Source organism: Halictus rubicundus, chromosome 1 (genome assembly GCF_050948215.1).
Source record: "Halictus rubicundus isolate RS-2024b chromosome 1, iyHalRubi1_principal, whole genome shotgun sequence".
Classification (NCBI taxonomy): Eukaryota; Metazoa; Arthropoda; class Insecta; order Hymenoptera; family Halictidae; genus Halictus; species Halictus rubicundus.
This window is the reverse complement of record NC_135149.1, coordinates 29,313,769-29,385,857: the sequence shown is the minus strand read 5'-3', so window position 1 is coordinate 29,385,857 and position 72,089 is coordinate 29,313,769. Positions and strand designations below refer to the sequence as shown.

General features: G+C 40.4%; 1 protein-coding gene across 2 annotated transcripts; it reads left to right on the top strand.

The window, feature by feature from the left end:
• The first annotated feature begins 14,655 nt into the window (after window positions 1-14,655).
• LOC143361503 (uncharacterized) lies at window positions 14,656-68,079 on the top strand. 2 transcript variants are annotated; one of them, XM_076801083.1, is made up of 7 exons: window positions 14,656-14,793; window positions 31,970-32,680; window positions 35,992-36,222; window positions 47,472-47,585; window positions 58,753-58,932; window positions 63,641-63,934; window positions 67,689-68,079. In XM_076801083.1, exons 2-7 carry the CDS (start codon window positions 32,377-32,379, stop codon window positions 68,030-68,032), a joined length of 1,467 nt encoding a protein of 488 aa, XP_076657198.1. In that variant the 5' UTR covers window positions 14,656-14,793; window positions 31,970-32,376; the 3' UTR covers window positions 68,033-68,079. The 2 variants fall into 2 exon arrangements, with proteins under 2 accessions (XP_076657198.1, XP_076657114.1); XM_076800999.1 differs by having other exon boundaries at window positions 47,472-47,597.
• The last annotated feature ends 4,010 nt before the right edge of the window (window positions 68,080-72,089 follow it).

The following is a 72,089-nucleotide window of genomic DNA, read 5'->3' as shown; positions in this document are numbered from 1 at the left end:
AATTAATTATAATATTACAAAAAGTCTGTTTTATTCTTCCAAGAAAGCATCGCTCATGAATAGACTGCGGATCTTCATGCAGAATAAAATTTGTGTGTGTCAACTGTAACAAACAAGAGCCAAATAAAAATCGTGTGTGTCATCAGTAACAACCAAGAGCCAAATAAAAATTGCTTCCATCCTTCAGTAATGTTAATTAGCTGCGGCTAATAGATGTCCTTGAATTTTTTTAATCCGTCCAGTATTTTGAATGGCACCTACTCATTTTCGTCATAAACGATTGACTCGATGAGGAAGGGTGTCAACGCTCGATCATCTCCCAGGTGACAGCGGCGTAAACAAATCGGCAATCGCAGAAGAAGAAGGTCGAAAAGGGGGTCGAAGGTCGTCAGCTTCGAAGCGAAAGAGACAGGTCCCGTCTGCATGCAGTCCGGCCGGTGCGAACAGGAGGACAAAGATTGAAGGAAAAAGGCAGTGCTGGTCGGTGGCGTCCGGAGATCAGAAAGCAATTAGAGCGTCCAACGCGATCATGGCAGCAGCGGAGTGCTTCAGCCGCGTCAACACCGCCGGGCCGGCGCAAATTGTAGCCGGTGCCCCGGCGAAAAATATGATACCCATCAAGCCACCGCGACGTTTTTATCGTCGGTGAAAAAATGTGCTGGCCGAGCGTGTTCACGCGGCTCCGGTTCGCTCGAACCAACTTTTCCTGGCTCTCGTTTTTCGTCGCAAACACAGACGCACGTATGCACCACCGGCGACCGACTCCGTCACTGTTAACAGTCCACCGGAAAAGTCGAAACCAATCCGAAAACCAGCGGAAGAAACAGGATGAAATCGTGGGCCGAAACGAGGTAACTGTGATTTTCATGCGGGATTTAATGCAACGGTGACAACAAAGAAAAATTGCGATGTTTACGGAGACGTATTGAAGGTCAACAAGTGTCAACGTTGGTTCAGAAGGTTTGATCTCGTTGACAGGCCTCGAAGTGGACAGTTGAATTTGATGATGACACCCTATAATCTCTGGTGGAAGCTGATCCGAAATTAAGTGTACAATCTCAGATCTCTGGAGCATTATTTAAGAAATAAAACATTCTGTAGAAGATGCTTCGAGGCACCTTGAGTCATATTTTACTTAACCCTGGGTTTCTATAAGAAGGGGATTGAAAATTTGTTGGAAAGATGGCAAACTGATAATGATGGAACTTGAATTTACTACAAAGTTCGTTTTAGATTTCAAAATGATTGATTACTTATGGGTCTCCCTAATATTACTGCCATATTACTTCCATCGGGTTCTGCGGTACCGTAAACTATTTTTCTACATAGTTTGCGTTATAATTATTGGGGCATTTGTTATTTTGAGATATCAGTTTATGTATCTCACAAAGTAATGCCATCTGATTTACGCACAGTGCTAGATCGCATTGCGCACAATGGTCTGTAGTCTATTTATGACCGCACACTTTTGTAAAAATGTAAACTGTGTGCTGATGGAACTTCTGTGGGAAATTTATATTTTGTCGAATTTCAGCACATCCTCAATTTTCTAGCTGAAATTTCAGGAGTAAAAAATCGGACAAAATTTCTGAACCTGTATCTAATTAGTTAGAATGCTCCAGATTTTTTTTCAGAATTTTTCCTAGTTGTTGAACAGAGAAAATGAACCAAATATGCAACATATTGCCATTGAAAGATGGCAAACTGTTCTTGATAACGGTGGAGATTATATAGTAAATTAAGAAATAGAAACTTGAATTTACTACAAACTTTGTTTTAGATTTCAAAATAATTGATTACTTATGGATCTCCCTTACTTATGGATATTTACTTTGAAATTTTACCTTAACACTAGGTTTACGGAGCACTAAAAGTGAATATTTTGCATCACTTCATAAAAATAACAAGAACGTGCTACCCAAAATTTTAGCAATATTTTTAAAGTGATATATACCCAAAGAAATAAATTTGCTAAATAATTTTTCATCTATGTATCCTTACAATCTTAGTATTTTTAAATTAAAAATATTAAAACCCGTCATTCTGACGGGTCCCGCAAACCTACTGTTAATGTATCGTGTTATAAATATTATCATATTATATTCGGATTATGTACGGAATTAAATGAAATACTTTATTTATTGTAATTAGTATATTATACAATACTTACAGAAATATTATTAACATTGTAAATGGGTATGACTCTCTAGATTATACTGGTCAAGTTTCAAGTGAATCGAGTACGTATACAATAGCTTGATAATGATGGAGATTGTATAATAAATTAAGAAATAAAAACTTGAATTGACTAGAAAGTTTGTTTTAGATTTCAAAATAATTACTTATGGGTCCCCCACTATATTTGAAAATGGAATGTAGTCTTGAAAACCAACCCCTAATTGTTCTGAGGTGTTCAGAAAGTGACGAGCAAGAATAAATAGACTGAATAGAGAAGGAATCATGAAAAACAACCCCGAATGTTCTTAATACGTTTGAAAAACATGAGGAAAAATTGTAGTCTAAATGGAGTGATGAAAATCAACCCCCCTCGTTACCTGCAAAAACAGTATAAAAATCTGACTACCTGTGGAACACTTTCACCGGTCCCTAAATTGCCGGTAAACTAGATTTGTTTTAGATTTCAAAATAATTGATCACATATGGGTCCCCCTAATATATTTGAAAATGGAGTGTAGTCTTGAAAACCAACCCCTAATTGTTCTGAGGTGTTCAGAAAGTGACGAGCAAGAATAAATAGACTGAATACAGAAGGAATCATGAAAAACAACGCCGAATGTTCTCAATACGTTTGAAAAATACGAGGAAAAATTGTAGGCTAAATGGAATGATGAAAATCAACCCCCCTCGTTACCTGCAAAAACAGTATAAAAATATGACTACCTGTGGAACACTTTCACCGGTCCCTAAATTGCCGGTAAACTATATTAAACTGCCTAATGGCGGCACGGGCGAATGAAATCGTAATCATAGAAGATGTAAGGGGACACCTTGAGTCATATTTTACTTAACCCTGGATTCCTATAAGAGGAGGATTGAAAATTTGCTGGTAAGATGACAAACTGATAACGATGGGGATTATACAATAAATTAAGAAATAAAAACGCGAATTTACTACAAAGTTTGTCTCAGATTTCAAAATAATTGCTTGCTCATGGGTCCCCCTAATGGTCCAGGAAGAATGAATACGATGACGATAGCCAACCAACATGGGAGATGAATGAACCAACACGAACGAACACGAACCGGAAAATAGACAAATAAAAGAGAGTTGCACGACGTGATACTAAATAGTCAGACAGATATACGTGGGATTGAGCCAGCTCGAATGAAAGAGGAGAAGGCAGACAGATGGAGCGATCACAGGACAAGGCTGAAAGAGTCCATGCCAAAACCGGTAATAAAGAACGAGCACAGTCGCGAACAACGAAAGGAGTCACCAGCAAAAATCCGCAAGAAAGAGCGAGACCAAAGCAGAAAGAGAGAGAGAGAGAGAGAGAGAGAGAGAAAGAGAGAGAGAGAGAGAGGAAACATATGACCGTGACAGCGAACCAGAGAACACCTATACCAGACTCAGAGAGAGAAAGAGAGAGAGAGAGAGAGAGAGAGAGAGAGAGAGAGAGAGAGAGAGAGAGAGAGAGAGAGAGAGTAAGAGAGAGGACAATTCCGCAGCAGGTCGACGAGCGAAGAGGAAAGAAAAGGGACCGCAAGCAAGAAAGAACATCGAGTGACCGTGGCACCGGATAGTCGAACAGCCAAACGAAAAACGTCGGGAAAAAAGATCGAAAAAGCAAGTCAGTCCGCGGTTCCGAAGAGCGAGATGGATCGGGGGCGGAGTGGAGGGGGGGACTCTGGGGGTGGCGAACAAGGACTAAAGAAAAAGGGACCGAAAGGGGTATGCGAGTGGTTACTGAACAAGAGAGAGAGAGAGAGAGAGAGAAAGAGAAGCGGGCTTGACGTCACACACTGGTAACGGCGCTTTATCGAACTCTCATTACCACCGGCGCAGGGTGGAGGCGGCGGTGTACGGGGGTGGCAGCAGGGGGGTAGGTTTGGCGGAGAGTGTGTTTTTCGGCCTCGTGTGGTCGGCCGCCACTCCCTCGTTGCACACCAACGTTCCCACCCCTTTCCTCTCGCGTCCTTCCGCCCTTCGCCAGGCTTCCGCCCCCCGCTACCGCCGCCCATCCCCCTCGGTCGCCTCTAACCCTTTTCAACCCCCCGCGGGCCCCCTCGTCGCGTAAACTACCCCGCGCTCTCTTCCACGCCGCCCCACACACGACCGCTGGACGCAATAATAAACAACCGCCGGTCGCTATGGCGACGCGTCCATCGCGCGCGAACAAAACACTGCGCCCTCTCTCTCTCGCTTTCTCTCTCTCTCTCTCTCTCTCTCGCACCCCCAAGGCTCAACCCCCCAGCATCGGTGCCCCCGCCACAGGTCTCCGCGATCTCTTTCCAACGGGGTCGTCCTTCTTTCTCGCAGCGCGCGCTCCAGCCCCGGTCATTTCTTCTCTTTCTACCTTCACCTGTGCGTACACCGCGCTCCCCTCGACAACTATTCACCCTCTTCGCCCCTTCCCCACCCTGCACTACACCCCTGCCACGGTCTCTCTTTCTCTCGTTGGTTCGCCTACTCTCTCGCGTTTCCACCGACCGAGTACTCGTTCTCTCGGCTCGTTTCGCCGTCTCTCTTGCCGAGCCGCTCGCGCTGGTCGACACGGGTTTGTCGCTCGCGCTGTTACATGCGTGCACGAGCCGAACGACAAACCGGCCCTGGAATTACATTAAAACAGTACCGTTCGGGTGGTTAAGGTTTTGCGGGATGTTTGCCCCCCGCCCGACAACCGCCCGATGATTTTTTTACCGGACACGCGGCTGGGAAACGTGGGCATCGATCGCGATCCAGAGATCGAAGAGGTGGAGGCCGGGATCGAGGAGGTTGGTTTAGGTCGCGCGGATGGTTTCGTTGCGGCGCGATTTCCGGGGTGAAGTTGACCGGAAGAATGCGCAGGATGATCTTGGGCGAAATAGTTGTACATGTCGTCACGTGAGCTTGTTCCGGTTTTATTCTTTTCATTAATTAGGACCTGAGAGAATTGGTTTCTGTGTTGCGCAATTTTTGAAATTCGAAAAACTGTTTTCATTGGAAATTACTCGATTGACTATTCCAGCAGAAAAACGAGATAATGGAAACTGTACAATGATAATGTATCATTTATAATGAAATCTGTACACAGTTTGAGTAAATTTAATCTTAAAAATTATTTTAATCTAACATTAGGTATATTTATGTTTACAGCTCAATTTGTGTTGCAATAGGTTAGTACTAGGTTGTCGCGTATGAAATGTCCGATTTTAGATTGCAATTGTTATACAGCATTTCGATGAAGAACTGCTACAACTATTTATTATCATTTAATAAATTACTGAACATTTAAGAATTGTACGAGGGATTGTTTCATATCTGTAAAACGAGAAAAACAAATTATATAGGACGGAAATATTCTAGGCGAAAAAAATGTTTGTTATTAGACTTAGAATAATTAAGAAAAAAAAAATTAATATATATGTGGATTCTGTATCTTAGAATTAATGCAGAGAATTTTGTTCTGCACGCAAGTCCGCAGTCATAAATGCACTCATGATCGTAACGTCGATGTAGGAAAGTTCGAAGGGAGGTTGCTCGCCGGTTATCGACGCGCCAAAAAAATCAAATAATTTGGATCGTGGATAATTTTTCGATGGAACTTGACAAGCGTCGATAAACAGGGTGCGCACCCGCGATCCGTCACCGGGCTTTGTCTCCAGGGTGATATTTACGAACGGGCTAATTTCGTTCGGAGCTCATTTCGCGCAATAATTGCAGTCGGTTCTCTCTTTCTCTCTCTGTCTCTGTCTCTCTCGGTCTGGGTTGCTTTAGAAAAATTTATTAGCGTTTCATTTTAATATTGACAACCGGGTGCGTCTGTCGCGGGCTCTCTCTCGCGTTTCCGGCTCGAAATTTTCCGCGCGTGTCGGTTCGGCCGTTTTATTGAACATTCTTGGCCAGGCGGGGCGTTAAAAAATTATCGGTACGAATAATTCAGCGTGCGCCAGGTATATACGCGGGCACACCGGTAATGAGCGATATCATTTCACCGTGGACTTAAATTCGCCCCGGCGCCTCGTGAAAGAAATATGATTGGAAATTAAAGCTCCGTTAACTCACCCTATACCGCCCGTATCCCGTGGAGAATATCGTCGGATGATGAACGATTAATAATTACAGTGAGAACCGCGATATCGGCGCATAATTATTAAAACATCGTTCGTTGATTACGAGAGGATACGGCGCGGCGCGGCGCCGCGCGCGGTGCCGTAATGGCGCGTGGCGAAAAAGGGGCTGCGCAACCCCGTCACGACCAGGGTGATAAAAGTGCCTCGGTGTCGCCATCTCTGAGCAAACCCACGAACAGGGCTGACGTTTTCCGCGGGTCCGGCTCGAAAGAGCGCTGAAATATAAATTCTTTTATTTAAGCCACCTGTGCGCAAAAATCCGAACGCGTTTATACACCGCGCGCTTCGACTATTTCGCGCTCCCACCCTCCGCGGACAACCTTCGCTCGCGATCATCGTCTGTCCATTAACTGGACCATGGTCAACTTTATTTTCACTGCATCTCATTCCCAAACCATCTTCTTTCCCTTTAAATTTATTAGTTGAACCATAGGGTCTCAGTTTTTGGGAGATTTATTTTAAATTCAATTTTAGATTTCGACTTGACCCAGGTGCGTTTATTTTTAGTTAGCTTAAACTTATTTTATCGTAAAGAAAGTTTTTGTTAACAGGGAGAATTTTTCATCATAGTACCGAATATTAGATAATGAAAATTTATACAATTTTAAATCGTCGTAGATTTATTTACTTTGTTTTGTAATTATTAGTACTGCCAAGATAACAATACCACAAGATTTTCAACATTTATACAATTTTAAGTCGTCGTAGATTTATTTATTTTGTTTTTTACATATTAGTACTGCCAGGACAACACTACCACAAGATTTTCAACATTTATACGATTTTAAGTCGTCGTAGATTTATTTATTTTGTTTTGTAATTATTAGTACTGCCAGGATAACAATACCACAAAATTTTCAACATTTATACAATTTTAAGTCGTTGTAGATTTATTTATTTTGTTTTTTACATATTAGTACTGCCAGGACACCACTACCACAAGATTTTCAACATTTATACAATTTTAAGTCATCGTAGATTTATTTACTTTGTTTTTTAAATGTTAGTACTGTCAGGACAACAACACCACAAGATCTTCAACATTTATACAATTTTAAGTCATCGTAGATTTATTTACTTTGTTTTGTAAATGTTAGTACTGTCAGGACAACAACACCACAAGATCTTCAACATTTATACAATTTTAAGTCATCGTAGATTTATTTACTTTGTTTTGTAAATGTTAGTACTGCCAGGACAACACTACCACAAGATTTTCAACATTTATACAATTTTAAGTCGTCGTAGATAATTTATCTAATACTGAAAACATTCACTTGCTAACAAAAATAATGTTGCACTATGGTATTGGTCACTAGATCTTGAAAATTTCAAATATTTTTAAATCACCACAGATAATTTTGTGACCCCTAAAATCAAGCCTAAAATGACTTCATTTGGTACGACCCTTCTTGAATTAAAACAGAAATGACCTTCGTACAGAAATATTTCACCTAGCTTCTCAATGAACCAATAAAAAGAACAATTGTTTAGATTATCTGTGAGATTGACTCAAGAAAACATTTTTATAAAATCTCCTTCACCCAATCAATAAACTTTATGATTCTAACAAGAAGTACAAAATTTGCTACATTCAAGTAGAAAATAAAATATTACATTTTGATAATAAAGTTTAAAATTAAAATTAAATTAAAATATTAAATATACTACGTTCAAATAGACTATAAAATGAGACACAGAGAACAATGAAACAACAAAGAAGTACAAAAAGGAGTAGAAAATTTTACACATTCAACCACAATATAAATTGAGCAACAACAAACAAGAAATCAAGAAGGAAACATAAAAAGAGATACAAAATTTGCGGCATTCACATAGAAAATAAAATATTACATTTTGATGAAAAAATTTAAAATTCAAATTAAATTAAAATATTAAATTTGCTACGTTCGAATAGACTATAAAATGAGACACAAAGAGCAATGAAACAGCAAACAACAAAGCAAGAAGGAAATACAAAAAGGAATACAAAATTTGCTGGATTCAACTAGAATATAACGTGAGCCATAAAGAACAACAAAAATAAAATACAAAAAGTGGTACCAAATGTGTTACGTGCAACAAGAAAATTGAGTGAGCAACAAAGGAATAATTTGACGGACCAAAACCAGACACTTGGGGCACCTTGAAGGGTCATCAAACGAGATTAAAAATTAGTTCGACGCTCGGGGAAATTATTTAGAAGAACCAGGAACTAGAGTCGGTTTTGATGGCTTCCGGTTCTTTTCGTCGGCCGATGGCGCGCGTGTAAAACGCAAGCCAGGCGTCTTTTAACGATTCACCGTTTTCTTTGAACCTTTCCGCCACGGCCATGAGCGTTCCGCGCCTACTTTTAGTCGTCCGGAGGATCCGTCTTCCTCCGACACGTGGTCTCCTCACCTACATCGTTTCCCTCGCACCCCCTGGCGTCTGGAGGCCGACCTCGCCACCCCCCCCCCCCGAAACCGCAGCCGTTCTCTCCCCCGTCGACCCCCTCGGCGCGCTGTCCTTTTCGCCCTCCGTTACTCCCTTTTCGCTACTAACCGTTCAGGAAATGTTTATTCTGGCCTTCTACGGGGTATTCCAAAGGATTTTTGGATTTCGTCCGGTGCCCGCAATTTCGAAGTCAACGACCCCTGCGCGTGCGAACTTTGCTTTCGCCGCGAGGGGAAAGTCGGGAGACTTCTCTGATAGAATCATTCCCCAATCATTTTCATTCGATGATGAACCCCGGGAGAAAAAATACCACAAGAATTTTCTACTTGGAAAATATTTTATTTCTTTTAGTACAATTTTTGTTCATGTGCATAATTTTCTATTGAAAGCCACAAACATCCCTTATATAGTTATTTTGGCTCGAGAAAGATTTATTGATTTTGTTTGTTTGTGGATTGATTTTCAACGTTGGGCGTTAAACTCTATTCGAAGTAGAATGGGAAGGCTGTAGTCAGACAATTTAGTCTTGTCTGCATGTATAAGTTTTATTTTAAAGCAGTCATCGTTATTATTAGACTGCGGATCTTCATGCAAAATAAAATTTTTATACATGAATTTCAATCAGTAGGAGCTAAGTAGAAATTTATTTTGCTGATTAGTAATTTTTATATGTTAAAAATGGTATATCGACATTGTTGAACGCTTTTAATCTTTTTACTGTTTTGAATTACACCTACTTATTTTTGTCATAAATGCATTAAATCCGCAGTCTAGTTTTCTGATCGTAGTAGATTTTCTGTTCGTAGTAGAATAGGTCTGTCTTAGTCAGACAGGTAAGTAGATCAGTTGCGTTAAAATACCTATTTCTGCAGTTATTATTTTCGAGATATATTTTCTGTGTCTTGAAGATAAGTGTTTAGGCAACTTTTTCTCCCCAAAAGAATGTCAAACATTTCTTTTTTATTGAACATTTTATTCCAAGTAGAATAAGTTCACAGTTAACCCTTCTTTGTGATTTTGATTCTAAAACTAAATTTTTCGTCCGTCTTAGAATATTTTCATTTTATCCAGACGAAACTGCTCCCATTTCCACGTATAATATTTAAACGTTTAGTGATCTATTAAACACAAATTTTGTAATGTAACAAATATCTTGTAATATCTTTTGTAATTTCTTTGAAATAATGCCGCAACAATGGCGCTTCAGAGTCACCAATCGAGTGCAAAGGGTTAAATTCACAGACTACACCCAGTGAATGAACAAATCCTTGCTCCTGCAAAAATAATTCTGCCAAGAAATTTGCAATGTCTGTCCACCCTGGAATCACAATTTTAAGGTACAATAAGCCTGACTAAATATTAATACTAGAACTACCGAATCAGTCAAAATGACTGGTGGATGATTTCTTCTTTCACGATTACTGAAACTATGAAAACGTTTTCACGAGAAATTTTTCAATATACCTCTTCTGTGGAGTACATGTTACCATAAAAATCGTATGAAACCTGAGCAAATTCAATTTTGCTGTTATTATAAAGGGATAAGTCTAAGTCACGTTTACGTCTCGGTAGTTCTAGTGTTAATAACCGAGCAGTAAATTTGATTCCATCAAACCTTGACAGCCATATAAGCGACCACAAAAATTCCACGAAATCAGACCTAAATATTTCACGAATGAAAAGTACAAAAATCATAAAAATTTGTCAGAGTGAACGATAAATGGAGAATCTCTTTGGATTAAAATAGAATGCTTTGAAGTCGACGTAGTATGGAAGAAATAAAATGTGAAATGTGAGAAAGTAATTGTAGAATGTTCGCGCGTGGATGGAGGTGTGCTGGAAGAGTTGGGAGAGGTGAAAAATGGCGCGTGTTCGCGAGCGCATCTTCTTCGGGAGATCTTAGCTGGAGTCGGAGAGAGAAGAACGAGGATGCGCCGGTGGGCTGGCCAGGCCACAGCGCCGCCCCTCGACTCTCGACTTACTTTTGCCATCTTGCCTCCGATTCTGCGGTTAGCCCCACTTCGACCAGAAACCAGGGAAGCCGCTTGTAGTCCTCGGTCACAAACTGGCCCCCGTGGATCGACCGCTCTGGATCGCGCGTCCGCAAGAAATCATTTTTCGCGAATCCCTTCCCGCCTCCTCAATCCTCCGCCTCTTCCGAAACAGCGTGGAAATTTTCTGGCGCCCTCAGATCAAAATACAGACTGAAGCACAGTTGCATAGTTTCACTAAACAATTTTTTAAAATTTTAAAAGGAAGCATTTTTAGAAAATTGCTTTTGACAGGCCAATTATTTTTCGCAAATTCCTTCTCGCCTCCTCAATCCTCCGCCTCTTCCGAAACAGCGTGGAAATTTTCTGGCGCCCTCAGATCAAAATACAGACTACATAGTTTCAGTAAACAATTTTTTGAAATTATAATAGGAAGCATTTTCACAAAATTGCTTTTGACAGGCCAATTATTTTTCGCAAATCCCTTCCCGCCTCTTCCAAATCAGCGTGGAAATTTTCTGGCGCCCTCAGATCAAAATACAGACTACATAGTTTCAGTAAACAATTTTTTGAAATTATAATAGGAAGCATTTTCACAAAATTGCTTTTGACAGGCCAATTATTTTTCGCAAATCCCTTCACGCCTCTTCCAAATCAGCGTGGTAATTTTCTGGCGCCCTCAGATCAAAATACAGACTAAAGCACAGTTTCATAGTTTCACTAAACAATTTTTTGAAATTATAATAGGAAGCATTTTTAGAAAATTGCTTTTGACAGGCCAATTATTTTTCTTCATAGAATATCGAATTTCTTCGTCGAAGGTGTACGAAATAAGGAACAGACAGGACGCAACTATAAGTTAGCTAGTTTCGTCAAACTATTCCTGAAACAATCTCTCACACAATATCTTCCTAAAATTAACCACAACCTCTTCCACGAATTTATTTGTGGAATCAACTGAAAAGTATTCGGGTAAAGAATTTATGTATAGGTTTAGAATCAGACCTGGGCAAAATTTCGAGAAAAAATATTCAAGATACTATTTTAAATGGTATAATTTAATGCGGTTCAAATAAAATACTACTTTAAGTGGAACGAAGAATTTCGGCAAATAAAATATTTCTATTTTGATAACCAGATACATAACATAAAATATTTTAACGTTGTATTTCAAACGTGTATTTCAAATATTTCCTTACAATGAAGATAAGTTGAGCAAATAGTTAATATTATAAATTATAATTTTAACATAAGATACTATAACAGTTAACAAAGTATTATTTGTAGCTTAATTACGAATGTAACAAAGTACATCGTTCAGAATTTTCGTCACTTAGGCTACTTCTTCGAGAACACAGAATCATTCCAGCGAAGCACAGAATCATTCCGATACTATTTTCCACAGTCCTACAAAATAAGTCTCACTATTTTCAATATTTTCCAAATAAAACACTGCTTTAAATAGTATTTCAAAAACTTTGTCTACTAAATATAATAATTTATTTGCATGATTATAGTTATGCTTTGAAAATGAGATAAACTATTTACTATTTTCTATTTCAAATTCTATTTCGCCCAGCACTGTTTAGAATGAAGGTATTCAGATGAATAATTAGGTTTAGAATGAAGGTGCGTAAATGAAGAATTTATTTTTTGAAATCAAGTTGTCTAGACGAATAATTTATTTGTGGGATTAAGAAGAAAGTGCGTAGAAAAAGAATGTACTGGGAGTTTTAGAATGAAACTATCTAGGAAAAGAATTTATTTGGAGGATTGGCGGTTATTGGAAAGTTTTTTAATGAAGCTCGTTAGGATAATTTTTGGCTGGCAGATTCGGTGGAAAAATAGCAGCGATTAACGGCCGCAGCGGCGCAGAGAATTGAAAGAGAAATTCTTAATATATTTCGACCGTTGAACGGTGGGGATCGATTATTCGGTTCACGTGATATTTATTTATCACGCGTGGAATATAATTCGGATAATGGGTCGGCCGATGAGCTGCTGAAGCAGACAAATGCCAGCCGCATTGAACTACTGGCACGGAACGGTATTCTGCTGTTTTTTTCTTTTCATCAGGATGCGCAGGAATTAACGCGGTTTCGCTCTCTGTGTCTCCGCGGAACGCGGTATTCGCCGAAACGATTGATCAACATTTTCGTTCGCCGATTCTTTCGTACCGTTTGCGTCTGTAATATTAATATATTCCTGCCGGCCGGGCAGGAAAAATCATCGATTGCGCATTTCCATACGCGGTCATTCATGTTATAAAGAAAGTAATTGCAATTCCGGACTCGATGAACAAGATATTCCCGCCTGATTTAATGATGCGTCTTCACTGCTCCCAAATTTGATTATTACAAAACACTACACAATTTCAAACAAAATTAATCGGCACTCGGTTCTCATTTCTTTCAACATTCAACGATTTTTATTATTACACTAAAAAATTTCAAGACGGAATTACAGGACAAGGTATTCGTCTCTTTAGTGTTCTCAATTTTTATTATTAATGCATACTGAATAGGCAAACCTGAATGAGAAAATATTCAGCTGCGCTTTAATCCAGTATCCTAGTTCTACTGTGTTTAGTTTTAAAAGAAAATAGCAAAGAAGCGGTGCTGTTAAATTAATTTTGATTAATATTGAAATACGTGTGAATGATTAATATTCACGATGGTACAAAAATACAAGCTAAAAAATTACACACTCAGAAGGTTGGTCCTTACTGTTCTCAATTTTTATTATTAATACACAGCGAACAGTTTCAAGGCAAAACTAAATGACAGAATATTCATCTGTGCTTTAATCCAGTATCCTAATTCCACTGCATTTAGTTTTAAAAGAAAATAGCAAGCAAGCGGTGCTGTTAAATTAATTTTGATAAATATTGAAATACCAGTAAATGATGAATATTCACAATGGTACAAAAATACAAGCTAAAAAATTACACACTCAGAAGGTTGGTCCTTACTGTTCTCAATTTTTATTATTAAAACACAGTGAACAGTTTCAAGGCAAAACTAAATGACAGAATATTCAGCTGTGCTTTAATCCAGTATCCTAGTTTTACTAAATGTAAATTAAAAAAAAAATAACAAGCAATCGGTGCTGTTAAATTAATTTTGATAAATATTGAAATACCAGTGAATGATGAATATTCACGATGGCACACAAATACAAACTAAAAAATTCAACACTCATACACTGTAAAATTAAACACTCATACTGCTCACTCCATTATATCCTTAAGGGTTGAAAAGCAGTAATCCACAAGACCTCCCGAAAAATATTTTTAAAAATCATCAAAAATCACTTAAAAAATCCTCCCACTCTCTCCCCACAACCCTTAAATATCTCAGGTCAAAATCCATCAGAAAAATCGTCCCGCAAACCCCCTCCAAGCAGCGCAAAAAAAAATCCGATCGCTAAATCAAAAATTCCACCGTCCTCGCGGCGAAGCAGCAACAATCGTTCGCGCGCTTTCGTTTAAAAAAGGGTTGAACGAGGGATGAAATTCGGGTGGTTGAGGGGCGTAGGGGTGGCCGGTTGGCGGGCTCACGGCCATAATAATAATTTTTACAAGCCCGCGTGTAATCAAGGCTGCGTGTTACACATGTTCCGTCGGTGGCCGCCCCTCTCTAGTCTCTCCCCGTGCTCGCCCCGTCGTCGACGTTGTAGGGGCGGCCTGGGCACGTGGTAGGGGTGGTTTCCCGGCGGTAGGGGTTGCCCGGCATCGTCGGAGGGGATCGAGTTCCAGTTCCAGTGGGGCGGTCGCGCTCGTTAGAGTGAAACGCACTTCGTCGACGGAGCGAGAGGATCGTCGATGGTCCGGGGGTTGGTCGGGGGTGTCTTTCCTGCGAACGGTGGGGATTCGAGGGGGTGGGGCGCGGGCGGGGGAGGGGGCGGCGGTGTAGTGTTCACGCGGCACGGTTGCTGGTGGTGCTGTGCTGTTGTTGCTGCTTCTGCTCGTGCCCCGGTACCGTTCTCCTCGTGTATTGTTGTCCAATCGAGCGTACCGTCGAACGAACCGGTTCTCCTCTCGAAGCACGCGCGCGCTGTCCGCACACGCATGGTACGCTCCGAAAAACTTTTTCCTTTCTTTTTTTCTCTCCGATTCCGCTCGGTACGGTCCGCTCCGCTCTGCTCCGCTCCGCTCTGCTCCGCGCTCGGCCACGCACGACGGCCAAGCGACACGTGCTCCCATCGGCCGCCTCTTGTTGCTGCTGATCACTGTATCGTTGTTGTTGTTGTTTGTTTTTATTGTTGTTGTTCTTGTTGTTGTTATTGTTGCTGTTCCTGCACATTTTTACTCTCGCGTCCTCCTGTGAGCCTGGATATGCGAGAGAACCGGATGGAAAAATCGAGACGATGCCTCGCAATCGGCCGTTCTCGATTAATCGACGCGAGAAAAGGAGAAACGAGGGTGATACCTGAGGCGCATCAGGGGTTGTTAAAGGGTACAGTGTTTGGTTCGATGCAGGAATGACACGGATCACGATTTCGGGAGGGTATTGTGTGCATTTTTGTGATTTGCTCGTCCTCGGAGTAGGGGTTTCGGTGTGGATCGGTTTGGATCGAGGAGGTCGAGTGATTAGGTTGTTCGTTCTTGATGCAGATTTTTCTGAAGGGTCTCGTAGGAAAGGGTGAGGTTCGGGCGAGGATTCGATGAAGCGTGCAGGGGTGGGTCTAGGTCTTTGATGATTGGACTGGCGGATTTTATGCATTTACGACGGAAATTAGTAGGCGTTGAGTGGCAAAAATATTGGGAAAGTTTAAACATACTATTATTTTCAATCTGCTGAACATGGTAAGAAAGAAATTAAGTTTCCAATTCACTTGAGTTCCGTGCAGTTCAGGCAAAAATATTTTTTTTTTCGCATAAAGATCCGCAGTCTATTACTGGACGATTAACACTTATATAGTGCTAGTATTTAATCATCTATACTAGATGATTAACACTTGAAATGTAGGAAATGTTTAGGCTGGTCTGTGAGGTTCTGTTGATGCAGAGATTGTATAAAAATTGTGAAATGATTAGTCCATTTGGAATATGTACTTGAAACTCGGATAATTATAGTAAATGGAATACATATCTTTATGGATTTGTTGAAGGATGAAGAGATTCTGTCAAAAATATTAAACATTACCTGCGACTTCAAGGTACTCTAAACAAGGTTCAAGGTTCCTAAAAGGTGTGCCTTTCAGTGAATTTTATGACAACAATCGGCACTCTAATCCATAAACAAATATACACATTCAACAACTTCCATCGAAAGCATCCTTACAGTTGCACAAATTCTAACAGAAAAAAATGTTCTCTACTTTCAAACCGACCGGAAGCCCATAAATAGGATCTTTGACATACTATTTTGAGTAGGCTACATTCTAAAGAAGTTCCGAAATATTTTATTAAATAACAGTCTACAACTAGGCTGCGTTCCAAAGAAGTTCCGAAATTTTATATTAAATAACAGCCCCAAGAGAAATTATGCTTCAGTTCGTAATTTAAATTGCAACTGTGATTATGAAATGCTTACCAATGCATCCTAGATTTTTTAATATTGCGAAACGGGCATAAGTAATCTGTTAAAACTCAGAATTCCAAATCCTAGATTTTTTAATATTCCCAAACAGTCATAAGTAAACTGTTAAAACTCAGAATTCCAAATCCCAGATTTTTTAATATTGCGAAACAGTCATAAGTAATCTTTTAAAACTCAGAATTCCAAATCCTAGATTTTTTAATATTCCCAAACAGTCATAAGTAAACTGTTAAAACTCAGATTTCCAAATCCCAGATTTTTCAATATTCCCAAACAGTTATAAGTAATCTGTCAAAACTCAAGATTCCAAATCCTAGATTTTTCAATATTCCCAAACACCCTAAGAAATCTGTTAAAACTCAGAATTCCAAATCCTAGATTTTTCAATATTCCGAAACAATCCTAAGAAATCTGTTAAAACTCAGAATTCCAAATCCTAGATTTTTCAATATTCCCAAACAATCCTAAGAAATCTGTTAAAACTCAAAATTCCAAATCCCATATTTTTCAATATTCCCAAACACCCTAAGAAATCTGTCAAAACTCAGAATTCCAAATCCTAGATTTTTTAATATTGCAAAACAGTCATAAATAATCTGTCAAAACTGAGAATTCCAAATTCTAGATTTTTCAATATTCCCAAACAATCCTAAGAAATCTGTTAAAACTCAAAATTCCAAATCCCATATTTTTCAATATTCCCAAACACCCTAAGAAATCTGTTAAAACTCAGAATTCCAAATCCTAAATTTCTCAATATTCCCAAACAATCCTAAGAAATCTGTTAAAACTCAGAATTCCAAATCCTAAATTTCTCAATATTCCCAAATTAATCCTAAGAAATCTCTTAAACCTCAAAATTCCAAATCCCATATTTTTCAATATCCCCAAACAATCACGAAACCTATTAAATCTCAGTCTTCCAAGTAATTTCAGCAATGCACTCAGGAACTCCCCCAAATGATGTACATCACAATCACCCGAATTTTAATCCAAGAATCAGGACTGGAACAAAGAATTATTAGAATCGCGATCAGTCGCGATTGTCAGGGGAATGATCCGGCCGGTGGTCAGACAAGCGGATTGCTCGTTTTCTTCCCTGTAGCCTCTGATCCCGGTGTTTTTTCCGGCGCGTTGTTGTCGGGCCGGGTCGGGAACGTCGGCCCGTTTCCGCGGCGATAATCGATCCCCGCGGAATGCGGTTTTTCGATGAATCGAGTCTGCGGGCTCGATCACGCTCCGCGTCGAACCGTTTTGCCGGGGTTCCTTCAGCGACACGTGTTTCGGATTGCGTTTTCATTAGCCTCGTTATTATGCCCACGGCCGGCTCTCGGATCCGAGGGCTGTTTGCGCGATATCGCTCTCGCCTAGATATTTCGAGCGGTTCGGTTCAACGCGCGCGCGCTCGTTCCTCGAAAAGAACGCGGGCACGTGTTCCACAGGTTGATCTCGCGGATCAAAGCGACAACGTGCGCTCGCCGGGAACGTATCGATCGATCGACACCGGCTGCTGAATGGGGTGAGGGCAGGGAGGGGAGGGGCGGGGAGGGAGGGGAGAACTGTTTTGCGAACGTATTAAATTCAATGAAATTACGACGCCGTTGAATATTATTCTTCTGTCGGTGTTCCACGACTCGCGCTCGTTATCGGCCGCGAATTTATCCGAATGTTTACGCCGGATAATGACCGCACGAGGATTTTCCCCCGGTTTCGAAGTTTTCTCTGGCTCTCTCTCTCTCTTTTTTCTCTCTCGGACGCGCGCGCAAGCGTTCCCCTGTGGCGTTTTAAATATTGGTATGCGACCGACACCGGAAAAATGGGGACGAGTGCGCGGCTCGAGCGAGGAGCGGTTTACCGAGGTCATGATGCTCATTAAAAACTGATTCTCGCTAATGAAGCACGGACACGGGCCGCGGACCCGGCGCCGATCATTAATCGATGCCGAAACCATTAATTAGTGTCACTCGTCCCCTTGTCCGGGGGCTGTTTTGTGTTGATCGAGCGATCCTCATTCACTGGGAAATCGATGTAATCGCCCGGCCGTTGTCACCCCGGCGCTCATCAAATACTAACTATTCCGGCTGTCCCTCGATTTCTAATGCTCCTTTTTTTATTCTTTTTAGTACTAATTGCGAACCTCTCGCGAACAGTAGATGAACTGAACTGTGAGGTACTTTTAACGGTTTTGATCCTGCAGGAATTATTTGCAACGGAAGATAATTGGTACGAAATTTTCTTGTTCACTTTCATGGTATTGTTATGAACACGAATGAACGTGAGTTTTTATTTAGTGTTCTGCGAGGTTAAGGATGGGGGGATTTGTTTTTCTGGTAATCGTTATCGAGGGGTTGAAGTCATTTGGAAGAATATCGAACCGAAATATGCGAATCTAAAACATTCGAATCTAATACAGTCACAAAGTATAAGTATCATAGAATAAAGTATAGTTATTTTATTTGCTTTCACCAAACGATCTCTTAGAATCGTAGGAAGAACCAACTTGTTTTTTAACAGAATCGCTATGAACGGGTCAATTATTGTTATCAAACCATGTCAAACTTCTTTGTCAAACATGCGCAAAATAGAAAATAAATAGGGACAAACGGAATTAGTCTAATCAAACAGCTTTCAAAAATTGTAGAAAGAAAAGCAATATGTTGGTACCACACTTTCACAAACAACGTCCAACAAATATTCAATCTAGATTCAAAAACAAACTAGAACAAAAATGTTCATCAATAAAAATTGAGAAGACTGAAGTCAGCCACTCTCGTCGAACAATGTCCTAAAATAGTTTAAAGGAAAAGGATGCTATTTATTAGAAGTTCAATCATCCTCAAACTATGTCCAACAAAAAAGACCTAATTCAATCAAGGTTTCCATAAAACATGAATGGAATAAAAATCGGATGAAATAGACTGAAAAGGGAGGGATTAGTCAAAGTAACCTAAAATTTTCAAAATACAGATCATTACTATTAACAGTTCAATCTTCCTCAAACCACGTCCAACAAAAAAGATTTATCTCAATCAAGGTTTCCCTTAAACATGAACGGAATAAAAATCGGATGAAATAGACTGAAAAGGAAGGGATTAGACAAAGAAACCTAAAATTTTCAAAATAAAGATTGTCACCATTAGCAGTTCAATCTTTCTCAAACCATGTCCAACAAAAAAGGCTTATGTCAATCAAGAGTCCCATGAAACATAAATGGAATAGAAATCGGATAAAATAGACAGAAAAGGAGGGGATTAGTGAAAGAAACCTAAAATTTTAAAAATAAACATTGTCACTATTAACAGTTCAATCTTCCTCAAACAATGTCCAACACAAAAGACTTATTTCAATCAAGAGTCACACGCATGAAATATAAATCGGATGAAATAGACTGAAAAGTAAGGGATTATAGTCAAAGAAACCTAAAATTTTCAAAATAAAAGTGATCACTATTAACAGTTCAATCTTCTTCAAACTGTGTCCAACAAAAAAGACTTGTTTCAATCAAGGTTTCCATAAAACATGAATGGAATAGAAAGCAGATCAAATAGCCTGAAAAGGAATGGATTAGTCAAAGAAACCTAAAAATGAAGAGACCTAAAAAGAAAACTAGAAATTACTACTATTAACAGTTCAAACTTCCTCAAACCATGTCCAACAAAAAACTAAAAAAAAAAAGAGAATCTAGTCCAATCGACATTCATAAGAAAATCACAAACTAGAAACTAGATAGTACAAGAATTAACTAGTAAATTAACTGTGTTACATTAGCAGAACAAGTAATGGCTCTAGAAATATTGCAAAAAGATACACATTAAAGATTCGCGTACAAGTTAGATTCACATTATGTACAGACCGTATATCGCAGCGACAACAATGGGACGACGAACGTTGTACGTCGATCGATTGAATCGTCTCGAAAAATCGAATAGACTCGACGGGGGGAGGTGGTGGGGTGAGGGGCGAGGGGGTAGGGGCGGTTTCGAAAAGAAATCGAGCGGGAATATTCCGCGGTTCGGTGTTCACGCGGTGATCGGAGCGTGACGAGCGGTAATTGAATGTAGGTATGGCATTTGCATTGACAAGCTCCAGCAGAGATAATTCGAATCTCGTCGAACGCAACGGTCCACACGGGCGTTAGGTCGTTTGTCAATACGACGACGGCCGTCCAGTTTCCACGTTTCGAGCGTATCGCTGTTTGTCACCGTCTCGTCGACGATCGTTCGCCGCTGAATACCGGTACTTCTGCTGCCCCCGCGATTCATTCCGCGGACCTCGTTGCTGTTATTCAAATAAGCGACAGATTGGAGGGGCGCCGCGCCGCGCCTCGCCGCGCCGCGGCGCCAAACCCTCTGTTTCCTGCGTTTTCGTTTGCGTTTCGCTGACCCAACGTCGACCGACGTCACCGTCCCAACTCGCCAGCGTTTTATTCTTAAATTCCGAATTGCCGTCCGACCATTTCCGAACGATCCACAAACCAACCGAGCATTGATTCTCATTCGCGGAATCAACCCCGTTCCCCATCGGCCCCCCTCCTGCAAAAATCCACCAATCAAAAATCGACCAACAATTTTTCTTCTCGATATACACATTTAGGGAATACTAGATTCTTTAGGACTCCACGGTAATCGAATCCTAACTGCATTACCATTTTTTCTGCGCACCGTAAATTCAATATTTCAAACAGAAGGCGCTAATCATATTTCCACGGAAGGTCTAGAGATCAGAATAATTATTGCACTGGTGCTGCGTAAAATAATGGCACTCCGACAAAATTACAGTTAAAATTGTCTATTTTACTTTCCATGTACTGTTCCATGAAATCCCCGTCGTACATATTGATAAATTACACTATATTTATCGTATGGGCACTTGAAGGCGACTTCAAAATTCGTGCGTACTTAAAACTCACAGAGTCGATTGAACGTTAACAGGGCGAACAGTATAGTTCTTATTTTTTATTCATATTATACACCGAACTCTTCTAAAATTCTTGCAATATTAAAAATTGCCTAAAATTAAAAAGAAAGAGTGTCTTGTAACCATACTATCCGCATTAAAAATCCGTACGATTTTAAAAATATTACATAATATTGAGCAATACACTCGGAATTATTTAAAAATCCGTATTCCTGCACAATTAACCCTTAGCACTCGAGTGGTGACTCTGAAGCACCACTAAAAATTGTTGTGGCAATATTTCAAAGAAATTACAAAAAATATTACAAAATTTGTATTTAATAGATTGCTAAACATTTAAATATTACATGTGGAAATCGGATCAGTTTCGTATGAATAAAATGAAAATATTCTAAGACGGAAGAAGAATTTAGTTTTAGAATGAAAATAGTCTGTCTTGGTACTTAAAAATCACAGAGTATTGAACGCTATCAGGGCAAACAGTATCGTTCTTATTTTTCATTTAAATTATACACCCAGTTCTCTAAAAATTCCTAGATCATTAAAAATTGCATAAAATTAAAAGGACAGAGTGTCTTCCAATCAAACGTTCGATTTTGAAAATATTATACAAAATTGCGGAATTATATAAAAATCCTTATTCCTGCGCAATTAAAATTAGCAGGAATATGATCGTCATAAGGATGGAGTGTCTTCCCTGTCTTTGTACTTAAAAATCACAGATCATTGAACACTATCAGGGCCAACACTATCGTTCTTATTTTTCATTTAAATTATACACCCAGTTCTCTCAAAATTCCTGGATCATTCAAAATTGCATAAAATTAAAAGGACAGAGTGTCTTCCAATCAAACCTACGATTTCAAAAATATTCCACAAAATTGAGCAATACACTCGGAATTCAAACAACGTATTGAACACCATAACGAGTATTGAACACTATCAGGGCCAACAGTATCGTTCTTATTTTTCATTTAAATTATACACCCAATTCTCTCAAAATTCCTGGATCATTAAAAATTGCATAAAATTAAAAGGACAGAGTGTCTTCCAATCAAACCTACGATTTCAAAAATATTCCACAAAATTGAGCAATACACTCGGAATTCAAACAACGTATTGAACACCATAACGAGTATTGAACACTATCAGGGCCAACAGTATCGTTCTTATTTTTCATTTAAATTATACACCCAATTCTCTCAAAATTCCTGGATCATTAAAAATTGCATAAAATTAAAAGGACAGAGTGTCTTCCAATCAAACCTACGATTTCAAAAATATTCCACAAAATTGAGCAATACACTCGGAATTCAAACAACGTATTGAACACCATAACGAGTATTGAACACTATCAGGGCCAACACTATCGTTCTTATTTTTCATTGAAACTATACACCCAATTCTCTCAAAATTCCTACATCATTAAAAATTGCATAAAATTAAATGGACAGAGTGTCTTCCAATCAAACGTTCGATTTTGAAAATATTATACAAAATTGCGGAATTATATAAAAATCCTTATTCCTGCGCAATTAAAATTAGCAGGAATATGATCGTCATAAGGATGGAGTGTCTTCCGTGTCTTGGTTCGCATGAGTTCTGTTTGACGAGCGCGTAGGCAGGTGAAGTCAATGGGACGGCTCTACGCGCTGTTTCCGCTGTTATCTCCCGGCGCGATCGGATAATCAGGATCGTTGATTGGCGGACGAACAAAGTGCTCGTTGAGCCCCCGTGGTTCGGCCCCGTGCTATCTTCCAGCATGGCGTCGGGTTCCTTCCAAGTGTCCTCTTCGATTCTTTCGTCCGGTGCGGCGATTGAAGCCTGCCTGTACACCGGCGCACGCTACAATAGAGCTTCACTTTCGAAAATCAAACAAGAGAGAGAGCCGATTCCGGCGCATCCTCGCGCAGCTGCACTGTTTGTACGAACGTGCAAACAATGGAACTACCCATTTCCTGTGCGAATATATCCTGACGATAGCCGGCCGGTCGCGGACTTGCCGGCGGGCAAACACGCTAGATGACGCGGGGATTTCTGGTCGGAAGATCGATACACCGATCTTCCATATTTCTTGCTGCGGATCGCTCCGAACCGATTCGTAATTAATCTTCCGCCATCGAGAGTTTCTAGACGGTTTTCCCCATTTTTCGATTGCTCTGGAGAAAATGTGACAAGTGTGGCTTTGTTCTACGATTTTTGATCGGAGGATTCGTTGGATCTTCACGTCCCTTGATCTCTCGATCACCTCTGAATTCAGTGCTGGATATCGAGTAGTCATTTTTCTTCGGATTTAATGGCGGAGGAAATTATTTTGATGGGAGAATTATTTCATTCGTGATGTCCCGTTTTTTTCTTTCTTGATCTATTGATCAGTGAGAGGCTCTGAATAATTGTTTTATTGTGAAGATATCAAGTGGTATATATTTTCTCCTGGTGTGTTTTATTATGAGAAATAATCCGATTTTTGTGCAAATATACAAGCTGGGTTAAAGTAATATTTTATTAATTTATATAAGCGGGGGAGGGGTTGAGTAGAAATTTATTTCTTGCATTATTAGATCGCATCAGCGCGATCGTGTCGGAGAGAATAGTATTTATTTGATTATATTTTATAGATTCACGAGTGGTATAAATTCGTAATGTTTGCAGGCGAATAATTAATTGGAATTAATCTAGTAACGAATAAACTGTAAATTGAACACGTTTATAATATGTTTGATCGCGTATGTATCAAACACAGTAATGTAGTTAATGAAGTTTTAGATTTCCGTCTACTTTCGAGTCTAACAGATCTCCCGAGTCACTGATTAATTTCAGTCTTAATGGAATCTGATCAATCAGATTAATCAGTCTGATTAATTTTAGTCTTTAACTTCATTTTTGTACGAAATATATATTTACAACAACCTGCATAAATAATCTGACAGAACAAAATGGGGTGAAAAGCTTCATTCACCCAAGCTTTAGAAGTCAATCAGTTTAATTCCACAAAACAAATTTAAAACATTCTGCACATTTTTTGAAGTATATCAGAAGCTTCAGACATTAACACTATATTTACGGAGCACTAAAACTGACTATTTTGCATTACTGCGTAAAAATAACAAGAACCTGCTACCCACATTTTTAGCAATATTTTTACAATAATGTATACCCAAAGAAATAGATTTGCTAAATCATTTCTCATGTATGCATCGTTGGAATCTTAATAATTTTAAATTAAAAATATTAGAACCCGTCATTTTGACGGGTTCCGTAAATCTAGTGTTAATACTAACAGCTACAGTGGATCATCATGGCAAATACAAATGTCCTGCATCGGTTGCAACAAATAGAAGGTACTGCAACAATGTGATAAAGAATTTTCAACTAGTCCTCTATTTCCCGTAATCGACGCAGAAAATGTTTCCACGAAGATCCATACTGAAATTTATAAAAATTGAATATTTAAAGTATTAGATACACCCATCTATGGTTCCAGAAATTTTTCTGACATAAATATAAATTCTGTACAAGCTCGACGCAAAAAATTCAAAAAGTATTAGATACACCCTTCTATGGTTCCACAAATTTGTCTGACGTAAATATAAATTATGTACAAGCTCGACGCAAAAAATTCAAAAAGTATTAGATACACCCTTCTATGGTTGCACAAAATTTTCTGACGTAAATACAAATTCCGTACAAGCTGGACGCAAAAAATTCAAAAAGTATTAGATACACCCTTCTATGGTTCCACAAATTTTTCTGACATAAATATAAATTTTGTACAAGCTCGACGCAAAAAATTCAAAAAGTATTAGATACACCCTTCTATGGTTGCACAAATTTTTCTGATATAAATATAAATTCTGTACAAGCTCGACGCAAAAAATTCAAAAAGTATTAGATACACCCTTCTATGGTTCCACAAAATTTTCTGACATAAATATAAATTCTGTACAAGCTCGCTGGAAAAAATTCAAAAAGTATTGGATACACCCTTCTATGGTTCCTCAAATTTTTCTGACATAAATATAAATTCTGTACAAGCTCGACGCAAAAAATTCAAAAAGTATTAGATACACCCTTCTATGGTTCCACAAATTTGTCTGACGTAAATATAAATTATGTACAAGCTCGACGCAAAAAATTCAAAAAGTATTAGATACACCCTTCTATGGTTGCACAAAATTTTCTGACGTAAATACAAATTCCGTACAAGCTGGACGCAAAAAATTCAAAAAGTATTAGATACACCCTACTATGGTTCCACAAATTTTTCTGACATAAATATAAATTTTGTACAAGCTCGATGCAAAAAATTCAAAAAGTATTAGATACACCCTTCTATGGTTGCACAAAATTTTCTGACGTAAATACAAATTCCGTACAAGCTGGACGCAAAAAATTCAAAAAGTATTAGATACACCCTACTATGGTTCCACAAATTTTTCTGACATAAATATAAATTTTGTACAAGCTCGATGCAAAAAATTCAAAAAGTATTAGATACACCCTTCTATGGTTCCACAAATTTGTCTGACGTAAATATAAATTATGTACAAGCTCGACGCAAAAAATTCAAAAAGTATTAGATACACCCTTCTATGGTTGCACAAAATTTTCTGACGTAAATACAAATTCCGTACAAGCTGGACGCAAAAAATTCAAAAAGTATTGGATACACCCTTCTATGGTTGCACAAATTTTTCTGACATAAATATAAATTCAGTACAAGCTGGACGCAAAAAATTCAAAAATTTCTGAATCTCCCTTCAAATTCCACGCACCATAAATTTCACAAAATTCGACCACCAAAACCTGAAGCTCGCAACGTCCTCGAGAAGATCGTTTGATCTAACCATCTCCGTCCGCCAGGAAAAATCGTTCTCCCGATCGATCTCGGACCACCGAACGATCCATGTCGGGTCGTTCCTCGAACCCCGTGGATCACGCCGTGCGTCGATGGTGGATCGGTTGGGAATCGTCTGTGAAACGTTCGTCGGCGGCAAACAGCGTGGACAATGCCGGTCGGCGGCGTCTCCTCATTAACTTTCGGCGCGTCGGGCGGCTAATTAAACATAACTCGTTGCGAGTCGTCCGCCGCGAGTTTCGGGGGTTCGGCGAGGCTGGTCCAAGTCGAAGGAAAAAACTGTGGCTGGGCCGGTGAATCGCGTTCGATAGATCGATCGAACCGAAACCCTCCCACCGTCGGACGCACGCGAGCCACACCGCAAAAGGGTCGACCCGATGGGGATGCGGAGAGAGAGAGAGAGAGAGAGAGAGAGAGAGAGAGAGAGAGAGAGAGAGAGAGAGAGAGAGAGAGGGAGAAAGCGAACACGGTCGCGGGAGGGAGAGAGGGAAAGAGAGAGGGTTAGGGGTCCGGTGGGAGATAAAGCGATAAAGAGCAACGGTGGCGAGAGAGAAAGAGGGCCAGCCGAGCCGAGAATGAGGGACGAAAAGAGAGACGACCCGACCCGGCCCGGCCGACGAGACGAGGAGAGCAAGACACCGTGCTGAAGAGGGACAGAAGGAGAGAGAAAGGAGTGGGGTGGCGGCGGGGTGTGAGAGAGGAACCAGGAAAGGGGAAAGGGATGCTGCGTGTGTTGGCATGGACCAGTGCGTCAACGGCTGTTGCCTCACACGAACCGCCGAAATTATAGTTAGTGGCCCCCAACGGGTACACCGAGATACGGCTTGCGACTACCAAAACACGTCCCGGACTGTCTACCCGGAAACTGATTTTCCTCCGGTCTCCAGAGGGACCCCTCGACTTTCACGAAACGATCGCGCGGAAACCAGTGTCGTCCTCGTCGTCATCGTCATTCCACCGCTCCACACTCTCCTCTTCGACCGGTGTCGAGAAGTTGCCCCGAGGAAACAGTGAAATCCCCATTCGCGATGGAGGATCGGTCATCGAGCGGTCATCGCGCGACGTGGATCGTTCGTTTCAGTGGGTGGTTCGAATAGAATTCGAATAGAGTGGTCACGCCGGGAGGATCGTGTGTGAAGACAGTGTCACGTTAGAGTCCGTCGGTGAGCGCAGTGAGAGTGTGTCCCCTCCTCGCCCCCACCCTCCGCGGAAGCGTGAAGATTGATAGAGGAATGATCGATCGGTGAAAGAATCCGCGGGCGAAGAAGGAAGACTGTCGAATCGCGAGGACCAAGGGTTACGGGTTAGATTGACGATCGGGGCTCGATGATTTTGCGATACGTGGCCCACGGTGTGCAGTGCGACTGATCGAGCGATCGGTGTTTCCGGGAACGACGGGTGCGTGCGTTTCCTCCGGAAGTGCGGACACGGCCACGGCCCGGTAAGAGATTTGAATGCGAAGTTAGGCGGGAATCTTAGCTCTGTCGCGCGACGCTACGCGTTCTTTAACCCTGGAGATACTTCCGACGCGTGTGCTCTTCGTCTTTCGATCTTCTGGCGATCGTCAGATTCGGTCGCGGTCGGCGAGCCGATCGACACACGATGGTCCTGATTGTGACGTCAGAGAATACGGGGATATTTATGGTGGAAAATGTGACAAACCTTCGGATGGTTAGTTCTTCATCGTTGGAGACCTCGGTCCCGAAGACCCTAAAAGAACGTTCTTGCTGAAGAATTCAGTTCTTCGACAGTTCAATGTGATTGTTGGCTGAGCAATTTTTATTTATTTTGCTAAACAGTTTTCGGTAGCAGGGACTCTTGGTCAGTGGTTAGGTTTTTGGGGTAGTCTGTGGTAATGCATTTCAAGTACTACTGGCGGAAATTCTCAGACAATATTCTCCTTCAACAATGGTCTGTCTACCTTAGTAGTAGATTAAATAATTAAAATTGCAGAGAAAATTTTATTGAATGTTACGAGCCTTGAAATTTCAAAAACAGGGTGTGAAATACTAGAATCGGGACCTGTGTCAGCAATAGTTTGTCTCTCAAGCCTAGCTACGAAGAACCTGTACAAGGTCAAATTTCAATTCTGTGATATAAACATTCTTGCAAACCCTGAAGACACTGTCGCCATGACGAACCTAGATTGTACAAGCTCAGACCCCTCTTCAATTCTGTACTATAAACGTTCTTACAAACCCTGAAGGCAGTGTCACCACGACGAACCTAGCTTGTACGAGCTCAGATTCCTCTTCAATCCTGTACTGTAAACATTCTCACGAACCCTGAAGACACTATCACCAGAATGAGCCTAACTTGTACGAGCTCAGACTCCTCTTCAACTCACAAGCTCAGACTTCTCTTCTACTCTGTACTAAAAACATTCTTACAAACCCTGAAGACACTGTCACCGCGACGAGCCTAACTTGTAGAAGCTCAGACTCCTCTCCGATCCTGTACTATAAACATTCTTACAAACCTTGAAGACACAGTCACCACGACGAACCTAACTGAATAGCTGTGTCCAAGCTCAAACACCGTTTCAATCCATGAACATTCTTACGAACCCTGAAGAGGCTGTCGTCTCTCCTCAATCCTCTCCTCAATAGTCCATTTTGAGGAATAGAAGAGAGTAGAAAAATGTCAAGAATAGAAGAATATAGAAAAATGTCAGGAATAGAAAAGAGAATTAGTTGAACTTGAAGAGCTCCTTGAAGCTACCCCTTACGACAACGATCATGCCCGTATAAAGTCAGGATCCTGAGTATCGTGAGGCTCTTCAGGGGACGGTTCGTTGCCTAATTTTCTCGGGAACGTCGTTAGAACGATGCGGAAGCGCGTCTTGTTGTGGATAGGTGAAGAACTTGGGATTTCTTCGGGGCCGCGGGTAGGCGTCGGTGCGGGCCGGTGTCCCGGCATTGACAGGACAACGTGGCAGCGTACCACGTGCAGTTTGACACGCGGTTGTACGTGCGTAGGGGCTGGGTATCCGTGGCGGCAGCGTGTGGGGGTTGCCTGCCGGCGGGAGTTCTTTTTCCCCTATTTTTTCCGTCCCCACCACCCGAGGTCGGCCGGTCCAACCCCTCCTGGAACACCACCTGGATCCGGTGTGTCAGCCCCGGTGACGTGCGCAAAAATTACTGAATGAACGGTGACGTCACCCGGGGCCGGCCGCGTGAAAAGTGTGCGAGAGGCGGCGGTTCCTGTCCGTGTCAACCGATCCTCCCTCTCTTTCTCTCTGTCGTTCTCATTCTCGCCGTTTTACACCCTGTCTTTCTCTCCCTTTCTCTGTCGCGCTTTCTCCGGGAGGCGATCAGGCGACGTTCCGTGGCTGTCGCGTCGCCACCGGGCACCATAGATTCGGTTAAAGGACCCCCGGGACCGGATAAAGGCCGCCCCCGTTAAATGGATTAAGGGCCGAGAAAGGGTTGGTCCGAGGAGACTGCCACCGTCGCCTCGAGTCCCCGTCGCTTCCTGGCCAACCCTACCGAGACACGACGATAATCAATTTTTCTTCGCCTCCTGATCCACGCGATTATTCACCGAATCAAAGACAACCCGGGTTAAAGACACCCCTTTCCTCTCCCCCCCCCCCCGCCGAACCCCATTAGCTCTGTCTTTTGATATTACACCGGCACGTGATCGCATGCGGCTGGAGACAGTAATGGGCGATGGATCCACCGGGGATAGGTCTTATCGATTGCTCCTGTTGCTCGCTGGCGAGGGTATTGCCGTTATAGATCACGGTTATGTAGCACCCGGCTAGCAACTGGTGACTAGCGAATTTAACGAATGGGTTCGTTAGAGTCCCCTGCTTCGTTGATTCGCGGAATTCTCTTGGAAGAACCCCGAAGAATCTTTGTCGAATTTTCGATGACTATTTTTGATCCTTGGTGGTCCAGTATGTGTCTGATCGGGAAAGAAGTGTCCTGCGTGCACATCCTCGCTTTGGGGGCACCTTGCGCCGTCGATTGTCGGTGAAATTGATTGCCTAGTACCTGGGTGAAATAACTAGAAGTGACTAGTGACTGGAACTGTGATTTCAACAAATGGAGTTTTGTTAGAATATTGTGCTAAATTTATTCACCGAATTCTTTTAGTATGCATTCGATCAGGAGAGAATTTTACTGCTCACAGTTCACTTTCTGGGTACTGCTTACACTTGAAATTGATTCTCGAGCACCTGGGTTCCATAACTAGAAGTGACTAGTGACTGGAACTGTGATTTCAACAAATGGAGTTTTGTTAGAATATTGTGCTAAATTTATTCACCGAATTCTCTTAGTCTGCATTCGATCAGGAGAGAATTTTACTGCTCACAGTTCACTTTCTGGGTACTGCTTACACTTGAAATTGATTCTCGAGCACCTGGGTGCCATAACTAGAAGTGACTAGTGACTGGAACTGTGATTTCAACAAATGGAGTTTTGTTAGAATATTGTGCTAAATTTATTCACAGAATTCTTTTAGTAATTAACGTCTGCATTCGATCAGGAGAGAATTTTACTCACAGTTCACTTTCTGGGTACTGCTTGCACCTGAGAGTCGACTGTCGATAAAATTGATTCTCTAGCACCTGGGTGGCATAACTAGAAGTGACTAGTGACTGGAACTGTGATTTCAACAAATGGAGTTTTGTTAGAATATTGTGCTAAATTTATTCACAGAATTCTTTTAGTAATTAACGTCTGCATTTGGTCAGGAGGGAATTTTACTCACAGTTCACTTTCTGGGCACTGTTTGTAGCACCTGGGTGGCATAACTAGTGATTGGAACTGTGATTTTAACAAATGGATTTTTGTTGTAGTATTGCGCTAAATTTATTCACAGAATTCTTTTAGTAATTAACGTCTGCATTCGATCAGGAGAGAATTTTACTCACAGTTCACTTTCTGGGTACTGCTTGCACCTGATAGTCGACTGTCGATGAAATTGATTCTCTAGCACCTGGGTGGCATAACTAGTGGCTGAAACTGTGATTTTAACAAATTGAGTTACCACAATATTGTGCTTCGATTTTTACCAGTGTCCTCTTTCCGCAAGCTCCAGAAACCTCTGTTGAATTGTGATCTAGATTCAATCTTTGATCATTTATCCCTGCGTTTGATAAGAGTGAAATTGTTATTAATTGTTCAGACTATTTTCAAGACACCCCCCTTGCATCCAATAGTGGGTCTAGATAGCGATTGTTACTATGATTTTCCCCACTGAATTTGCTAGAAGTTTGTGTTATGTTGATTAACAGGGTCCTCTTTGTAGAACCTGAAAGAATCTCTATTGTATCCCCTGAACAACTGTCTTTAACCCCTTGAGTGACAAGCCCGTGACAGCCACGCATGCAGGGAAATTTTCAAAACCTGAAAATGTTATGAGAAATGTAATCAATGACGTTCCCGTAGCGTTAATACTTTACGTTCTTAACACTAGGTTTACGGAGCACTAAAAGCGACTATTTTGCATTACTTCATAAAAGTAACAAGAACGTGCTACCCACATTTTTAGCAATATTTTTAAAATAATATATACCCAAAGAAATAAATTTGCTAAATAATTTCTCATATACGCATCCTTAGAATCTTAATAATATTGAATTAAAAATATTAGAACCCGTCATTTTGACAGGCCCCGTAAATCTAGCGTTAAAATAGAAAGCTATTTACCGATAATTTCGACTTTCTCGACTTTCGCGGATCCCTTAACACCGGGACCACCATGCCCCTCAAAACGACGGGTTCCAGATTTTGGCTTGTACAATTGGTAAAATGAAAATATTTAAAATCCTATGAAATCTGAATAAAATCCTGTTATTAATATATCATAGAGGAATATACATCAATCTCGTGTCAGAGCTCAGTAGACCCAGTATCAAGGGGTTAATCCCCCGTCGTGAAATTTTGCATTTGCTCAGGAGAGACGTTTGTTGCTTGCAGGTGGTCTCGAAGGTACCTCGCAGCTACGACTCGCGGCTCGATTAAAAATCCCGATGCAATCGTGCTTAGCAAGCTTGAATACCGTCTCCGATCCGAAAAACGAGCGATCGTTCGACACTGAGGCGCCTCCAGGCAAGATTTAACCTAACTTGACCCGGACAACAGGCTCCGAAAATAAGATTGAGGGATCCGAAGGGATTTTGGAGATCCGAGTCGGGATCGAGGAACTCAGGGTCGAGGAAGAGGACCGTCGGAGCTCGCCGAGGGTTCGACCGTCGGCTGGAAGGATGTCGGGCGAGGCTGCCTGACCCAGGACCGTCCGGATCTACTGAGGATACTGCGCGAAAGTCGTTGGAACCGAGTGTGAACCGAATGGAAGGATGTATCTTCCGGCGTTCTGACTGCCTATGGATATATTCGGCCGTTGCAACGGCGGCGGTGGCGGAAGCACGGTATCCGGAAGCGGCGCTGGCTCGGTGAGGGGGTCCAGCAACGAGTCCAGCTGTGGAACGGCTAGCACTGCCAGCGAGAGCGGTGGATCCAGCGGTAGGATGCAGTTGACAGGAGCCTCGGCTCCTGGCACTGCCGCCTCCCCGGAGTCGGGCGTTTCACCTTTGACCGATGCCTACACGAAGATGACCAACGACATCCTGGCGGAGAGGACGCTCGGCGACTTCGTCAGCGAGCATCCCGGTGAACTGGTCCGGACAGGTGAGAATTCCATTTTTCTGACCGAACTGGTAAATCACCCTCTGAATCAGATTTTCTTTCTGAACCCCTTGCACTAGCATTTATTTTGTGATTAGATTAATTAGACGAATTTTAAGAAAGCGATCTCAAATAAATAATATTAGGTTGGCAAGATAGTAATTTCGGTATCAAAGCAATGAATTTTAATCAATAAAATATTTTCCATTTTGTTCTATGATCTTTCTGGCCATGTTTCTGGTAGCTTCATAGTTCCGCGCTCATAAAACTTCTGATCCTTTTCGGTGAAAAACTGATCCAAGTGCGATTTCAGACCATCATCATTAGTGAAAGTTTTACCATTCAAAGAGTTTTGTAAACTTCGGAATAAATGATAATCTGGTGGTGGAATGTCAGGGCTATATGGTGGATGTGACATCACTTCCCAACCAAGCTCCAATAATTTTTCACGTGTTACCAAAGATGTGTGTCGCCTAGCGTTATCATGGTGGAACACGATTCCTTTGCGATTTGCCAATTCTGGCCGTTTTTCTTTGATTGCTATGTCCAGTTTTGATAGTTGTCGATAATAAACATCTGAATTGATGGTTTGGTTCCTTGGGAGCAGCTCAAAATACACAATACCTTTGTAATCCCACCAATTTGACAACATGATCTTCTTTTGGTGGAATTCAGCTTTCGGCGTGGTTTGGGCTGATTCATCACGCTTGGACCATGATCGTTTTCGAGTTGTGTTATTGCAAACAACCCATTTCTCATCACCAGTGATGATTCGCCTCAGAAAAGGGTCGATTTCATTTCGTTTGAGATGCATATCGCATATGTTGATGCGTTGCGTTAAGTGAATTTCTTTCAATTCGTGTGGAACCCAGATATCGAGCTTCTTAACGATTCCGAGACTTTTTAAACGATATTCTATAGTTGTATGCGAGACATTTAACCTGTCTGCAATCTCTCGGACAGTTATATGACGATTCGATTCAATAATGGCTTTTATTTGGTCATCATCAACTTCAGATGGTCGACCAGAACGTTGGTCGTCTTCAAGTGAGAAATTTCCGGAACGGAATTTTTTAAACCAATTCTGGCACGTGCGTTCTGTTAAGCAATCCACACCATAAACTTCACATATATTTTTGTAAGCCCCGGCAGCTTTTTTACCTCTACGGAAATAAAAAAGCAATATGTGCCTATAATGTTCGTTTTGCACTCCATGTTCAAATTGACAAGGAACTAACAATTTTAATCAAAATTACGTGCAATTTGCTTCAAAAGTAACCTAAAAGACGCAGTTATGAAATGTCAGAAGGAAAACAAACGCAACGTTAACAGAAATCAATCAAACAAAACATAAAGCTATCTATTAGTGAAAACCGAAATTACCTTCTTGCCAACCTAATAATTCTACAGAGATCCGTCAGGTTTTATAGCCTAGCTTTTTTTTTTAATTTTTCAGAAGCCATAAAGATCCGCAGTCTAGTGATTAGAAATTCTTCATCGTTCAGAATTTTATACAAAAATGAGAGAAAGTTGTACAGTGTGTCCCACGAACTCTGTTCACTTGAATATCTTGGTTATTTCAAACAGTACGAGAAAATGTTACTTACAGTAAGGTTTAAGAAACTACATAATATAAATGATATTCTTGCAACTGCAGGCGTAGAGAAGATATCACCTTTGTTTTATTAACCCTTTGCACTCGAAGGTATTTTGACTCGAAAACGAAACATTTCTTCCTACTGAGAATATTTCCCTTCTATATATATTTTTTCATGTTTTACATACAAAAATGGTACAATTTACTCGTGCATTACTGAAATGTTTAGTAATTTACTAAGTACAAACAAATTTAATATTGTAAAAAATATATTGGATAATGATACAGCAATTTTTGTGTTGCCCTGTTGTGTTATTTTGTGTTATTTTTGTGTTTCGTGTTCCCTTCGCACAAGATTTTTGAAAGATTGTGTAAAAAATTAAAAGAAACTGGAAGTCTCGCTGTTCGTAAGATGGAATCGTGAAAAGCCTGTATGTAGTGATGAAGATAATGAAATTAATGTTGTTGCCATGACTACAACGTTGCATCGCTGCAGATGGCCGACATTTCGAATACTCTTCATGAAAATAGTCAAATGTCTCAGCAACTGTAAGTTTTAGGACAAATTCACTTTAGTACTTTTATACTCAGAATAATCTATCGAAACCGAGCATAAAAAGTTGGACATTCCATTTAAAAAAACAAAGGTGGTATCTTCTCTACGCCTCCACTTGCAAGAATATCATTTATAGTTTTAGTGGTAGTAGCTTCTTAAACCCTACAAGTATTGTTTAAAGTAACTAAGATATTCAAGTGGACAGAGTTGGTGGGACACACTGTATATCGACTACTACAAAATAGAATTTTATTTCGAAAGGAAATTAACAACTTTTTTTAGACATTGAAACTCAGATTTTGTTTTATTTATTGTTCGAAATCTTCAACACGAGTCTGACTCAATACCGTAGGGCAAGGGATTAAGGGAGGCTTCTCGAGTAACGACAGTAATAACAAGTGTCTTTTAACAATTTTTTGAGAATTATTGGATAATGGAAGTAGGCGTTTTTGGGACATAAACAGAGTCTTGAGTCTTTCTTGTGTGTACTTAAATTCTTATTAATTGTTGTATAATATTGCATGAGAAGCCTCCATTACTGGGACCAAACAAATTTTCGTATCTTCAACAAATTTAACAAGTTGGCGCCAACACATCGACGCTTTAAAATTCTTTTAATCCTTTCACTGTTCTGCATTTCACCTAGCCATTTTCGTTACGAATGCATAAAATCCGCAGTCTAGCGATAATGTCCCTGTGCTCATCCAGTGATTTATATTCTGCGTATAAATTACACAATTTTAGTAGCAAATTCGTGACTTTGTATACGACTTTCTCGAATAATGTGTGAGCCCTTCATAAACAAATCTGTAAGTTACTGCGTCCGCGGTTCTCTGGAAAAATTATGCAAGTGCGAGCGATGTGCCTTTGCAAAAACCGTGATAAAATATTTGATTCAAGGCATGCGTAGTAGTGTTCGCGATTGGACAAAACTTTTTATTCAGTAAGAGAGAATAAAATAGTCAAATTGACAATTTTAAAATTTTTGTTTCAACGTCACAAAAAGGAAATTTATTTCAGTGGGAAAAAATTAAATGGTAAAATTTGAGCTATTGAGCCAGGATAACAGTATCCTTAAAATATCCTTGCTTCCCTTTAAACGTGTTAGGCGAAACTTATTGTTCGGGGACCAGGTTTTGAGGACATTTTACTCTGCGACAGGTTCGCCCCACCTGGTCTGCAGCGTTCTACCAGCCCACTGGAGGTCCAACAAGACCCTCCCAGTGGCGTTCAAGGTCGTGGCCCTTGGCGAGGTCGGCGATGGCACTTTGGTGACTGTTCGTGCTGGTAACGACGAGAACTGTTGTGCTGAGCTAAGAAACTCGACCGCCCTTATGAAGAATCAGGTGGCCAAGTTCAACGATCTTAGGTTCGTCGGGAGAAGCGGCAGAGGTGAGTCTCTTACTCGCATAATCTCCGTGCTTCACCCTCAAATATCCGGCAACTTCGTCGTCCCTTTGTCAAAAACTTTCTCGCTGAAAATCAACCCTCCACGTACAACCACCTGTGTTGATCTTCGTTTCACGAGGGAGCCCTTATTAGAATCCTGGAAACCTCAAATCTTTATCGTCAGGACTCTTCACAGACGCAACCCACTTCAGCATCTTCCTCGTTCATTTAATTACAGAGCTCTCAATCCCTCCCGGCAAGTGTTTAACTTTTAACTGGTTTAACTCGTTTACGTCTCGCATAATCTAAAAGTCAATGGAAATTCGGAAGCAAAAATTTAGTAGACGGATTTCTATTCGATTCTTTTCGCAGGAGAAACAATAAAAATTAATTTGTAATGCACACAAAAATCACGTGGTGGTAAAAGGGTCTCCAAACAGAGAAATTAGTTAATTTCTTCTGTATTCACCTAACCACAGTGCTCCAATTAGCATCCACCAGAATGCCTACAAAACCAACAACCAAATTCTCTCGCAACATTCCCTTGCAAAACCATGATGATTATTAAACAATCAACTCATCGAGTGCAAGGTTACCATCCACAGAATGCGTACAAAATCAAAACCGAATTCTCCCGCAAAATTCTCTTGATGATGGTGATGATTATCATGAAATAATTGACTCGTTCACTGCAATATTAACACCCATCGAACGCCTACAAAACCACAATCAATTCTCTTGCAAATTAACAGGAACTAAAAACACAGAATTTATCTTAACAAAATTTAATCGACTCAATATTATGCAATTACTACCCACACCTCACCACTTTCCTATGACTCAAATAGGAACCCTACGATCATAATTTCGTAGTCAAAAGCCCAGAGTTTCCGGATCAACCCCACCGGCAAATATTTACAAGTCACAACTGCCATAAACTTTGGCACCGACTTCCGGAAATTTGGGTCCGGAGTTTTCCGTGGGAATGGCATAATCTCGTTCCCGGTTTGGCTTGTTCATTCATGAAACTGCGTGGCCGTTCATCCCGGTTGACAGAACGCCGCCGGAAGAAAATGCTGAAGAGGGTGGATTCCTTCACGGGGGTGAGAGTCCCGTCAAAGAATTTCGCCGTAGTAAGGGTAGGTCGTGGACGTCTTGAGACACCCTCGTTTTTCGCTCCTACGGGAAAACTGTTCTTCCGGGTCTCGGGGGGTGGGGGGTGGAGTTTGGAATTGGACGTTTCGCAGGGGTCGCGCGTTGATTGGTGTGCGAGAGGATTCGAGGAGACGCCGGGCGTCTTCAGGGGGGTGGGTAATGGGTTTTATTTGTCCGCACCACCGCCGAGCAACCTCCTCTTTACTTTCCTTCTTCGGCGTCTCGCCTCGGGAACCGGGAAAAGGACCAAGACTGGGTCGAAGACGACGACGCCCCTGGAAACAGGGGCGGCGGATATTAATTGAGGTTTCGGCTGGCTTTTAATTAACGTTATTAGCGCCGCCGTTTTCTCCGGGCCACGTCTTCCTGCTCGCACCGGCTCGTGACCCACTTAGCCGCCATTTTTCCCATCGACAACCTCTGGAAAAATCTTTCCTGAGAGCTCTGAGAAATTAATTTTTATCTGCCATTTTCTAAAACGACAAGTTGGTTTTCATTTCGATTTATTCTGTGGGGGAGATTTTTAGGGCTGTGGGTTTTCAGTGGTAATTTATTTTTATCGGTGGAGCCATTTTAGAATTTAATGTTAACTTTCACAAATTTTGGGAAGATTGATATTTCATTTTTGATAGCCTAATTCCACTTTGAAAGGCTTTAGTTTTGTTCAGAACATTTTGCTCAATTGAAGAAGACTGTATTTGCGATTTTTGAGGATAATAATTTTAGGACCGTGGGTCTTCGGTGATAATTTATTTTTATTGCTGGAGCCATTTTAGAATTTAATGTCAATTTTATTACTATATTGGGAAGATTGATCCTTCACGTTTGATAGCCTAATTCCACTTTAAAAGGCTTTAGTTTTGTTCAGAACATTTTGGTTCGTTGTAGGCGACTGTATTTGCAATATTTGAGAAAAATAATTTTAGGACTGTGTTGATTGAATTTAATGTAAATTTTATCATTGTTTTCGGAAGATTGATCCTTCATGTTTGATAGCCTAATTCCACTTTGAAAGGCTTCAGTTTTGTTCAGAACATTTTGCTTCATTCAATAAGACTGTATTTGCAATATTTGAGAAAAATAATTTTAACACTGACTCCGAAATATTTCTTAATATAGTACCATCTAGTTAGGATGAATGGACAGTGGATTTTATGCATATATAACAAAATTGAGATCCGATTCAAAACAGTGATAACTAGACTGCGGATCTTTATGCAAAATAAAAAATATTGATTGTAAGACACAGGAGCGAAATAAAAATTTCTTTCTTCCTTTAATTATTTTCTTAACCTAAGACCAATATGTCCACTGCTTTAAATTGTGCTTACCCATTTTTGTCATAAATGCGTAAAATCCGCAGTCCATTGATAACATTCCAAGAATTTAAAATGGAATTTAAAATTAAAAAAACATTAAATAAATGTATATGCAGCTCCAGTGTCTTGCAAAGAATGGAGACAATTTTTCTCTCGTATAAAAATCCGCCGTGCACTAATCAAATAAATAAGCGACGAACCTAACAGCCAGTGGCACTTTCGGAATTATAAAATGTCCAGGAATATTAGATTGAATGAACTTGCAGATTACACGGAGTAGAGTAGACGAGCTCGGAGTGTGAATTCGTGTAGGTGAACGCGGATTGCAAAATAGGGTGTTCGGAAATCGGGGAATAGCTGAATTTTCTATCCCCCTGGAAGGGGTGAATTCGGCCGCCGGGGGTGTTCAGGGAAGCGCGTCAGTCATTTGTCTGGGATTAGCTCTCAATTGTTTTCGTCGAGCGCGGAATTAACATAAGCTAGGATGAAGAATGTAAGAGAAGTGTCTCTCGTCAGGATTCCTGCGACTCCCCGGGCTCTTTGAATATTCCCTTGGGAACCGATGCGCGCCAAACTCTAGCGAATCCTTAATGATCCTGCCGTTTGTCGAACGACGGGGACATTCCTCTGTATGCACGTGACTGAGGGTCCTGGATCTGTTTTAAAGGCTCTCAGATATCCTCTGAATCCGAGAAAAATTAAACCACTCCCACCACTCTAATTCTCCCCTCCAAAAGAAAAAGAAAAATTATCCACACACCCATTTTTATGGCAACGATAAATCTCTCGATGTAATCATTGCCAAAACTTTGACTCTGGATAAGCATCCTATTAAATTCGTTTCTTCGGTAAGAAATTTATCAATTGTGAAATAAATAGAGATGTAGGCCAAATGTGTATGACATGAGCAATTATTTTGATAGACATTTTAGATTAGCAGGTTCAGTTTACCTGGATTCAATTAATTGTCTGTGTCGTGGACAGAATAATTAATACAGAGAATTCATTTCTAACTTCTTAAACGATATTTCTACCAGTTCCTAGTGAACAGAATATTTCTTTTCAACACTAGAATCACTAAAACAAATTAATATATCTTCCTTTATACTAATAATTTCATAGGATTTCTATGAATAAATAAATATGAATAAATACCAACAAATTTCTCAAGAAAATATTTCTACAACTTCACGAATTGTAAAATAAAAAAATTCTGATAGTTCCAGTGGTACAGCCAGAGCCATATTTGATTGGCAGAAGTAAAATTGTCAGTATAGTGCAATTTGTAAAGAGGATGAATTATTCTTAGACTCGGTAAGAGACTCGGGATTTTTTTTTCGAATCATCATCTGCTACGGCGCAGTGGATAAACAGCATGGTTGAAACCGCGGAGACAGTTTCCAATAAAGGAGATGCAGCCGGAAATTCCCAATAATTCGTGGAATAAATTTTTAACCGATAAACCGGCACGGTATCGTTCGGTGCGGCCATTATTGCAGACGAATGTCAATCTGGCGACGTTGATTCGTCGCGTCGAATCGTTCCGAATAAACTTGGCTCGCTGATGTTACAGATGAGATGATCCGGCCGAGACTCGATAACAATAAAATGGGAGACCGATGAAAGTTAGGGGTTTTTCGCCGATATATCGTGAACGAGGAAGGACAGATCGGTTTCGGGTCGGATCGGGACGGGAAGAATATGAAGAACATTAAGGGGACAAATTGAATTGGCACCGGGGCGCGATTGGAAAGAGAGACAGCAGGCAGGAAGTGCATTGAGATCGATTTCCTGATAATGCTCGTTAGCATACGATTCTCCGGGAAAATGTAGAGCGACGAGCGCGAACTGCATATACACGCATTCGGGGAAACCGGTGCCGGTGCAACGGCGTGCACATGAGACCGGAGGGGGTCTAGCCTGTCCGGGCCGTTGTCGAGCCAATTAATTAATTTCAATTTTGTCCCAAACGAATCGCAAATGCGCTATTGTACTCTGATAACGAATTGATTATGGTCAGGATGAACTGCCGGCAGCGACAACCGACCACCTTTTCCTCCTACTCGAAAATCAACGTCACCCCGGTTTCACACTGCGAAAATTTCACCCCCTGACGGACCTCGGCAAAAAATAATCGCCGGCGAACGAACGACGTTTAATTGCCTGTAAATAAACGACGCCGATCGCGAAATTAATCTCGATGATTTGCCGTGCCGTTCGCGGGGACACCACTCTGTTCGGAAATAACGTCTTTTGGTATTATCTCCAAAATTATGGTGACTGTCAGATAGGATAGGTTATTTTTGTGGGACTATTACACACACTTCGGGAAGTTTGTGATTTTTAAAACAGTTGTCGCAGTTTTTTTTAATTTTTCCGGAGGAGAAAAAGACGGGGTACAATTCTGAATAAAATTTAGATTCAATTTGATTTATAAAAAGATATTTTGGGGGATTGTAGCGTAATTAAATTGTTGAAAGAAATTAACATAATTTTGTCCGAATCTTGCGATTTTATACATCGTCCTACAAATTCTCTATTAATGAAACCACGTTTCCCATTTTAATCTGGAGTTCATTCTTGGGAGAGTTAGATTTCAGAACATTTTTAATTATTCATAGGACAAGTACAAATTGATCTTTTCGATTTTACACATCGTTTTACAAATTTCGATCAATGAAACCACGTTTCCTATTTTAATCTGGAGTTCATTCTTGGGAGAGTTAAATTTCAGAACATTTTTAATCATTCATAGGACAAGTATAAATTGTTCTTCTCGATTTTACACATCGTTTTACAAATTTAGATCAATGAAACCACGTTTCCCATTTTAATTTGGAGTTCATTCTTGGGAGAGTTAAATTTCAGAACATTTTTAATCATTCATAGGACAAGTATAAATTGTTCTTCTCGATTTTACACATCGTTTTACAAATTTAGATCAATGAAACCACGTTTCCCATTTTAATTTGGAGTTCATTCTTGGGAGAGTTAAATTTCAGAACATTTTTAATCATTCATAGGACAAGTATAAATTGTTCTTTTCGATTTTACACATCGTCTTACAAATTCTCTATTAATGAAACCACGTTTCTCATTTTACACTGGAGGTCATACTTGGGAGAGTTAAATTTCAGAACATTTTTAATCATTCATAGGACAAGTATAAATTGTTCTTTTCGATTTTACACATCGTTTTACAAATTCTCTATTAATGAAACCACGGTTCTCATTTTACACTGGAGGTCATACTTGGGAGAATTAAATTTCAGAACATTTTTAATCATTCATAGGACAAGTATAAATTGTTCTTTTCGATTTTACACATCGCCTTACAAATTCTCTATTCATGAAACCACGTTTCTCATTTTAAACTGGAGGTCATTCTTGGGAGAATTAAATTTCAGAACATTTTTAATCATTCATAGGACAAGTATAAATTGATCTTTTCGATTTTACACATCGTTTTACAAATTTAGATCAACGAAACCACGTTTCCCATTTTAATCTGGAGTTCATTCTTGGGAGAGTTAAATTTCAGAACATTTTTAATCTGTCACAGGACAAGTATAAATTGTTTTTGGACAAATATATACGTGACAAAATTTCGAGATGGCTGCTACAGGTGCATGTACGACCGGTGTCGCGCGAAAACCGCGACTTTCGACGGTGACCACTTAAAAGTGTTCACGGTTCGGGGAAAACCGAGGACGTTAGTCGAGAGCTTTGTAATATCGATGATAAGCTATGGCCCGGTTCCTGCACGTTCGGCTGTAATGCCAGCTCCATCACTGGGAAGTCTACCCCCGAAGGTACCGTATCGTTTCCACCCCTTCAACCCTAAGCCCTATAACGAGATAGATCATTTGAGCGCTTATAGTTTCAGCCGAGAGCAGACGGGTATCCTTCAACTTTGCTCTCGCGAATAAACCTATCTCATCTCTCTGGCTATAGGATCGCTCAACGTGCTGAAACAATCCTCATTCCTGCGCTTAGCGGGTTCGCATAAGTGTTCACAGTTTTACGTTTCACCATTTAACTGTCACGCTAACATTCTCGCGAGATTTCCCTGCTGGGAAATACTCCAAATCGAATCAGAAGCTTACCCAGTTACTGTGGGGGTACCAATTACTGTCCCTATATTAATTATTATTTAATATGCATACTTTTAAAGCATAACGAACATTAAAAAAGAGATATATAACATACCTATATTAACTGATTTCAATGAAAACATTTAATATCTCTTTTTTAATATTCATTACGCTTTAAAAAATAAGTGTAATTAATATAGGCAGAGTAATTGCTGCCTTACCCTAGAACATCTGAATACTGATCATTTCATCTTTCTGTCAGCTTCATGAGAATCAGAGAACAATTTTCTAAATTTTTGTCCTAATGTCGAATGCTTCTAATTCGTTAATATTGAACATACAATTTGCAAGAATTGTCATTTGTAGCCAGGAATTAATCGACTTTCTGAACAATTTTCTAAATTTTTCCTAGTGTCCTAATGTCTAATGCTTCTAATTCGTTAATATTGCACATACAATTTGCAAGAATTGTCATTTGCAGCCAGGAATTAATTGACTTTCTGTTCTCCCTATTTTGGGGGTTGATAAACAAACTTTGAACTAAGAAAATAACTTGGCATCTGCAAAGTTAAATTCCCTTCCACAGCCCATTTAATCTACCTAATCGCGAAGAACATACCATTCTACATTCATCCTAATTCATTCTCAAAGGCACGAAGGGTCGAGGTTTGACGGTCCCCATCGATTTGAAGAAATAGAAAAGCCGTCCTTCAGAAAATCGAAGATAGTGAACAGGGGGATGGGGGTGTAAGGAAGAGATAGGGGATGAAATAGTCGGACTTTTAATGGTTCCACGGCGACTGGCACCGAGGGTGATACTTACGTGTACCCACCTAACTGTGCAACCACGAACTCCCGCAATAGGTGAAAAGGTTTGCCAGACCAGGAGGATGCCGTGACTTGCAGCAAACTGACGGGATCCCCTGCTGGAAAACGAGAAGCTCGCGTGGTGAACCACCGTGTGGCCACGCTCGACACTCGCCATTATTCCCCCGGTGCTTTCTCCTTTTCATTCTTTCTTTATTTCTTCCCGTCGGCCCCGTCAATCTCGACGTCGAAGGGCCCCGGGAACTTCGCCTCTGACAGGTTCCTGAATCAGCCTTGTCCTTTTTCATTTCGATATTCAGAATAGATTCCACCCTGAAACTGGAATCCTGGAATTCTGATAGTGGCCTCGGAAATTTGGGAACCTCCTGATCCTGAATTTTGCACTTAAAATTCACTTCATTATTTGAACTTTTAATTCTGAAACTTGGATCCTACATTTTGGGGGTTGAATTCTGAATTTTTTAACTTGGAATCTTCTGATCCTGAATTTTGCACTTAAGATTCACTTCATTATTTGAACTTTTAATTCTGAAACTTGGATCCTACATTTTGGGGGTTGAATTCTGAATTTTTAAACTTGGAATCTTCTGATCCTGAATTTTGCACTTACAATTCACTTCATTATTTGAACTTTTAATTCTGAAACTTGGATCCTACATTTTGGGGGTTGAATTCTGAATTTTTTAACTTGGAATCTTCTGATCCTGAATTTTGCACTAAAAATTCACTTCATTATTTGAACTTTTAATTCTGAAACTTGGATCCTACATTTTGGGGGTTGAATTCTGAATTTTTAAACTTGGAATCTTCTGATCCTGAATTTTGCACTTACAATTCACTTCATTATTTGAACTTTTAATTCTGAAACTTGGATCCTACATTTTGGGGGTTGAATTCTGAATTTTTTAACTTGGAATCTTCTGATCCTGAATTTTGCACTTAAGATTCACTTCACTATTTGAACTTTTAATTCTGAAACTTGGATCCTACATTTTGGGGGTTGAATTCTGAATTTTTAAACTTGGAATCTTCTGATCCTGAATTTTGCACTAAAGATTCACTTCATTATTGGAACTCTTAATTCTGAAACTTGGATCCTACATTCTGAGGGTTGAATTCTGAGTTTTAAAACTTGGAATCTCCTGATCCAGAATTTAGCACTTCAAATTCACTTCATTATTGGAACTCTTAAATCTGAAACTTGGATCTTACATTCTGAGGGTTAAATTCTGAATTTTTAAACTTGGAATCTTCTGATCCTGAATTTTGCACTAAAGATTCACTTCATTATTGGAACTCTTAATTCTGAAACTTGGATCCTAAATTCTGAGGGTTGAATTCTGAGTTTTAAAACTTGGAATCTCCTGATCCAGAATTTAGAACTTCAAATTCACTTCATTATTGGAACTCTTAAATCTGAAACTTGGATCCTACATTCTGAGGGTTAAATTCTGAATTTTTAAACTTGGAATCTTCTGATCCTGAATTTTGCACTTAAGATTCACTTCATTATTGGAACTCTTAATTCTGAAACTTGGATCCTATATTCTGAGGGTTGAATTCTGAATTTTAAAACTTGGAATCTCCTGATCCAGAATTTAGCACTTCAAATTCAGTTCAACATTGGAACTCTTAATTCTGAAACTTGGATCCTACATTCTGAGGGTTGAACTTTGAATTTTAAAACTTGGAATCTCCTGATTCTGAATTTTGCTCCTCAAATTCAGTTCAACATTTGAACTCTTAATTCTGCAACTTGGATCCTAAATTCTGAGGGTTGAATTCTAAGTCTTAAAACTTGGAATGTCCTGATCCTGAATTTTGCACTTCAAATTCACTTCATTACTGGAACCCTTAATTCTGGAACTTGGGTCCTACATTCTGAGGGTTGAATTCTGAAATTTAAAACTTGGACCCTGAATTATACAGGTTATATCTTTAATTCTGATGCTTCGAGAATATGAATTTTAAATGTGACAGATCAATATGGAATTATAATTTTTTATGTAAAGTTGTCATCTTTTCTAAATAGATACAGTGTCCCTCGTCGTCGTTCCATGGCCCATAAACCTTCGGGACAAGCGATTCGTCAGACAACCGATTCTATGGTAGAAATCATGCGAACGCCACGCAACAAATCCATTTTTAGAATCCTTCGTCCAATCGGTGGGGGCGAGAAAGTGGTAGCCACGCGATCGCCGATCAGGGGGTGGGAAACGATCGGGGTGAGAAAAAGAGTGAAATAGGGTGCACGTGGAGTTGCGGTGAACCTCTGCGTGTGCAGCCACTGTGTTCTACGTGACGTTGTATTTTTTACGCAACATTGTCCTCAATTGAACGGGGGCTTCCATTGAAACCCTTCTTCCACTGCGGGACATCCCTCTTCAAACTGTGCGTATCATGCGCGTTAATCGACAAGTCAAAGAGCCTCCAATTGTACAAATCGAAACACTTTACGAAACCACCCTCCACATATATTTACAAAAAAATTTCCTTCCCCCGTTTCAAACAATACTATCAGTCATTTAACATTAAACATACCAAGCATTGAAAGTAAACATTGCCTTATAAAAATGGCAGCACAAAACTTATCGAGATTGTCGAGATTGATATAATATAATGCACAAGAAAATTTTCAATTATTTTCTCCAAATGAATTTTTATAATTTCAATAATTGGAAAATATGGAACCGGTGATTCGAGCGCGGCGGGTTTAGCAAAATACCTGGCAAACGTTGCCTTATAAAAATGGCAGCACAAAACTTATCGAGATTGTCGAGATTGATATAATATAATGCACAAGAAAATTTTCAATTATTTTCCTGAAATGAATTTTTATAATTTCAATAATTGGAAAATATGGAACCGATGATTCGAGCGCGGCGGGTTTAGCAAAATACCTGCCAAACGTTGCCTTATAAAAATGGCAGCACAAAACTTATCGAGATTATCGAGATTGATATAATATAATGCACAAGAAAATTTTCAATTATTTTCCCGAAATGAATTTTTATAATTTCAATAATTGGAAAATATGGAACCGGTGATTCGAGCGCGGCGGGTTTAGCAAAATACCTGGCAAACGTTGCCTTATAAAAATGGCAGCACAAAACTTATCGAGATTATCGAGATTGATATAATATAATGCACAAGAAAATTTTCAATTATTTTCCCGAAATGAATTTTTATAATTTCAATAATTGGAAAATATGGAACCGGTGATTCGAGCGCGGCGGGTTTAGCGTTGTCAGAAAATGCGCGGAAGTGATCAGAAAATGATCGAAAATGATCTGGATTGATCAGATTTGTCAGCCATTGACAAAACCCGACGGGAAACGCGTCCCGGTGGAGAATGATGGCAGTCGAAAAGTGTTCGAAATATCGAGTGGGTCGGGGGAAGATTCCATTAAATTGATTCGCCGCAAAGTTTCCCGGCAATCCATAATCACAGCGCGCCGCATAAAATCCCGGGCAAACCCTCCAGTTTCGAGTATAATTACGGAAGGGTTGTTTTTCGGGGTGACGCGCGTTTAATAGGCTTTTTAACATAACTGAACACGCGCGCCGGCCCACTCGGCTCGGTCGCGTCGGCTGCCCGCCGTCACCATCGACGACGCCCTCGATACATTACCGACGGTTAATTCGGTTACCGCCGAGTTTCAGCCGGCTAACCACGTTTGCGAACTTCCGGCGCCGTTTCAATCGTCCCGCCCGCGAATCGACGATGATCCGCGCAGAAAAACTTTTTCGCGCACGCTCGCTCGCTCCGAAAGAGAGGGAGGGTCAGAGAGAGATGGGGAGAGAGAGAGAGAGGAGAGATTTGTTGTAACGAACACGTTGCGAATTTCTGTTTCAGGGAAGAGCTTCACGCTGACGATCACCGTGTCCACCACGCCGCCGCAGGTCGCTACCTACACCAAGGCCATCAAAGTGACCGTCGACGGGCCGCGGGAACCGCGATCCAAGACCAGTGAGTATCACTGTAAGCATTACTGTTCTTATTTATCATTTATACTGTACGTCGATTAGAATGTAAGCGCCGTGGCACCTCGCGTATTGAGGCTACTATACAAAATTCCACTGTGAGGCAACGGGGACCGTTTTGTGCAAGTGTTAGGGAAAAGAATTTTTACAGAAGGTTTGTGACGTTTCGTGGGCTTGAAGTCTTGGGGAAACTATGTTCCTTAGGAAAGGCTTATTTCTGACCCTAAATTGGGCACAGAAAAAAATTTTTTTTTTATTATTCTCTCCCTTTGCTAATACTCCAGCCCTTAGAAAATAAGCTCTGAATTTTGTGAAACAGCTGATCATCTCGAGAAAATGATTCTAACCTCCTCAATAAAATATTTATCTTCCAGAAGAATGTCTCCAATTTCTAATGAAAATTATTTCCTACAAATGACAATATCCTGTTTGTGCTTGCAAATTTCACCGAGGAAAATATTTCAAACATACTCTGGACTTTCAAGAATATTTTTACCCTCTGAAAATAATTTCTGAATTCTCTGGGACACCTGATCATCTCAAGAAAATGATTCTAGCCTTCCCAATAACACATTCATCTTCCAGAAGAGTGTTTTCAATTTCTAATGAAAATTATTTCCTACAAACGACAATATCCTGTCTGTGCTTGTAAGTTGCACCAAGGAAAATATTTATAAAAATATTCTGGACTTTCAAGACTATTTTAGCCCTCTGAAAATAATCTCTGAATTTTGTGGGACACCTGATCATCTCACGAAAATGATTCTAGCCTCCCCAAATAATACTTTCATCTTCCAAAAGAGTGTTTCCAATTTCTAATAAAAATTATTTCCTACAAACGACAATATCCTGTCTGTGCTTGTAAGTTGCACCAAGGAAAATATTTATAAAAATACTCTGGACTTTCATGAATATTTTAAACACTTGATCATCTCAAGAAAATGATTCTAGCCTGACCAATAACATATTCATTTTCCAACAGAATGTCTTGAACTTCTAATGAAAATTATTCTCTATAAAAGTCAAAATCTTCTCTCTACTTTAATATTGAACGGAAACAGAATAATTAAAAATATTCTGGACTTTCAAGACTATTTTAGCCCTTTGAAAATAATTTCCGCATATTGTGAAACAGCTGATCACCTCAAGAAAATGATTCTAGCATCTCCAATAAAATATTTATTTTTCAAAAGAATGTCTTCGTCTTCTAATGAAAATTGGTGTCTATAAAAACCAACATCTTCTCTCTATTTTAATATAGAACAGAAACAAAATATTTAAAAAATATTCTGGACTTTCAAAACTATTTTAGCCTTCTAAAAATAATCTTAGAATGTTGTGAAACACCTGATCATCTCAATAAAATGATTCTAGTCTCTCCAAAAAGAAAGATTCATCGTCAAAAGAAAATGATTCTATATGAAAGACAATATCCTGTCTTTGTCTTAAAACTGAACTAGAAAATATTGTTTAAAAAATACTCTAGCCTCGTGAAAATAATCTCTGTGTCTGCCAGAACATCTGATCATCTCAATAAAATGATTCTAGCCTCTCAAAAAAAATAGATTCATCAAAAGAAAATGGTTCTATATAAAACACAATATCCTGTCTTTGCCTCAAAACAGACCTAGAAAATAATGTTTAGAAACTGCTCCAGCCTTCTGAAAATAATCTCTGTGTCTTCCAAAACATCAGATCATCTCAAAAAACAATCCTAATCTCCCAGACTTCTCCCAACTGACTCCAACATTTCCACTCGAAAGACTGATCTTTCAAATATCCTGTCTTTGCCTCAAAACAGAACTAGAAAATAATATTTAGAAACTGCTCCAGCCTTCTGAAAATAATCTCTGTGTCTTCCAAAACATCTCAAAAAACTCCAGCGACTCCGCAACGAGATCTGTCAAAAAATATTTCTCCCACGTGAAGGATCATGATCCTCAAAAATGTGTCTCTGCATCGTGTCCCCCGGTCACCGGAGGATCGCAGAGTGGCCCCGATCGTTGTAACGACGTAGCAGCAGGAAGCATCGAAAGCCGCAAGTTTCGGAATGGCCCGGCGGGGGCCGTGCGGTTCCCGCCGCTCGGCCGTTACCTAGCCGGCTAAGTTTCGCGCAATTGCCATTATTTATAACCGCGGCCGGCCGCCATAACATTGATAAAGAGCTGCGGCGTTTAGCCGCGGAGATATTGTTCGGCCGTCCCGGCGACGCCTACACCCAAGTTTCCCCGGGAGTTTTGCGTCTCCGGCACAGGTTTCTCCTCGGCTACGCCATTGCCGAGACATACAATTACCGAGACTCTGGTTATTTGGTGGGTCGCAGTCGACGTTGTCGACGCGGCTGCAGGTTCCCCGCGAACCACCATGCAGAGAGAGAGAGAGAGAGAGAGAGAGAGAGGGTGGTTGGCTTGCGGAGGTGGTGTCCCCGAAAACGTCTCCCGGTTACGTAAGCCAGGAGGCATTGTGCTCGCGGCAAGCGAAATTTCCCAACCCCCTCACACCCTCCCCCATACACCCCTTTCAACCCCCCTGTTTGTAAATCTTGTTCCGGACGTGGCGGAGGGATTGAGCGATCGAAACTTGCCTGATGCGGCAGATATTGGAGGCTCGGGACCGTTTTGCCCCTGTGCATCGATACACTGAATGCGCGAGAATTGATATAGTCGAGAAGTTAGGGTTTGCTGCATAATCCGGTTCTATTCTTGGAGCAAGGGGGCTGCAGGACCTTGTTCTTTCATTTACAGGAGATTATGGCGGTTTTTGTGCTCCCCTCACAGAGAATTTATACGTGGAATTTAAAATCGTGAAAACGTAAAAAGAACGCAATTCATTTTAACCCTTAACACTCGGATGGCTACTCCGAGGCGTCGCTAAAAATTGCTATAATGTTTAACACTAAACCCACCAGGCATTAAAAGTATTTGATTAGCGTCACCTTGTGAAAATGGCAACACTAAATTTATTGTGAATGTCCGTAGTTTACGATATAAGCAGATGCTTGGACATAAATAATTACTCCATTAATTTCTATAAATGAATTCTTACAATTTCAATAATTCCAAAATATAAAACCGGTCATTTCACCGTGGTAGGTTTGGTGTTAAAAACAATTTTCAAATGCCAAAAAATTTCTGTGCTGTAAGTACGAGTAATAAACGCCGTATGTAAAAAAGGAAGTAGGTCAAAATGGAAATTTTCTAAGCAAAAAAACGTGTTGTGCCAAGAAAAAAATGACTGCAAGGGCTTAATTTCTAAACGTTCGATTTCTACGAGACTAAAAGTTCGTAGGATTGAAAGTTTTAAAAGATGCTGTGGTTAAAGATTGCGCAGCGTGTCGCTAGGGCAAGGGAAAGGGTCCTAATATTAGGTGCCTGGTTGTACGCTTTTTATGATGATGTGGATCTTAATCCAGCCAGGTCTAAGGTCACCGTCGTCAAAAACTAGGCGGCGCGTTACATCTCCTATGAAAACAAACAATTTCCCCGGAAGAAAAGGGTATCCACAGTAAGCCTGAAGGGAAGCGGCGACAGATGAAAGGGCTGGGAGTCGTGGGTGGTCGATCGGCGTTTCTTTAAACCGACCGCTTCCTCCTCTTTGACACGTTCCCTAATTTTATTACGCTCGCATCCTCTGGGAACGCTATCCTCGCACGCAATTAACTATTTATTTCACGCTATTCGGGGATCCTCTCTATCGCTCGGACTCGTTGTCGCGTTTAGAATGCTCGGAAAATTAGGTGAACCTAATTCATAATATATTACAATATCTGTTGTTAGCCATGAATTTTTCTCAAAGTATTTTCAGTGGTACTTTATCCAGAGATTCATTGATGTTTTCAGGACTCATTGATGTTTTTATAATCAATAGACTGCGGATCTTTGGGCAAAATAAAAATCGTTTGCTTTAATTGCGAGACATAGGAGTCAAGTAGGAATCTATTCCTCTTTTAAATAGTTTTATTAACATGTAAAAAATATATTTTGGCACTCTTAAGTTCTTGTAATGTTTTTATTGTTTGACACGATACCCACCCATTTTTGCAATAAATGCACAAAATCCGCAGTCCAATGATTAATCAGCAGGAACTGAGTAGCTAGATGATGTCCTTGAAATACTGGGTCAAAATGAACCCCCAAGCCTTCTCATCCAAATAATATAATAATAACAATAGACCTCCATCCAAGTAACACTTACTCATAGAGACTAACTCTTCGTCATAGCCTTAGCAAGACCTAGGAAATGCAAACCTTGATGCTAAAGGTACCTAACTGAAGATGGTACTCCAGAGCCAAGATTCCGTAGATTCGCGGTAAGGTAGAGTGACCACGTTACCGACAAAAATAGGCGAAAAATGGTTTCACGCGCCCCAACTTTTCGTCCTTGTATGAGAATATTTTTCGCTGGGAAAGGGCTCGTTCGAAAGAGGAAGGTTCAATCTAGCGAGCGCTGGTCACGAGCTGACGAGATTATGCGGATATTTGGTAATATAAGCGTTAGAAGTAGGCCAAAAATTGACGATGCCCGTGCCGTGGAATCCCAGGATTTTTATGCCGTTGGATGAGTTTTCTGGATGAAATCGAGAGCAGCGCGCGCTAGAAAATATGTTCGGCTGCAAATTGAACTATAGAAGTTGGGGAGCTTAGGACTTGGGGAGCTCAGAAATTTGGGGCCCTAAATATTTGAACTAGAAATTTGGGAGCTTAGAAGTTTGGGGTCCTAGAAATTGGAGAGGTTAGAAATTTGGGGTCCTAGAAATTGGCGAGCCCAGTAATTTGGGGCCCTAAATATTTGAAGTTCTAGAAATTTGGGAGCTTAGAAGTTTGGGGTCCTAGAAATTGGAGAGGTTAGAAATTTGGGGTCCTAGAAATTGGCGAGCTCAGAAGTTTGGGGTCCTAGAAATTGGGGAGCTTAGAAATTTGGAAGCTTAGAAATTGGGGAGCTTAGAAATTTGGGGCCCTGGATATTTGAAGTTCTAGAAATTTGGGAGCTTAGAAGTTTGGGGCCCTGGATATTTGAAGTTCTAGAAATTTGGGAGCTTAGAAGTTTGGGGACCTAGAAATTGGAAAGTTTAGAAATTTGGGGTCCTAGAAATTAGCGAGGTCAGAAATTTGGGGTCCCAGAAATTGGGGAGCTTAGAAATTTGGAAGCTTAGAAATTCGGGAGCTTAGAAATTTGGGGCCCTGGATATTTGAAGTTCTAGAAATTTGGGAGCTTAGAAGTTTGAGGTCCTAGAAATTGGAGAGCTTAGAAATTTGGGGTCCTAGAAATTGGCGAGCACAGAAATTTGGGGTCCTAGAAATTGGGGAGCTTAGAAATTTGGAAGCTTAAAAATTCGGGAGCTTAGAAATTTGGGGCCCTGGATATTTGAAGTTCTAGAAATTCGGGAGCTCAGAAATTTGGGATCCTAGAAATGCATCTTAGCATTTCTAGTCTATCCTAGCTTCTTTATGCCGTTGGATGAGTTTTCTGGATGAAATCGAGAGCAGCGCGCGCTAGAAAATATCTCCGGCTACAAATTGAGCTATATTTAAAATAAAGCCGAAAACTTGAGGCACGTTTCTGGCGTCGGAATTCATGATATCGATAATACAGAGCGAACAATGTGACAAGTTTAGTCACAGACTTAGGACCCGTCGGATCGAGACCAAGACGGATCTTAAGTCAGTGGCTGAAGGCTGTGAATTATACAGCAGTTTCCGGTTTGCTGACTCTGCAAAAGCCACGTGACCAACCCTTGGCCCTTAATTGAACTAGATTAAAAAAAATATTCTTGCGGACCAGTTGGAACTGGTCATCTCAATGGTTCAGAGAGAGAGAGAGAGAGAGAGAGAAAGAGAGGGAGCATGGTTCCCAGGGTTAATCTATTCTCTCGAGGCGCGCCTAACGACCGCCAAATTTTTAGGCGCCAACGTGGTAAGTGGCTCGGACCTTCTGAGTCGTTACTCCCTTATCGATTTCATTGGACAACCCCTTTACGCGGGCAGGGCGACTGCCAGGGAATTTCTCGAGAGTTAGCAGCTGCCGGCGACAGCTCCTCATTTCGTTCCGTCGCGTCGCCCTCGAAATCGACCCTTCGCCGAGGCCTAGACTTCAGTCCGCTCTCGAAGCTTTTCCGACAAAGAGGATCTCGCCGATGGCCGAACGCTGAGCAACACCGATATCTCGAGGCTCTCTCACTCTCTCTCTCTCTCTCTCTCGCTCTCTCGGAACTTCCGGCGGAAAGGCGGACTTATCCGGAGAGGTCGGCCTCTCCCGGAACCTCTCCCGATCAATTTCCTTAGGCCCGCGTCCTCTCTGCGGCGGCCACCTTTGGCTACGAGGGTAGAATCCGTAATGAATTGCTTGTTTAATTAATTACGACCCTCGAGCGGCGCCCTGCCAGTTTTCTAGGCCCACTTCGCCCGGAACTCCTGGGTCTGATTTATCGCCTGCCAGATGAAACAAAGTCCTTTGTTCTCTCGATTCTAATTGTCCTTCATGTTGCGAATAGTTCGATACGGTTTTATTCATTTTGGTTCTGCCTTTTTGGTTTTTGGTATTCCTTCGGTTCTGCAGACATTTTTCTGCTGGACTGTGGACACTGTAGATCAGCAAATGATAAATAATTATATAACTCCTCCGCGTTGGTTAGTTCTAAAAATATTGTAAGGCGCTTAATTCTTCAATAAATGTTCATCTATGGTCCAAGCATAAGTGGACTTGAATATTCTACATATTTAGGTCACAAATTGTTATAGAATTATCGGTGTAGATACATTGTTCTCCAATAAATGCGTTTACTTCTACAATTCCTAACAATTCCTTCTACAATAAACGTTCATCTATGGTCCAAGCATAAGTAGACTTGAATATTCTACATAGTTAGGTCACAAATTGTTATAGAATTATCGGTATAGATACATCGTTCTCCAATAAATGCGTTTACTTCTTCGAAAAATCCCTTCCTTAATAAATGTTCATGTAAGGTCCAAGCAAAAATGTACTTGAATATTCTACATATTTAGGTCACAAATTGTTATAGAATTATCTACAAAGATACATCGTTCTCCAAAAGATAGGTTTACTTGTTCGAATAATTATTTCTTCAATAAACGTTCATCTATGGTCCAAGCATAAGTGGACTTGAATATCCTACATATTTAGATCACAAATTGTTACAGAATTCTCTACACAGGTACACCGTTCTCCAAAACATTCGTTCTTACTTCTTCGAAAAATTATTACAATTTCAGTGATTCTAACAGCGCATGTAAATCGTCTGATCACAAATTATCGCATTACTAACTTCTTCATCAATAAAAATCCTCGTACGGTCCAGTGCTTCCTAGACAATCAGAAACCATTCTTCTTCAACCGTTAGCCCTCGAATGGCGACAATAAGGCGTCACTAAAACTTGCTATACCCTTATCCAAAATATTCCTTACATTCTTAAATCCGTTTGCATTGAATAAATTACTAAAAATTTCAGTGTTGCCCCACAATATTGTAACATAACAAAAACTACATATAAGTGAACTATTCTAGCTCGGAAGAAATGTTTCGTTAAAACAGTGCAAAGGGATAATAGACCTCCAATTATGATCTCTTCAAGACAAAACACATCAAGCAGCATTGTCATCGCAGCGATTCGAAGACGGGTTCCCGACGCTGGGTTAGCAGGACGAAAATCCTGTAGGGTTCGCAGTGGATCGTTCTCGATCGGCGTCGATCGATGGTAACCATCGGTCGACCTTTGACGTAAGGAAGCCGGTCGCGAATTTCTTCTGGGTCTGGTCCGCGCGGAACGAACGAATCGGCGGTCGTTTAACGGGATCTCGTTAGCCCCGGGTACAGTCGGGTCTGTATTCCATCGTCGCGGCCCCATTGTGTCCCCAGGATCGAGGCAGCGTACCCTATTCAGCAAACCGGCGGGAATTTCGGGTTGCCGAGTTAGAATTAGGGCTTCGATTGGATTATCAGGAACGGCGGGGGTCTGCCAGGACTCCTGGCTGTCTCCCTCGATTTCTCCCTCTCTCTCTCACCCCCCCACACACACACACACATACACACTGTCTATCTCGTGTCGTCTCTCTGTCTCCGGTCCCTCCTGGCTTTGGTCTCCAGTGCCTTCCGTGGCAGTGTTGGTTCGTAGATTTCGACGGTTCAGGAAGAGGGTTGGAGGGATGCTTCTGTCCGCCACCTACGTATGGGGACACGCTCTCTCTCTCTCTCTCTCTCTCTCTCTCTCTCTCTCTCTCTCTCTCTGGCCTAGCCTAACCTAACTCGGCCGCGCTGGGGTGGCCGGTCAGAGGCAGCCTCGTCAGATAGGACGGTCGCCTGTTGGGACGTCTTTAATTGGGTTGGCGACACCGTAGCCCGGGAAATAAAATGAATCGGTGCGCCTCTACGTGTCTCTTCGACGGCCCCGTTGTCCCCCGTGTCCGACGTTTAGTTTCACCCGTTCGAGCCTCTGCTACCTTGTCCGACGCTGGCTCCGACGGCCCCCGACGCTGCCCCGGGAAATGAAAGTACTCGATACCGACACAGACCACCGATACTGACACCCTCGGACCCCGATCACGACGAATTTACGGTGAAATTTTTCGGAGATCCAGGCTACTCGCCGATCGACGGTCACTGCGGGGATCCTTCTGCTGCTACGGGAATTCTGATCTTGATACCATCCATTTTGTTTTGGGGGGTCGCTTGTTCTACCAGAAATTGGCATGTAGTATTCGGCTTTGGGGTCGGTCATTGATTTCGGGTTTATTTGAATTGTGTTGTTTGGTGGTCTAGAAGTTGTTATTAGTCTTTGGATACTTTGGAGGCTGGAGGAGGTACTGGGAATCAGCTGGGAATGTTGAGAGCTAATTTTGTAGTAGAATATTGTTTAACGCGTTGACTGCCACGTGAATCACATACTGTCAATCCTATAAGTATTCGTACGCTCTTAAAAATAGGATAACTTTGTCAGTATTGGACTATGCTACTTGAATTTTTTTGAGAAGTTAGAAGAATTGGATCACTACATAACGCGAGGAAAATGTTTGATTAAAATTGAAATTGGTCGAAATTATAGGGGAAGTACTAAAAGTTGGGTTTTGCAACTTTCTTATGCGGGCTTATATTAACCCTTTGCGCTCGAAGCTATTATAACTCCAAAACGAAACATTTTTACCGGCCTAGAATATTTCCCTTCTATATATTCTTTTTTTTCATGTTATACGTACGAAAATGGTGAAATTTAGTCGTACAATACTGAAGTGTTTAGTAATTTATTAAATGCAAATAACTATAATAATGTAAAAAATATTTTAAATAATGATACAGAAATTTTTAGTGGCGCCTTGCAGTCGCCACTCGAGTGCTAAGGGTTGAAAATTTAAAAAGTACGTTTTGTACATCTGTATCAATTATACATATTCAACATTGCACTGAGCAACAAACATTTAACGATGAAAACTTAAGGGCGAAAGTCGCAGAATTTTGGAACATGTATAATTCACACAGATCTACAAATCGTACTTTCCAAATTTTCAATCTAAGTCCACATAAAAAAGTTGCAAAACACAACTTTTAGTATTTTCGCTGCACTTTCGACGAATTGCAATTTTTGAAAAAAATTTTGTTCACTTTATGTAGCGATCCAATTGTTCTAACTTCTCAAAAAAATTCGAGTAGTATAGTCCAATGTTGACAAAGTTATGTGATTTTTAAGAGCGCACGAATACTTATGGGACTGACTGTATGACTGACAGTGCTTTTTGACTGGGTTTAGAAATTCATTGTTATTATGAGATATCCAGATAAACACTGCAGAGAATTTTAGTGGTATTTCGAATTCAAAAGGGTTAAGACAGAATCGCCTGTAATACATTTTAAATTTCTAGTTGTGGTTTCATTAATTAACACTAGAAATACCAGATGAGTCAAAACGACTTGCTCCTAATTTTTTTGTTTAGAAATAACAACTTTGTGAACATGTTTTCATGAGAACAATTTTTAATAAACTTCTCTATCGAAGTAGATATTTGAACAAAACTGGTACGAAATCTAAACAACTGCAATTTTGTTGTTGTTATAAGGCAATGTATGCCAGTTGCATGTACTGCTTGGTAGTTCTAGTGTTAAATTAAGATTTAGGATTTTGTGAGAATTTCTGCGGTTGATATTTGGCACTTAACGTGCTATGGAAAAGAATAATCGTGGACGAATTATAATTATTCATCACTGATTTCTCGAATTGAAATTCTAAATTTCATCTCTAGTTTTGCTTCTGCAAGAAAGTGTACCTAGCATTTGCAGTAACATTTGCTATTTCGCATTGCAATGGTTCGATACCATCGCAGGAAGGAGTCATGCAAATGTGACAAGTTAATTTTGTATTACAATGGATCGAGACACCTTCATTCTTCAAGGGAAAGAATAATCGTAGACAAATTATATTTATTCATCTCTAGTTTCTCAAATTAAAAATCTAGATTTCATCTCCACTTTCTTCTGTAAGAAAATGTATGTAACATTTGCAGTAGAGTTATTTCGCATTGCAATTTTTTAAAACCTTCTCAGAGGGGAGTCATAGGCGATTGCTGCAAATGTAACAAGCTAATTTTGTATTACAATGGATCGAGACACCTTCATTGTTCAAGGGAAAGAATAATCGTAGACAAATTATATTTATTCATCTCCAATTTTTCAAATTAAAAATCTAGATTTCATCTCTGGTTTCTTCTGTAAGAAAATGTATTAACATTTGCAGTAGAGTTATTTCTATTTTCATTATTATATTTCTATTTTTAAAAATCTAAATATCATCTCTAGTTTCTTCTGTAAGAAAATGTATGTAACATTTGCTACTTCACATTGCAATGAAATTCGAAACCATCGCAGGAAGGAGTCATGCAAATGTAACAAGGTAATTTTGTATGACAATGGATCGAGACACCTTCATTCTTCAAGGAAGAAAATAATCATAGAAAAATTATATTTATTCATCTCTAATTTCTCAAATTAAAAATAATTTCTCTTTCATCTCTAATTTCTTCTGTAGGAAAATGTATGTGACATGTGCAGTAACATTTGCCATTTTGGAGCAGGAGTGATAGGCGATTGTTGCAAGCACCGTAAGTCCAGTGGACAGGCGCACGGTTGATCGCAGTGTTGTCTCTTTTAGGGCAGCAACAGCAGTTCCATGCGTTCGCGTTTGCCTCGCAGAGGGGTGGTCCGTTTTTCGCGTCGCCTTTGGTGGACCCTTTGCAACCCTTGCCGAATCCCCTACAGCCGCTGCCGAGCCCGTTGCAACCACGGGACCCGTTGTCATCCTTCAGGCACGCGATGCCCGGCAACTGTCAGAGTAAGTATACGATCGCCTTATCCGCATGATGAATGTTGATACTCGATTTACGAAATTACACCCCTAACATCTTCCTTTCTCCTCCTCATTACATCACAGATTAAACTGAATTCCAAATATTCACCACTTTAAAATTAAAATTAAAATTATCTCCTCATTCCGATATTAAAAGAAATTAATTTTTAATTGATCATAGACTTCTTGGACTAATTCACAAGCGTAAGAGATTAGGTGAACTTCCTTTCTCCTCCTCATTACATCTAAAATTAAACTGCATTCCAAATATTCACCCCTTAAAAATTAAAATTAAAATTATCTCCCCATTCAGATATTATAAGAAATCAATTTTGAATTGATCAGAGACTTTTTGGACTAATTCACAAGCGTAAGAGATTAGGTGAACTTCCTTTCTCCTCATTACATCAAAGATTAAACTGAATTCCAAATATTCACCCCTTAAAAATTAAAATTAAAATTATCTCCTCATTCTGATATTAAAAGAAATTAATTTTTAATTGATCATAGACTTCTTGGACCAATTTATAAGCGTAAGAGATTAGGTGAACTTCCTTTCTCAACCACGTTACATCAAACATTAATCTGAATTACAAAGATTCGTCCCTTAAAAATAAAAATTAAAATTATCTCCTCATTCAGATATCAAAAGAAATTAATTTTCAATTGATCAGAGACTTCTTGGACTAATTCACAAGCGTAAGAGATTAGGTGAACTTCCTTTCTCCTCCACGTTACATCAAAGATTAATCTGAATTACAAAGATTCACCCCTTAGAAATCCTGTAACAAAAATCATCTCCTCATTCAGATATTAAAAGAAATCAATTTTTAATTGATCAGAGACTTCTTGGACCAACTTACAAGCATAAGAGTTTAGGTGAAGGTTTAAGAAAGCGATTTAACACTAAACCTACCAAGCATTATCAGTAAATATTGCCTTATAAAAATGGGAACCCTAAATTTATAGAGATTGTCCGTAATTTTCAATATAATAAACGCTTCTTGGACCAGGAAATTTATTCTCGTATTTTCCCTAAATGAATTTTTATACTTTTAACAATTATAAAATATAAAATCGGTTATCTTGACCGTGGTAGGTTTAGTGTTAAAGAGAGAAGTGGATTTCATCGCACAGTCTTGCAAGTTCTACCACTAGTAAATAAATATTCCACTGTCTCCAATTTTCTTGTATCAATATATAACCCTCAGGTCTCAAAAAAATATTCCTGATATTCGTCGAGAAATGAATCATGAGCAGAACAGTTCAATTTCAGGGATCAACCCTGCAAACTCAAATTTTCTCAGACCAACGTACAAGTCAGAAAGCTTGCAACAAACATGCATAAATTCGTGAAAAAAGTGAGTCTCGAAAGAGAGGTGTATTAAATAGAATGCCGGAAGATTAATTTCGCAGGGTCCACTGTTCGCGAAAAGAACTCGCTTAATTGCAATTTATTTTTGGGAAAGAGGTCGGCCGGCGGCCCTATCCGTTTCCAAAATTAAATTCGTTCCTGATATCGTAAGAAGAGCTTCCCCGGAAGCTGGGAATATTTCCAAGCGCAGACACCGCTGGCCTCCGTTGGATACAGGCAAAGCTCTCTCGGTGTAGGCTTGCGAGCTAGCTTCTCGACTCCAGAGGCGGAAACCGCAAGCCTGTTCAAAGCTAGATTAAATATTATATTAAAGGGGTGGGGTTTCGGGGGGTGGGGGGGGGTGGGAGGGTTGCCAGGGGAGCGGCGGCTCGTCGTTTCGGCGTAACTCTCGGGCTCTCTCGCTGTACGTTTGCAACCGGATCCGCGAATTTGTACGCGGAACGTCGCGTTAACGTTCCTCATTTTCTTTGTTTTCTCCCTCCCCTCGAAGGACCGGAAGGATTCTCTTCGCGAGATAGCTGTCTTTTTTTTCTTGGAAATGTGAATTACCAGCGGTGGCCAAAGGACGAAATTTTCGCGCGAAGGATTATCATTTTCTCGCGGGGAGAAGAAGTCTCGCTGGGAAATATTCCGGCCGGCAAGCCGATTTAATGAGTCGCTAAATTCCCCGATAAAGTATCAAGCACGCCGGGTATTTCCTTTATTAACTTTTTTCGCCACATCGGACATCGATAATTCGCGTCCGCGGCTCCCCGATACACGCGACTGTGAATCCACCGGACATCTTTCTGATGGATTCCCTGATATCAGCCGGCCCGATTCACTTCGATTCGCCATCCGATTCGATTCTGATTCTTACTGCCAGACGCGGGAACCCCGAGCACACCGACCGCTTTAAAATATTATTAACCGCGTCATTAACGCTAGGCTTACGGAACCCTTCAAAATGTCGGGTTCTAATATTTTTAATTTACGATTGTTGAGATTGTGAAGATCCATCTACGTGGAATTATTCAACAAACCTATTTCCTTAGGTATATATTATTTAAACAATGGCTGAAAACTTGGATAGACACATTCCTCTTATTTTTATAATGTAAAATACTCACTTTTAATGCTCCGTAAACCTAGTGTTAATTGCCCACCTCCATCCCGGAAAACCTATACACAGTGTAGCGACGGGATTCCAGAGTCTGGCAACGGATAAAATTTTCCTCCGATGGAAAACGAAATTCCCTTGATAATTAATCTTCATCTATCTTTTGTATTCGAAACGATTTTAATCCACTGATCGGACCAAGCAATTAAAAGCTACACTCTAAAAATCTGCGCACGGAGCCCAGCGACCGAATTCCGAGGTCTAATTAAAAATCTTCTTTCAACGAAGCCGGAGAACTTCCCATTATCGCGAATCATTTCAGAGAGAAATAGGGGGGGGAGGGTGGGGAGGGAAAAAGAAACAAGAAAGTGTGTAGCTCTCGACTGTGATATTTTAATCTCGGCAATTTGATTGATTGGCTCGGCCGAATTGATGGTCGAAACGACGCGACGCGGCGCGGCGGGGAATTAATCTTAAAAGTGGAATTAGCCCGGCGTTCCTTGCGCGACGATCCCGGGCCTGGGCATCCCGTCGAAAATTGAACGAACGACCCGAATGCATGCTAGGTTGCAGTATTTAGGGTTAGGCTCTATCGTCACGGGGAAACCCGGTGGCGCTGGTCGAGGCTAGCTCGGTTATTTGAGTTGGCCAGAGCCACGCGGGGATGACCAACCCTTTGATCTCGACGCAGCCTCCCTCCGTTTTCTGTCCGGCTGCACCCCTCCTCGCAAACCGTGTCCGACCTTTCTGCCCTCAGCCCCGTAACTCATTGGAAAATCTATCGGGGATGCTGCCTGTACGCCGCAAAAATAAATCCAACCCCCGTGGGGAAGGGGTTCGGGCAGGGGAGGGGACGCAAAAGAACCGGCTCGTCGATGTACATACTCGCAAAGTGATTCAGATCGACGAATAACGCGGACCGACTACCTTTTCCGCTTATATTTAGTCGCCGTCCTTCACTCGACAACAATAAGAACCGTAAATCAACATTCGTTTTTACAGAGTGTTCATTTGAACATTTTCCCCAGCCGAATGTCGCGAAAAGTATGAGAGATATTAAAATAGTGTGAAACACGTGTCCAAGGATTTCGAGGGGAAAGAGGAGGGCAGTATCAGTTTTTTATTTGGGTGGCGTTTTCAAGGTCATTCGAAGGTCAACTTTGTTTTTTCGAATGGAAACCTATATTTTTTATTGTGGGATCTTATTGTACGTAAAAAGACCAGCTATTTTCGTAGGATACTTTTTTTTATCCAGTTTCGGAGATATTTAAAGAGAAATAGAGCGAGTCGTACTTATACTGCGAGAAAGTTTGTAATTTCTTTGTAATTATAAAGTTTTTTCATGTCTTCCAAACTTTTCGGGATATTAAGTTTTAGAGATAAGTTTTCAAATTAACACCCTGTATAATGCAGAATATCAGATTTAGAACACGAGCCTTACCGCACAATTTTTATGTGGCGACTGCGTTCTTTAAATAATAATTTGGGAATTGAAATTGCTCCAAGTGCAAAGGGTTGAATATTTTGTCCCATGAACGCTTTAAATATTTCACGTTCCCACGATTTTATAAAACCTGGGGACCTCAATACGTATTCCAGAATTTTTCAGAATTTCTGGAAACCTAGAGCAGTAAAAAAATTAGTCGAGAACAGTACGCAGACAGCATTCATAAAATTAATATTGCAACTGAAGAGTTAACCCTTTGCACTCGAGTGGTGGCTCTGAAGCACCACATGGAAATTGTTGTGGCATTATTTCAAAGGAATATAACAAAAAATATTACAAAATATTTGTTACATTACAAAATTTGTATTTAACGGATTACTAAACATTCCAATATTATATATAGAAATCGAATCAATTTCGTATGAATAAAATGAAAATATTATAAGACGGAAGGAAAATTTAGTTTTAGATTGAAAACAGCGCCGAGTGCAAAGGTTTAAATTGTAAAAAACTTATTGATGCTATTAAACACTCGTGACATTTTTCTCGTGTGAATTTACACCCACCCATTTTTCCCTTAAGTGCATAAAATCCGCAACGTAATACGCACCCTGTTTTGTCGTGCACAGTCCCCGCCCAATTATTTTCACCTGAAACTCCAAACGATTGTTTTCGATTAATTCGTGAGTGGAAGAGCATGCCGCCAGATGACGATGAATAAATGACTAAGGCAGCCGATACTCTGATACACGAACCAGCCGAATTTCTTCAGACATGTCCCAGTTCGGTCTGACTGCGAGCAATTCATGGGGATACGGAAGCACGGCTGGTTACGCTGGTTATCTTCCCGGGCCTTTGTCGTCGTGCGCGGCACAGGCGTCGTTCCCACCCCCGCCGCCGCCACCACCACCGCCGCCGCCGCCGACGTCCTCGTTGGCGTCTTTCGCGGGCACCGCATCCATGAACACGCCGACGGCGCCCGATTCGACAGCGGGCTCCACCGTCACTTCCGGCACCGGTGCGGGATCCACGGCGCAGCAGGAAGCGTTCTCAGCGGTGTCTTCCCGTAAGTCTCATCACTTTCCTCGTTCCGCCCTGTAATTGGTTCGTTATATGCCCGCGACTCGCCGCCCGCGGGCCTCAGGATATCCGTTTCAACTTTATCTCGCCCCGGTCGATCTCATCCCCCGGGTCTCGAAATCCAGATTTTGGTGCAGAGCCTTTTCCGGTAGCTTTTTGCCTAATTTTTGTGCAAGATGACGGGGTTACCTTACTTGAAAAAGCTACTAATTTCTTCAACTGACAGAATTTTGAATTTTGTGTTGAAATTGTGGCGTCAAATATTAGCGATCAATATTGAAAGTCCTCCTGGAGAATTTAGGTTCGCGAATATTTAGTTTTTTATTTGGAGAGTACGGGAACGAGTATGTAAATTATTGTTGCTCAATGTAGGGTAGCTCTCGGACAGTAGTACTGTCGCAGTACCTGATTAAAAAGTTACAGTCACTTAATAGCACGGAATACGAAAATATGAATGGAACAGCTTCATTTTTATTTTAAACAATTTTCATTTCATATCCAGATGATTTGTATGACATAAGTAACTATTACACCTACGAAACACATTTACATGCATCACACCTACTCATATACCCTGAACAATTAATAACGAAAAAAACCAAAAATTGCGCCACAGAAATCGTTGACAATTAGAAATTCTATATTGGACATATAGCCACCCTAATACTGAACAAAACTGATAAACTATGTTCGTAGCGTGTTATAGTCAGTCGAATATTTATCTCAAAATAGCGGGGAGACGTATGCGAAATTTTCAACACTAAACCTACCAACGCCGGTTAAAATGGCCGGTTCCAGATTTTTTGTTTCACAATTACTGAAATTATAAAGATGTTTTCGCGAGGGTAATGATTGTATAAATATATTTAGTGGAGCATGTATTACAATACGAACCGCGAAAACTCCAAATTAATTCAATCTCGTAATTTTTATATGGCAACGTGTATCAGTTACTGTGAAGGCTCGGTAGGTTTGGTGTTAGTGTAACGTGCCCGTAGAGGAAGAGGCGAGCATGCTCTTGACAGTGGTTTTTGTTTCACGTCGCTATCGCAACCCGTTCCCGAGATATAAGTGTCGAAAGATTGCATTTGAAATACACAGGGGGCGGGGATGAATGGGCTGGAATTCTTGGAAATGCGTACGCTAGACGGTAATAGTAAAAACTGATGACGTAGCGTCTGTCACTGACCGGCGCACGTGCCGAGAGATTGAGGCAGGTCAGTGCCGCCGAGTGCGAGAGAGAGGTCCGAGTGTGTGCGACAAGGACAGAGAGAGAAGAAATATGAAAAATTATGGTGTCCTTCGCACGACGATATCTCGGGAACCATATATGGCAGCGACATGCAACAAACGTTATTTGCTAGAGGAGGCTTCTCCGTTTCCAACAACGCCTCAAAAATAAAAAACAAACGACTGGTTTCGCAGCAATAATTGTTTAAACTTTGGTTAATTTTAATACGAGTGAGCGCGGTTTTCCATTGATTATTATTTTAAGTGGCCGATATCTGTTGCAATGTTCTGCAATCGGTCTTTATCAATCATGTTATGTAATTATGTTATTGGTGGTCTGTATTGATATTGTTTATAAAAGCGGGTAAAGTTTTTCGTTTCAATAGAGAGATAGCGGGTTTTTAAGTGGCCTAGAAATTTTTCATGGTGTTTGGCCTGGAAGTTATTAACGATAAATAAGTGTGAGGACGGGATACAGTAAAATAAAATATAGTGTATGATTCTGTGAAGTTTAAACTACATAATGTATATTTTGCAAAGTGACACTGTTTTGGGCACAGCAGTTTTAGATGGGCCCCAACAATATTTTATTATGTTTACGCTGTTCTGTTTCTGATTTTATGAGCAACAATCATTTTGCAATCAGAAAATCGTATAAAATTGTCTCACACATTTAACTTTTAATATGTAATATCAAGTATACTCATCCAGGTAGACACTCACACATTTTCATCATACAAGCTCTTTCACATATTTGGCGATCAATTTAACAGTAATTTCATGTTCCGCCCCTAATTGTCTCCACTTATAACAGTCTGCGGATTTTTAGGCAAAATTAAAATTGTTTGCACGGATCGCAATGACCAGGAACCATATAGAAAATTCATGGTATCTTTAATTGACCTGTATACACGTCAATTCCAAACTCTATTGCGGTTGACGTTAACGAATTGTTAATTTCTTATCGAATAAAAATATAATTCTTCCTCATTTTGCTTTACTTCTCTCGTAAAATTTATAACAGCGGCATGCGGCCTGCGGTCGACGTGTATACTCGTCATGCTTGATTTTAATCCCGTGAGGAATTTTTTAAATTAACACATTCGCGACCGCTGACGTGAATTCACGTCATTTTAAATTCTATTCCTGATTTCCGCTGACGTGAATTCAGATCCTCCAATTTTTTCCTGAATGCGGCAACGTTAGGCGCATTAATAGGATCGGATTTAAATTTCAATTATTAATTAATCTAATAAATTAATTAATCCTTGCTTCAGCGACACAAGTTTGCGTCAACCAGCTTCAGAATTTCATTATTTTCGCTCAAGTATTGGAAACGGAAAAAATCTGCCGGTCGCGAATGCGTTGAACTCCGCAGTTAACTGTTTAATAATTTCAACACTAGCTAACTACCGGACCAGTCAAAATGACTGCTTCCAAATTTTTTCTCTTACAATTACTGAAATTGTAGAAATGTTTTCATCGGAAATTTTTTAACGAACCTCTTCATTGAAGCACATATTGCAATAAAAGTTGCATGAAGTCTGAATGGGCACAGTCTTGTCAATGTTACAAAGCGATATACGTCAGTCGCATTCATTGCTCGGTAGTTATAGTGTTGATAAGCTGATGCATCGGTGCTCTTCGTTCTTTCTATCGTCTTCTTTCGATCCGTGCTTTAACACTTTGAACCCCCAACTAGAAACCCCAAAAATTCCATAAAATCAAAGTAAGTTATTTAACACTAGATTTACGGGACCGGTCAAAATGACGGATTCTAATATTTTCAATTCATGAATATTGAGATTGCAAACATGGATCCATGAGGAATTGTTTAACAAATTGATTTCTCTGGGTATATATTATTAGAAAAATGGCTACAGATTTTGATACATATATTCATGTTATTTTTATAAGGAAATGTAGAATAGTCATTTTTAGTGTTCCGTAAACCTAGCGTTAATGAAGTAAAAATTGCAAAAAATTGAACGATACTAAGTAATCCTCCAACTTTCTAGCACGTTACAGATCCCAATCAAGTTTAGTACAATCAATATATCAACGTAAAAATTCATTTTAAAACCTGCACAGATAATTCCGTCACCCACATATGGCGTTCAACGTGTTACACCCAGTCATTTCCGCCATAAATGCCTAAAATCCGTAGTCTAATATAATACTATTATAATAATAATGTATTAAGACAACCGTAACATCCGTCTGAAACCACAATATCTTCGTAGTATATGATTTGCTAATAAGTTTCTGGTGGCTCATACTTTTATTAAAATCATCAATACTCAAAGTAGACTTGTTGCATTGAGAATATAATACTATCACAATAATGTATTAAGCCGTGGTCTAATAATGAACGTCCAACTCTGGCTGACAGGCCCCATGAAAATAATTTAACGATTCGGACGAGAGGTCGATTTTTTGATTTTTGATTATCGTTTGCCGAGTGGTAAATGCCTGAGAAACAGAAGGTATTCTTTTTTATGGGGGCGCAGTGGTGCCGGACTCGACGACGACGGGTCAGTCGGACCCGCTGGACCCGCTGAGCAGCCTGATGTCCGGCACGTCGACCCAGAGGTACCAGGACTACGTGTCCCCGCGCTCGTTGTCGACGGACTCGAGCACCACGGAGAGTCCTGTGCACGAGGAGCAGGGTTTCGGGCAGAACTACGGCAACTATTTCCCGACGCCGGGCGTCCTTCCCAGCATCCTCTATTCGCAGCTGTACGGCAACCAGTTCCAGAACTCGGAGAGCCCGGAGCAGAGAGCGGTGGCGGACAGTTGCAGCGTGAGACAGGAGGAGGTCAGGCCGGACAACAACGTCTGGAGGCCCTACTGATACCAAGAGTCCGGGATTTCGTCGAACGAGCCCCATCTGTAGGGTATCCGTAGGTCCGAATTGACGTTCTTATCGTCGATCGGCAACACTGTGATTTAGTGGGACGCGTTGGCTCGAACCACCGGGCGCAAAACTAGCTATTAGTGGGCATTACGAAACGATAGACCGACAGACATACACGCATACGACTAAACAAGCACGCTGAAACATTTACGGGACAAGAAGAGAGAGAGAGAGAGAGTCTGGTGAGCGTTCGAAAGCAAAATACGAAAATTAAAAAAAAAAAAGGCCGGTGTCGACGACGATCCTTTTATCCCTTTTTCCACTGGTTGTGTCTCAACGAATCTTCTAGGCCGGGCTGAAATTTGTAATTAAGCGAGAGCGAGTGTGAGCGAGAGAAAATGGGCGAACGGGTGCTGACAATGAGTGCAATACGGTGTGAGTGAACCAGGCGTACAACCGCGACCCCGGTGATGGTGACGATGATGATGATGTATATAACACTGTACATAGATAGAGCATTGTCGTTTCATCGAGTCATTCATCACTGTCGACGGAATACGCGAACTCGAGTGAACTGGTGCGTCGGCTGGCTCTCGGCTTGGCTGCGTCGAGGCCTTGAGACGGGCTCTGTCATCGAATCATTCTTCTCGCTTGTCGCGCAATCGGTAAGGCATTGTTCTTCACGGGTGATAACAATTCGGCGAACGAAAATTCATGGTTTCTCATGAGAATTCGAGGAAAGTCGAGAAATTACGAGGAAAATTATGGCCCGAGACCGGGAGCTTTTCGATCGATCAATGGTGTCAAACATCGTTTGAGATTGTCGAATGTTTAGTTTGATTCGAATGTCGACTGACTGAAATTTTACACTCCAGGTTTGTTACTGTTTTTAGCAACCGAACCACTTTGAAAGGAAAGTATTTGTAGTTTTGTTTCAAGTTGGGGACTCTATTTTGTGCATTTGTCAATTTTTTTACAATTTTGGCACACTCCTGTACAGTAAATTTTTTAATGTTGTGCCTGGTATGTTAGGTATTTTGAGTTCCAGCAAGTTTTTTACATTTTTGGTATACTTCTGTACGGTAAATTGTTTTAATTTTGTGCCTGGTATATTAGGTATTTTGAGTTCCAACAATTTTTTTACATTTTTGGTACATTTCTATCTGTACAGTAAATTTTATCAATTTTGTGCCTGGTATATTAGGTGGGTATTTTGAGTTCCAACAATTTTTTTACAATTTTGGCACATTTCTATCTGTACAGTAAATTTTTTCAATTTTGTGTCTGGTATATTAGCTGTGTATTTTGAGTTCCAACAATTATTTTGCAATTTTGGCACACTTCTATCTGTACAGTAAATTTTATAAATTTTGTGCCTGGTATATTAGATGTGCAGTTTGAGTTCCAACAGTTTTTTTTTACATTTTTGGTACACTTCTGTACAGTAAATTTTTTAAATTTTGTTCCTGGTATATCAGGAGTATATTTTGAGTTCCAACAATTTTTTTACAATTTTGGCACACTTCTATCTCTACAGTAAATTTTTTTAATTTTGTGCCTGGTATATTAGCTGTGTATTTCGAGTTCCAACAATTTTTTTACAATTTTGGCACACTTCTATCTCTACAGTAAATTTTTTTAATTTTGTGCCTGGTATATTAGCTGTGTATTTTGAGTTCCAACAATTTTTTTGCAATTTTGGCACACTTCTATCTCTACAGTAAATTTTTTAAATTTTGTGTCTGGTATATTAGCTGTGTATTTTGAGTTCCAACAATTTTTTTACAATTTTGGCACACTTCTGTACAGTAAATTTTTAAATTTTGAACCTGGTATATTAGGTATTTTGAGTTCCAACAATTTTTTTACATTTTTGGTACACTTCTGTACAGTAAATTTTTTAAATTTTATGCCCGGTATATCATTTGTATATTTTTATTTAAAAAATGAATTATTCCACCTCCACCGAAATCATGAAAATTTCTGGCAGTCGGAGTGGACACTTCCAAAATCGCTGTTCAAATGAAATTTGATCTGGATGAAAATGGGAGTTAGCGTTTCCCGAGTTCCTCGAGCAGCCACGCTCGAAGAGCCGCACGCACTTTCGACTCCTTGCGATTATGTTTTCATAGTATAACGCGATCGATTTGACTGCGGGCTCGTGCAATAACCGTCCGAGCGTGGACTCGACGCAGCGGAGACAAAGGAAGAGAGAGAGGGAGAGATTAGAGCGAGCGAGTTTAGGCAACGCGTCGGGCCACGCTCGGGCCGAGTCGACGATCAGAAACGAAAGGGGATGATGTTAAATCTGACGCCGCGAAGGAGGAGGAGAAGAAGCTTCTTGCGATTCAACGAAGACAAAATTCCGCGCGACACACGCGGAACGCTTTCACATCGAAATTTCCCGTGGATACGAAAAACCGTAAAAAAAAGCCGAAAAAAATAACCGAAGCTCGTGGGCCACGGTGTCCGATCGAGAGGCCGTGGCTCGTTCAACGCGTCGACGACGATTTATTCGTTTTTTTTTCCCCACCGCCACCCCCTCGATCGCGTCGACGACGAACACTCCGCATTTCCCCCCAAGAATGATTTCCGATATACATATCTACCAACCTATTGTTATCGTAGTTTTTGACCGAGTCGAAATAAAAGTGTATTTCAAAATATGATCGACGACGTGTCGCTGTTTCTCGTCGCTCCACTCACACCGGCTCCACGTTTTCCCCGTTTTTTTTTTTGTTTTTTCTCTATCGATTACTTTCTCTTGCCTCTGCCGTTTAACTATTTTTTTCTTTTTTCTTTTTTACCGTGTACTTCCAATGTCGCGGCAATTATTTTTCGTTATCAGCAAAAGCATTTTTAATTTACCTCGCTGTCCTTTGGCGTGCACTTTAACGTCCTCTTTTTCCGCCGATATCGAGTTAAAATAGTCTTCTCTTAGTTCTGCGTTTGAAGCGCGCTCAATTTTAATGCAGATTTTTCGAAAGTTTTTTTCAGCCTCGTTTTTTTAAGTTGCTTTCGTTCTAGGTTGCAACTGATGGTCTCCTGATAGCAAGTCAGTAAGTTTGCATTCTTGTTTTATTATTTGCTATGTTTTCTATTATTCGTCTAGAAGTTTCTTTCAAGGCGAACATATAAAACAATCTCTAATAATCTCTTTTCAATTTTTCGTTTATTTTCCTTAACACTGAACCTAGCACAAAACCTATACAAGTGAAACGTCTTGTAGAAGGGAAAAGATTGAATTCACTTAAACTTCAATTCAATTAAACGTCAATTCAGTAAATTCCTATGAAAACGCTTTTATAATTTCAATAATTGTGAAATAGAAAACCTAGAAATTACTAGAAAGTCAAAATTTCAGAAAGTCAATTCCACTGAAAGTTACTTTTCATTTTGACTTTTAGTTTCAGTAATTACTAAAGTCATTTTGACCGTGGTAGGTTTGGTGTTAACACGTTCAGTGCCACGCCAGTGCCCTTGAAAATCATGCCAGATCAAAAGAACTAATTCGGTAATGCAAAAATACAAAAGACAAAGTTTATCGTGACAATTATTTTTGTAACATTCTCATTGTAGATCCGAACGAAATTACTCAATAGAAAAATTGATTTTCAAGTGAAAAAAATTGTGTCGGTCATATATGGCCGTGGTGGCACCGAGAGTGTTATTTTAAAATTTCAGAGCGCAAACGCGAAAGACGCTGTCCACGACTGAAAAAGGTAAAAAAAATCGTCTTTCGAGTCTCCGTTTTCGAACGGAAGCAGTTCGCGTCCGAGCGAGCAGTATTTTCCAGGTGTAAAAAACGAAGAGATCGAGCAGCGTCCCGACGTGTTTTTTAAGAGCCTCGCCGTCGAAAGTCCTGCAAGCAAAGGGTTAATCGCTTTACGCTTCTTCGTAGTTCAAACTTTGGTCCCCCGCCGTGAAACAGAAGGGTCGACGATAGACCCGGCCCGGACCGACCGCCGCAGTACAAAAAAAAAAATACATAAGATCGGTCTTCTTAATGACGTTTCCGTCACAGGTAAAGGGTTACACAGGTAACGAGACGAAT

Excerpts from the sequence above, each read along its gene's own strand:
- LOC143361503 (XM_076800999.1), top strand. The coding sequence starts at position 32,377 with ATGGATATATTCGGCCGTTGCAACGGCGGCGGTGGCGGAAGCACGGTA. Across the intron at positions 32,681-35,991 it reads CGGTGAACTGGTCCGGACAG|GTTCGCCCCACCTGGTCTGC; the intron begins GTGAGAATTCCA and ends ACTCTGCGACAG. Across the intron at positions 58,933-63,640 it reads GATGCCCGGCAACTGTCAGA|ACATGTCCCAGTTCGGTCTG; the intron begins GTAAGTATACGA and ends GAATTTCTTCAG.